Here is a 70050-nt window from a genome sequence, read left to right on the forward strand (position 1 = left end):
CATGGGCTTGTATGCGGACGATGGAATGTTCGTGGCCATCCCAAGGCGACCGAAACTCGATGTTATAGAGCATTGAAACTTTCTCTTCGGCATGGGAAGGATACGCCCGTAGGAGGCTGAAGTGTGCAACGAGTTCAGCATGTTGCTAGGCCTTGAGTGGTGCAGCGGGGAGTGTATTGACGTGGAGTCGCAATCTAGCAAGTGCGTTTGCAGGAGGTAGAACAATGCATAGTTTGTTCAGTAGATCGGAGTAGTCCAAGGGGATGGTGGTCTCCGAAACGAAGAGAGATGTTGCTCCAATGGGACAGTTATCTAAGAGAGATAAGTCCCGGCTCTCTAGAGGGAGAATCATGTGAGACAGACCTCACATGTTGAAGAGGAGTGCCTCGACAAACAACAACTCCACGAAGCTCAATGGACTGAGCAAGCGGCAAGGAGTTGTCGCATGATCTCGCTCGAGAGAATGCATTGGTGGATGCATTGCAAGATCAAGTGGGGGAGCGACCCAAAGCAACTTAAATGAAGGCACACTTGGAGTTGATGTGGAGATCGGACTCAAGGGAGGGCTGACCCGTGGAATGGTGGGCACGAGGGCCACCATCAACTCAATGCAAAAACGAGGAGCGGAGCAACTTGTGTGTAACTTGGCGAAGTACCCAAGCCATATGAAGGGAGCCAGCATAGAAGTTGGAACATGGAGCGGAGGCACAGTGCTTTCCTTAGACAAAGGTCAAGGACATGAACTCTTGCAGAGGCAAGAGTAGAATCATGTTGTTTCATGGGTCCTTCATTTTGATGGAGCGGACTCATCTTGCATGGTGCCAAAGACGAAAGGAGCTTCCGGGCACATGCACCTTATCTCGGAGGAGAATTTGATGGAGGAACTAAGGCGACTCAATTTGCGGAGGCGAAGTTGAGTTCAGAAGGCCTTAGCACGGGGCAAGAGGACGCAGAGGCGGGTACTCTTGAAGAATATGCTACAGTGTTGCCATTCAAGTTGCCATGAAGGAAGCGGTGCGCAGCGGAGATTGTGCTGGTAAGGGCAAAGGCCCAGGATCCAGACAATGGTGCACAAACTACAGTGAAGTCGGTGGACTTCAGGAGCTACTAAGCGACGGACTGTCCTAGAGCGGTGCTTCATCTAGGTGTGACTCAAGAGTGGGTGGATGAAGGTCGATTGCCAAAGGAGCGAACAAAATCGAAGGTGGAAGAGACCCGACAATGTATTGGCAGAGGCCACACATGGAGGGTTCACAATTCGAGTTTATTCCACAAGGATCAGAATGCAATGGAGATGTCACTAGGAGGCGATATGGTGCAGCGGATCGTGGTGGAACGGTTCGTGGCAATGCGATACACACGACATAGTCCCGTGAGGGATTAGATCATATGGAGGTATGATCGGGAGCTACTGGGAGCTCCACTTCAGTGAATAACACGACGGCAAGAAGGGCTATGGATTCAAGGAGTAAAGGCCATGGTACCGCAGAGGCGGGTCTTCCGAGCGTGCATCGAATTTTGCATCGGATGAAAACCTTGGTCATCAGCATATGGGGGCTGTGTTCCACCAAGGGAAAAGTTCGAATGCAAGTACCAGTGAGTCCCATGGGAGGGACTTGATCATACAGAGGTATGATCAAAGCAGCTGGAGAGTTGGACTGCTCCAGAGCTCATATTCGCTTAAGAGAGCCCGGCAAGTCAGAGGATAATGCCGAGTAAGCGAACGTTACTACCAAGGAAGCTAAGGAGAACAGAATCGGTGCAAACCCTATAATGTGATGGTAGAGGCCATGCATGGGAGTTGTAGTCTGTCTTTCCATCGACCAAAGGGAGCTGCTTGGAGAACACAGAGGTGTTGAAGCAGGGGGTCGAAGGGGCGAGGAAGCGACGACGAGTCCAGAGGGACTTAGCTACCCAAAATCAAGCATCAGTTAGAATGGAGGTGGACTCAGAGGAGTGCCACGGAGACATACCTACTGATCGTAAAGAAAAGGGATGCAGATGCGAGGCGACGGATAGTAGGGCCATGGGCATGGCAGCGCCATGGTACCGCAGAGGTGGGACTTCCGTGAAAGTCATTGATCCCTTGCTCTCATGGAGGGAGAGCGCTTGATCATGAAAGGGGCTGAGGAGGTGGAGCATGCAGAGGCAATCTCCAAGTACCGAGACAAGGCTGAAGGGCAGAGACCAAGAAACTTCGTAAGACCGGTGTCAACAAGTTTCTCATCAAGATAGCCGAAAGTGAAGGACTTTGGGTCATGCAAGAGTGCACGACCAAGGAACGAAGCAAGCGGTACGTGGTATTATGCCTTCGCTACTCAGGGGAGTAGGCGGCAAGGTTGATGGAGAAGACGATACAATCCCAGAGGCGACCTCATCTATTAGAGAATTACTCCAAGTTGGGGTGAAAACTTCCCATATTCCAGAAGTTCGATGGCATTGAGAAGGTGAATCACAATAGCTAACTCAACGCAAGGAGTGCAAACACTTCAAGTGCTTCAGAAGTGTTAGCAAAGAGCAGGCGAAGGCCAATAACCAGCTCGATGCATGAAGTACAACCTCGAGGAGGCGGGCGAAGTCAAGTAACTTTTGCCTTCTCAACTCTTAAGAGAATGGGTAAAACCGAGTACCCCAATTCTCTTATCTATCCAGTAGAGGAGCTCTGCATATGTTCAAAGACCCTTCGAAGATAATGGAAGACAATAGTTATCAAATCCTCACCAACGGTGATCAGTGTTACTGGGAGTAGATTGTCCGCTTCATTTCCCAATGAAATGCCAATCGAAAGCGGAAGTGATGCGAACCTACTTGGATGTGACAACTAAGTGAAAGAAGAGTCAATGAGCAAATTTTGTGGAGGAAGGACCCAAAACTTCATAAGTATGCGAGACGATGCTCGTTAAAGCTCCAACAAGCATCCACCCAGTTCAAGCAACATGAGGAATTTGAGAGACTGGCGCAGTAAGGATGGTCTTTTCCTTCATTTGGAGGATCCGCAGGAATCAACAAGGATCAACACAACTCAGCCAACCCCACACCAGAGTCAGAGTCATTGGTGAGTTGAAGCAGCATGGCGGATCAAAGGTTCGACTACTAAAAAATAGTAGTGGAGAGCAACTGGGAGCCAAGAGGCGCATTGTAGCTGGAGCAGAAGATTAAAGACTCAGCAAAGGCAAGGAGTTGTAGTGTCGACAAAGACTTCAACGAGGACGTCGAAGGAATAAGTGGGGGAGAATGTCACGGACAAACTTCTAAACAAGATGTTTGATGCAATGCTTATGTATGTCCGTGTCTTTTGGCATGTTCATGCCTTGTACAGCATGTAGAGGGGCGGCCGAAGGCTTAATAGTCTCATTTTAGTTAGGTTGGTGGCCTCTTTAGGCTTGTAAATAAAGGTTGTGTCATGTGGACACGTGCGAGAGATTTTTGGTCTATAATGGACCATTTTACCCTTTGTTATGCAACTGTTCAGAGCTTGTAAAGTTTGTTTGTAATTTGCATTGTCTATGAAGTGTTTTTCGGAGATGTTTGCTTGTGGATCCCGATTGAGGCGTTCTCTCTAACCCGTTCTCTCTTTTGTTAGTCTTAAGGGACAATGGGAGGCTTCAGGGAGGCTGACCTTTGCGGACGGACACGCAAGGGTGCCGCACAACTTAGGCAAAACTAGCTAAGTCCGTGACATGATGGTACCACCACCAGAACTGGGTGGTACTACTGCCTGACACTGCTAGGAGACCAAGCTCAAGCGGTACCACTGCTTGACAGGGGCGGTACCATCGCCTGACTTTGCTCGGAGACCGAGCTCAGGCAGTACCACTGCCTGATAGGGGCGGTACCACCGCCTGACTTCACTAGGAGACCGAGCTCAAGCGGTACCACCTCCTGATAGGGACGGTTACCACTGCCTGACTTTACTCAAAGACTGAGCTTCTGGGTGGTGCCACCGCTAGCCTTAATGGTGCCACCGCCGGCCAGGAAATCTGGGTCCGAATGGGCTGATCCATTCGGCCCAATTTGGGTCTGTCAAGGGCCCAATTGGCCCTAGATTAAGTTAATGGGATCACCTTCCATTCCTGACTTAATCTTCATGCTAACTATGACATTTAAGATATTAATACTGTAACTCGTGTTCCGGTGCGTCAATCGCTTCTTCCGGCGAGCTTCCGGCGAACTTTCGACGAACATCCGACGAACCTTCGACGATGCTCCGGCAGACTTCCAGCAAACTCCTGGACTCGCGACGATCCTCTTGGCGAGTTCCGACGAGCTTCTTTGCTAAGCTCTTGGACTTCTCGGATTTGTTCCCGTAGAACCTCCGACGACCGTCCGGACTTCCGTCGAACTCTCGAACTCCCAACGTGATCTTGGTCTTGACTCCAGCGTAACACCTACTGCATGTCTTACTGCCATCGTAGTTAATCATGTACATGTAAAACAAACTTCGATCTAGACAATTAATACTAAGCATTAATCAAGTTGTCCGGCATGTCATTGGCCCCTCAATGCTTCGTCTGATTCTTCGGCGCACCGTCCTCTCCTGCGGCCTATTGCCCAATCAGTTAGTTGACTCCGCAACTCCGATATCCTTGGTGCAACACCTGCTCTTCTTGGCCCAATGCCCGAATCCATGGCTTGAAGCCTTCTGTTGATACGTCGACCGATCCACCGGCCCGACGTCCAATCTTCTAACATGTTCCTCCGGCCCAACATGATTTTTTCTACTTTAATTGTCTCATCCTAATCAAAGCACACTACATCACTTAAAACGCAGATTAAATCATAAATATAATTATCAATTGATTTTATCATCAAAATACGAGATTCAATAAATTTAAAATAAGGCAAATACATTTCGGGTGAGTTACATACCTCATTGTGAAAAGCCACCTCCTCTTTATTGGTTTACTCCTCATCTTCGGATGCACTCGATTTGTCTTTAAGTGCTTCCTTCTTCTTTGGTAACTTCTTCTTTAGTTTTATATACTCAACTTTGGAGTGCCTTGGCTTCTTGCATTCATAACAAGTAGTTGTGTTCTTTTTAAGTTTGTTTTTATTCTTTGATTTTTGTTTTATGAACTTTTTAAATTTTATATTGAGGAGTTCTATGTCATCATCGTCACTTGAGCGCGTTCAAATGGTCTTCTTTTATTCTAAGTGCAAAATCCTTCCTGTTCTTTGGAAGGTTGTTCTCAAGTTCGTCATATACCATATAAGTCATTTCATAGGTCATCAAAGACTTATGTCTAGTATGGTAGTTACTTTTGAATTTATTTAAGTTCTTCAAGTAAAAATTTTGTTTAAGTCATTTGTCTCTTGTATGGTAATTACTTTTGAATTCTAGTTTTTAGAAAGATAATATAAAACTTTATTCACAAGTTTAAGATTTAAAAAACTTTTACCAAGTGATTTTAAACTATTAATGATATCCGTAAAACAGGTGTACATGTCAACAATAGTTTCGCTTGGTTTTATATGAAACAACTCAAAATCATGCATCAAAAGATTAATTTTTGAATCTTTAACTCTACTAGTACCTTTATGTATGATTTCAAGTGTGTGCCAAATGTCATGCGTAGTTTCGCAAATGAAAATCCGATTAAACTCATTTTTATCCAAAGGACAAAACAAAGCATTCATAGCTTTTGCATTCAAGGAAAAAGATGTTTTCTCAAAATCACTCTATTCATTCATAGATTTAGAAGGTGTTTGAAAACCAAATTCAACAATATTTCATAAATCAAAGGTTATAGAAAGTAAGAAAACTCTCATCCTATTTTTCCAATAAGTGTAGTCCGTCCCATTAAACATAGGAGGACGAATGATAGAGTAACCCTCTTGAAAACCGAAAAGAATCATTTCTCTTGGGTGTTAAACCAAATGAGAAAAATATGGCTCTGATATCAACTGTTAGGATCAAGTCGGCACTAAGAGGGGGGGGTGAATTAGTGGTTACGATAAAAATCACGTCAGTTCTAAAATTCTTCGTTTCGATAAAAACCGATGTCGGAAAGATGAGTTTAACTTGGAAACTCGTTCAGAAGTATAGTGAAAGCAATAAACAAGTAAGACAATCTTTAGTAAAGGTAAATAGCAAGAATAGAAATACAAACTATATTTTATAGTGGATCGATCTTCGTGACATACATCCACTCCTGATTCCTCTTCACTCGAGGCTACCGACTTCCACTATTAATCATCTTTCAATAGGCAAAAATCAACTACCCTTACAACTCGATTCTTCTTTTGATAGGTTCGAGAGAGAACCTTTACACCTCTACTACCTCCTCTCTTAAACTTCACCAATACTTAGAGCTTGAGAGGAGTTCTCATAAGATTACAATAGCATTTTTCTTTCTTTTTGCCCTCGGTTCTTATGTAATCTAAGCAGGGATGAGAGGGGTATTTATAGGCCCCAAATGGTTTCAAACTTGGAGTCTAAAAGTGTCTCATCCCTAGTTTTCGGGATACTAGCGATACCACCACCTATGTTGGGTGATACCACCGCCCAGTCTGACAGTACTACCACCTGATAACATGGAAAAATGTGCTATTGACTTTTCCAGCTCATGGGTGGTTCCTCCTAACTTTGGGTGACCGAATGAGCCTTCCACTTGGCCTAAAATAGTCTCAACTCAGGCCCAATGGGCCCCTAATTGAGTTGAAAGGGTTACATCCAAAACCAACTCAATTATGACCTAAACTAACTTGATCTAGACAAATTATTACAAAGCACGAATCATCTATTGTCCGGTATTCATTAGTTCTTCTAGTGCTTCGTTCGATCCTTTGACGCATTGTCCTCTCTTTAGGCGTATTATCCAATCGGCATGTTGACTCTCGCAACTTCTGATCTCATTGGCGTAATGTCTTATCCTTCGACCCAATGCCCGAATTCACGGCACGAAGCCTTCTGCCAACACATCGACCAATCCTTCGGCCCGACGTCCAATCTTCTGACATGTTCAACTCCGGCCCAACATCTGATTCCTCCTACTTTAATCAATTTTTCTCTCTTTGATCGAAGCTAGTCTTGCATCACTCAAAACGTAGATTAGATCATAACATTATTAATTGGCTTCATCATCAAAATCCGAGATTCAACAGCATATAGTGAGAATGAAATGTAAGGTTCTGAATTTTTGCATGTTTTAATAATGCACAACATATTGATATTTTGATATGATATATTGCATTTGATCACTATGATCGAAAGTGTTTAACTTGAATTCAAAGGTTGTGATTGCTTATGAATTTAAGTTTGTTTTATCTCAATGTAGCATATAGATAGGGGGTGTTAAAGTTAACTCCATCATCAATTGGTTGGCATCATCAAAAAGGGGGAGATTATTGAATCTCGGATTTTGATGATAAAATCAATTGATAAATTAATGATATAATCCATGTGTTGAGATAAGTATTATAGGATTAACTACGATACTAGATAAGGCATAAAGCAGATATTGGGTCAGAGTCAAAGATCGGATGCTATGATAAAGATTCGAACGATGTGTCGGAAGCTCGCCGAGAGTTCGTCGGGAGTTTGCTGAGAGTTCATCGGGAGTTTGTCAAAAGCTCACCAAGAGTTCATCGGGAGTTCGCTGAGAGTTCGTAAGGAGTTCGCTAAGAGTTCATTGGGAGTTCGCCAAAAGCTAGCTGAAAGTTAACCAAAAGTTCATCGAGACTTTGCTGGAAGAACGATTGACATACCAAAAAAAGATTGCTTAGTTAATACCTTAATTATCGTAGTTAGAACTTAGATTGAGTTAGGATTGGGAGGCAATTCCACTAACTCAATTAGGGGCCAACTGGGCCCAAGACAGGGCTGAGTTGGGTTGGATGGAAGGCCCACTCAACCACTTGGAGTCATGCTAGGCGGTGGAGTCGCTTGAGGCTCAACCTCCGAGGTGGTCTGGGTGGTGGAACCGCCGACAGTTAATGCTATCAAGTGGTGGTACCGCCCGGTTAGGCGGTGGTACCACGAGAGCTCAATCTCTGAGGCTCTATCAGGTAATAGCACCACCAAATTGGGCGGTGGTATCATCCAGTGTCAGAGTGTTAAGCGATGGTACCGCCCAATAATGGATGTGGTACCGCCAATACCTCGGAAATCCGGGAAGAGACACCTTTTTGCTCTAATTCTGAAACCTTTAGGGCCTATAAATATCTCATTCCTTTCTTCATGAAAGGGTAACAAAGGCTATAACATAGTATAAAAAAAAAATTTGAGTGTTGGGGTGTAAAAGTATTGTAAAAAGAGCTAAGAGTCCTCCTCCTCTTTCTTCAGCTTTATAATCATTCAAGAAGAGGTTTGAGGGTTATAAGAGTTGTCTCCTAAACCCGTGAAAAGGAGAAAGCTTTGTAAGAAGATGGTTAGTTTTCGCCTATTAAAGGAAGACCATTAGTGGACGTTGGTGACCTTAACGGAGGAGGAATCGGAAGTGAATGTAGGTCACAATTACCGAACCACTATAAATCCAGTGTGTTCTTTCCTTACTGCTTTCTTTCACTACTTAGCTGCATTCTACACTTTGCATTTACTTTAAATCATTATTTTCATTACTTTCATATATAGGCTTTATCGAAACGATTGTATCGAAAAAAAAATTTTGAATCAATGAAATTTTTCTCTCATTCTAAACTTTTTAAGTTCTTCTGGGGTGAAGTTATAAAAACTATAGTGGACTTAATCAACCTTTCTCCTACCACTCGATGGAGATATGTTAGAAAGAGTACGGACAAGGAAAGATATTGTTGAATCTTATATTTTAATGATAAAATTAATTGATAGTATTTATCTGATCTGTATTTTAAGTAACGCAGGAAGTTTCAATCAGGGAGAGATAATTAAAGTAGGAAGAATCATGTTAGGCCAGAGTGGAACATATAAGAAGATTGTACGTCAAGTCGGAGGATCAATCGACATATCGACAGAAGGCCTCGGGCCATGAGATCGGGCATCAGGCCAAGAAGAGCGAAAATTGTACTAAGGAAATCGGAGTTGCGAAGGTTAACTAGCTGATTGAGCAATAGGTCATAAGAGAGGACGACACGTCGATGAACCAATGACATGCCGAACAACATTTGATTGACTTTATAATAATTGTCTAGATCGAAGTAGGTTTTAGGCGTAATTGGGTTGGAATTGGGCCAACTCAATTAGGGACTAGTTAGGCCTATATTTGGTACCGCCCAAACACATCATAGCATAGTCTCCGAGATTGTGTCAAGCGGTGGTACCACCCAAACACAGTCTCCGAGAGACTATCAGGTGATGGTACCATCAGACTGGGAGGTGGTATCACCCAGTGGCAGGGTGTCAAGCAATGGTACTACCAGATTGGGTGGTGGTACCACCCAGTGTTAGTGCTGCAGGCGGTGGTACCGTCAGTACCTCAAAAACCGGGGATGAGACACTTTTAGACTCCAAGTTTGAATCCACTTGAGGCCTATAAATATCCCTCTCATCCCTTGTTAACTTTCACAAGAATTAAGAGCCAAAAAGAAGAAAAACGCTATTGTAATCTTGTGAAAACTCCTCTAAAAGCTCTAAGTGTTAGTATAGTCTAAGAGAGGAGTAAATGGGGGTGTAAAGGTTATCTCCTAAACTTGTGAAACGGAGAAGAAGGGTGTAAAAGGGTAGTTGATCTTCGCTCATTGAAGAAAGATCGTTAGTAGATGTCGGTGGCCTCAACGGAAGAGGAATCGGTGGAATAGATGTAGGTCACGACGACTAAACTACTATAAAACAGTTTGCATTTCTATTTTGTTGTTTATCTTTATTGCAAACTGCTTTACTTCTTCATTACTTTTGCTGTACACCCTTTCATATGCTTTTAAAGTTAAACTCACTTTGTTGAAATGATTTTATCGAACGAGATTTTTGAACCAACGTAATTTTACCACTGCATTAATTCACCCCCCTCTCTTAGTATCAACTCGATCCTAACAATTAGTATCAGAGACACGGTTTTCTTATTTGGTTTAACACCTAAGAAAAATGACTCTTTTCGACTTTCAAAAGGGATTTTCTATAATTCGTCCTCTTATATTCAATGGGATAGACTACAAATATTGAAAAACTCGAATGAGAGTTTTCTTGCTTTCTATTGATTTAAATTTATGAAACATTATGGAAAACAGTTTTCAAAAATCTTCTCTTCTAATGAACAATTGGAATGAGTTGGAGAAGAAGACTTTCTCTTTAAATGCAGACTATGAATGACTTATTTTGTGCTTTAGATAAAAATGAGTTCAATCGAGTGTCTATTTGTGAAACGACTTTTGATATTTGGCACATACTCGAAATCACTCATGAAGGCATGAATAGAGTTAAAGAGTCTAAATTCAATCTTTTAATGTATGATTTTAAACTATTTTGAATGAAGCCAAACGAAACCATTGTTGACATGTACACCCATTTAACGAATGTCGTCAATGGCTTAAAAGCTATTGGCAAATGTTTTTTGAATCTTGAACTTGTTAATAAAGTTTTACGATCTCTTTCTAAAAATTAGGATCCTAAAGTAGTGACCATTCAAGAGGCCAAGGATTTGAATACTTCTCTCTTGAAGAACTTATCGAGTCTTTGATGACCTACGAAATGACTTATGTGGCACTTGACGAACTTGAGAACAACCTTATAAAGAACATGAAAGATTTTACATATAGAACAAAAGAAGACCACTCAAGTGAAAGCTCAAGTGATAGATTAACTTGAACTTCTCATAATAAAGCTTAAAAAGTTCTTAAAACAAGAATCAAAAAATAAAAACAAACTTAAAAAGAACACGACTACTTGCTATGAACGTAAGAAGCTGGATCACTCCAAAGATGACTATAAAACTGAAGAAGAAGTTGCCAAAGGATAAATCGAGCTCATCCGAAGATAAAGAACAAACCAACAAAAGCAAGGTAGCAAACTACGACTTGACGGCTCTCGACGATAAGGTAAATGACTCACCCGAAACTCCCTTAGTTTATTTTGAAAGTACTTGATTCTTTTCATGAGTTGTTTTTAAATTAGTTAGTAAAAATTAAATAAAAGGAGATCATGCTTTTCTTTCTAGTGTTTTAAAAAAATAAAAAAAATTGATCATGACAATTGCATGTTAACCCCTAGTACTAAGCATGAAAAGTTAGATTCACTTAAAAAGAAAATTGCATTACTATAACAAATAAAATAATTTTGATTAAAAATGTTTCATGTTTAATGAAATTATGCTTGACTATTTAATGATGTATAATGATGTAATGATGTAATGGAAATGTTAAAAAGTCCTAGTATCATGCTTGACGATTTTATAATTATGCATGGTGATTTGAAGTAATGATGATTTTTGGGTAATTTATAGTTTATTGAGCTTGATGATTTCTATGATTTTCGTATTGCTTTTCGATTATAAATAATGAAGCATGACTTTTGTATGAAAGACTTGAACATGAAATCAATCATAAAATTTTGAACCAAAACAACTTGAGCTATCTTTAATTTTATAGGAATCTATCTACGTTGCTTTCATTGAATTTTTTTAAAGATGATTTTGATTATGATGTTGGATTCCTTTTTGTATGATTTGTTTTAATGATGAGATGATATATCCAATCGAACCATTTATCGATGTTTGTGACTTGAGATGTATTTTATATGAAATATTTTTTCTTGATTCACGTATGATTTACTTGTGAGAAGATTTATTCAAACGAATCTTGATTCTTGACATTAATATTTGAGATTTATTTGAATCAAGATATCTTATTTGATCTCCTATGATTCTATTTGTTATTTACTAAAAAGAAGATTTATCAATATGAATCATTCACAAATTGATCTTTCATATTAATATCCTTTATATCATGATTTTTATATGACTCATTTGTAATTATGATTTGTATATCTCATAATATAATTGAATCATTGATAGAAAAAAAAAGGAGAGATTAATGAATCTATCTATGTTTTTTTTATGAATCTTTTGAAAATGATTTTGATTTGACGATTTGAATTTGAATGATCTTTATCTTGATTTTTTTAGATTTATAACTTGAGATTTCATATAAATGAATCAAGATATTATATCATTTGATCTTCTATGTTTCTTTTTGTTATTTATAAAAGAAGAGATTTGTTGAAATAAATTATGTCTTGTGACATTCATGATTTGATATTAATATATTTTATGTCATGATTTATTAATGATATCCCTTTGTATTCATAAATTATATATCTCATCACCAAATTAATTTTTTTTTATGATGACTTGAACATTTTCACCATTATGTTCTTCCCTTCTACTTTCTTGTTTACAATGACAAAAAGGGGAAAGAAAATAGCTAGCATCTCAAGAGAACCAAATTTGCTAGTTTGAATGATAAACTTAGACATGTTAGATCTCCCAAATACATAAATTTTTCTTATATATTTTTCGGATCATGATCTTGATTTCTCGATTTTTAGACTTGAATCTTCTTTTTGAATCAAGATTGTTTCCCTATCATTCCTTCTATATACAAAATTATCATTATAAAGGAAAATTTGTTATTTATCTTCGTCATGCTTTGAAAATTATTATAAAGGAAAAAATGAATTACAAAATTATATTCTTCCCTTCTTTTTGACAATGACAAAGGGGGAGTAAAATTTGCTAGCTTGCATATTCTAAAAATGATGCATTGCTATCTTGCTAGCTTGCTATCTTACATTATTTTTCATAAACTTGTTAGCCTTCATACTTCAAGGAGAAGTAACACTTGCCAAGTTGCTAACTTGCATGTTGTAAAATGATGTAAAATTTTACTAGCTTGCGCTTTGCAAAGAAAGCAAAAAATTACACTTCTCAAAAGAGAATAAAGAAGCAAAAAACCGCTATCTTGAACATCACCAAAAATTGCTAGCTTGTCTATCTTAAGAAGCAAAAACACAAACTTGCAAAATTTACAATCTTGCACATCTTTAAAATTAAATGATGATTTGGTGATTATGCATGATGTAAAGTGATGACAAAATTTGCTTGCTTGTATGTTGTAAAACTTACATATCTCAAAAACTAGCTAGATACACTTTTCCCTTTTGTTGATGACAAAGGGGGAGAAGTTATTATGACAATCCTGCATAGAATGATATAGAATGATGTATTGAAATTTTGATTGTGCATGATTTTATGATGACATGTTACTTGGATTTATGATTAAATTTGCTTTAACTTGAATTCAATTTGAATTCAATGTTTCTATCAAATGGCATATTGATAGGGGAGTTAAGGATCAATTGATTGTCATCATCAAAAAGGGGGAGATTATTGAATCTCGGATTTTGATGATGAAACCAATTAATAGTGTTTATATGATCTGCATTTTGAGTGACGCATGAAGCTTCGATCAGGGAGAGAGAATTAAAGCAAGAAGAATCATGTTGGGCCGGAGTGGAACATGTCAGAAAATTGAACGTTGAGCTGAAGGATCGGTCGACATATCAACAGAAGGCCTCGGGCCATGAGATCGGGCATCGGGCCAAGAAGAGTGAAAATTGTACCAAAGAAATCGGAGTTGCGGAGGTCAATTAGCCAATTGGGCAATAGGCCGCAAGAGAGGACGATACGCCAAAGAATTGGACGAGACGTCGATGAACCAATGACATGTCAGATAACATTTGATTAGCTTTATAATAATTATCTAGATCAAAATAGGTTTTACGCGTAAATGGGTTGGAATTGGACCAACTCAATTAAGGGCCAATTGGGCCCAAGTTTGGGCTGTGTTGGGCTAAGTAAAAAGGCTCAAACAGTGAGCCAATAGGTGGAGCCATCTTGGCACAATCTCTGAGACTATGTCAGGAGGTGCTACCATCGGTTTGGGTGGTGGTATCGCCAGACTGAGTAGTGGTATCACCCAGTGTTAGTGCTGTAGGCGGTGGTACCGCCAGTATCCTAAAAACCAAGGATGAGATATTTTTAGGCTCCAAGTTTAAATCCACTTGAGGCCTATAAATATCCCTCTCATCCCTGGTTAACTTACAAAAGAATTGAGAGTAAAAAAGAAGAAAAATGCTATTGAATCATATGAGAACTCCTTTAAAAGCTCTAAGTGTTAATGCAGTGTAAGAGAGGAGTAAGTGGGGGTGTAAAGGTTGTCTCCTAAACCTATAAAAAGGAGAAGAAGGGTGTAAAATGGTAGTTGATCTTCGCCTATTGAAAGAAGATCGTTAGTGGATTCCGATGGCCTCGACGGAAGAGGAATCAGTAAAGTTGATGTAGGTCATAACGACCGAACCACTATAAAACGATTTACATTTTTGTTTTGCTGTTTATATTTATTGCAAATTGCTTTACTTCTTCATTACTTTTGTTGCACACTATTCCCTATGCTTTCAAAGTTAAACTCACTTTGTTAACACGATTTTATCGAACGAGATTTTTGAACCGACGTAATTTTACCGCTACACTAATTCACCCCCCCTCTTAGTGCCAACTCAATCCTAACATATGTTTTTTATAATCATTTAAAAATATTTGTTTGTAGGACATTTGTTCACATTCCAAAAAGATAAAATCTTGATGATAAATATAAACAATGTATTTTCTTATATTATGCATATGGAAAATTTTGTTACAAATTATGGGATCTTGAAAATAAAAAAAGTCATCGAAATTAGAGATGTGGTATTTCTTGAAGATCGGACCGTTGAAAATTTTAAAAAAATTTACAAGCCAAAGCCATTCAATAAATATTCTTTAGATCTAAGTCTAGTGCCTCCTCCACAATTGTCAGTGATGATGGTAGAAATGTACAGGAAGATCATAGTGATATGCCCTCAAATGATGATACTAATAAATATGTTAAGCAAAGCATTAACCACAAATTAAACATCAGTTAAGAAAATCCACTTAAGAGAATCGATCTTCTCGAAAGGTATTCTTCATAAGAATGTGTTATTTACTAAAGAGGGAGAATCAGAAAGTTACCAAGAGGTAATTACATGAGCAGAAAGATAGATGGTTGGTGGTTAACTATCATACAACAAAAGATGAAATCCTTATATGAGAACCATATATTTGACTTAGTAAGATTACCTAATGGGAAAAGAGTATTAAAGAATAAATGAATGTTTAGGTTGAAAAAGAAAGAAAATTACTTACAGCCTAAATACAAAGAAAAGTTAGTTGTAAAAGATTTTGAGAAAATTTTTTCGGTGTTAAGATGTCTTTTATTTGAGTTATTCTTGGGTTGGCTACCAATTTAAATTTAGAGATTGAATTGCTTGAAGTGAAAACTGCTTTTCTTCACCGTGACTCGAGGAGGAAATATACATGGAACAACATAAAGGGTTCAAAGTTAAGGAAAATCTGACATGCAAGTTAAAGAAGAGTTTGTATAATCTCAAGTAGGCACCAAGATAGTAGTATAAAAGGTTTAACTTTTTAATGATTGATCATGGGTATAACAAGACTACTTCTCACCATGTTTATGTGAGATATTTTTGGATGATAATTTTACTATTCTCTTATTATATATGGATGATATATTACTTGTTGATCATGATACTTAGAAAAATACAAATCTAAAAGGAGAGTTAAGTAAGACGGTTGCTATGAAAGACTTAGGTCCGACTAAATATATTCTTTGTATAAGTATTATTTGTGACAAGAAGAATGATAAACTTTGGTTGTCTCAGGAGAGATATGTCGAAAAGGTTCTTGATAGATTTAACGTGAGTAAGTAAAAACATGTTTACTAGCCATTTGTAGATCATTTCAAGTTGAGTTGAAGTAGTGTCCTATAAATGATAAAAATAACAGATACGAACAAAGTACCTTATGCTTCAACATTTGATAATTTGATATATGCCATGGTATACACAAGGTCAGATATTGCTCATGCAATTTGTGTGGTTAGTTGATTTCTTTCCGATCCTAAAAAAGTCCCTAGACAATAGTTAAATGGATTTACAGGTATCTTTGAAGCACTTCTAGATTATATTTATATTTTGGCACCAAAAAACCTATGTTAGTTAGCTACACTGATGAAAATTTAGTTAGTGATATTGATTCTAGAAAGTCTACCTCTTGTTAGATGTAGTATCTGAGAACAAAGAGATTTCCTCAACTGTATAGCAGATAAGATTTTCTCAATTGCATGAGGCAATCTCTCTGCTCTGTTAAAGAAATCTTATCTTTCACCATGTATAAATAGACTTCATATGATACTAATTGAAGTATGCTTTTCTTCATTCTCTTAATTCTTCATGGTATCAGAGCAGAAATTGTGAGGAGTCTATCGCTGCTATTGCAGGACCCTTATCGAGTCGACGTTGAGAAATATTTTTGCTGTCCGACATCACACCAGTGCCAAATTTCTCATCGTATGTGGCAGTTCCCCCTTTCCAGATCCTAGGCGGATCTGCCCCCCCACTCGCCGCCCACAATCGGTCGTTCGATGGCAGCTTCCTTGCTTCCAGTCTTGATCACGACTACCGCACCAAGTTCCAAGCCTACGGTGCAGCGCTAAGCATTTGTTGAGCCTAGTCAACACATTTGGTGACTTTGTATCTTAAGGAGCACACACTCTTGGTTCCTTATTACTGTAGAATTTTTTTTTATTCTTCCTCCCTCCTTATCGTAGAAAAGTGCCAACACTTATTACTTTTTATTTTTCTTCCTTTTTACTGTAGAACTTGTTGATTCTTCTTGCCTTATTGTAGAAGTACCAACACTTCTTCCTTTTTATTTTTCTTTTGATCCTTGTCATTGCTATATACTTCTACTTGCTCCCACATAGTAGTCCATATCTTCCATATGTCTTCATCATCTACCACTGTTGCTCCACTTACTATTCCAACAGGGAATCATAGTACTTTCCCACATATAAATCTTATCTCCATAAATACAGCAACCCTCATCCCCTTCAAATTATCTAAAGGTGGCAACTACGTATCCTAACGTGCTCAATTTTCTAATCTTCTATTTGGCTTTAACCTTCTAGGCTATGTCGATGGCTCTCTTCCTTGTCCACTAGTGAACATCCCAGGAGTATCCAGTCCAGTATCAAATCCGGACCACAAACTATGGTTATGCCAATATCGTCTCATTCTTCAAGCAACTCAAGCTTCAATCGCTAGATCCCTCGCCCCACTCATATCTTCGTGTGACACTACTGCCGAAGCTTGGTGCAAGTTGCAAACCACCCTGGGAAATCGTTCACGAACTCGCATGCTTAGTCTCTTATCCGGACTTATGAAAACAAAACAAGAGGGAAGTACTATTATTGATTATCTGCACAACATAAAGATTATTATCGATAACTTAGCCTTGATAGGTCATTCCCTCAGTGATGAAGAAGTTACTGTCCATATCCTCAATTGCCTAGGAGACGAGTACAAGGAACTGGCAGCAGCAATACGGGCACGTGATTCACCAGTGTCATTCGAAGAACCCTACGACAAGTTGATTGATTTTGATATATATCTCAAGCGTGAGGACAAATTGTTAGGACCATCCATCACGGCTCAAGTCAATCAAAAATCCATGAGGAGAGGCTATTAGTATAACAAGACTATCAACAAAGGTTCAACCAAGATACCTTCTGAACCTTTAAGCTCCGACCAAACCCCTCCTCCACATCATCAACATTTCAATCACGATAACCAAGGTGGCTACTTCAATCGTCAGCAGTCCTGACGCCCTCAACACACAAATCAACGAAGAGTTATCTGTCAATTATGTGATAAAGTCAGTCACTCTACAAAGGTCTGTCGATCTCGACCCTGACTTCCTGCACAATCACATTGGCCTCAAGCAAATCTTGCAACTACTCCAAACACTATTGATGATAATTGGATCGTGGACTTGTTGATCTAGAGAACTTGTTGATCTACAACAACTATAGTGGACATGACGACATCATCATCGGTGATGGTAAAGGACTTCCTATTATTCATACTAGTTCCACAATGCTTAATTCACCTACCACAACTTTTACACTCGATGATGTTTTGTGTGCACCTCACATTAAACGTAATTTTATTTCTGTTTCTCAATTTTGCAAACAAAATAATACCTCTATTGAATTCTTTCCTAACTCTTTTCTTGTCAAGGATTTAAACACGGGGGTATCCTTGGTCCAAGGTCAGAGTAAGGACAATGTTTATGAATGGTCGTCCGTTCCACAACTCAAACAGCCCACTGTTTACTCCTTAGTGGCAGCTCTAATCGATGTGATACATCGTCATCTCGATCATCCCTCTCTCTCTATCCAAAATAAATTACTTACTCATTGTTCTCTTTCTACTCCTACAAATAATAGCTTTTATTGTGATATTTGTCTCAGTAATAAAAGTCATAGACTCTCTTTTAGTTCTTCCCTATCATGTTCTACACCATTTGAAATTATTTATACTGATGTTTGGGGTCCTGCTCCCGTCACTTCCTTTGACAAGTTTAGATTTTATATCGTTTTTGTAGACTATTTTACTAAGTACACATGGATTTATCCTCTCCGTAGTTAGAAGTTTAAACAATTTTTACTAACTTTAAAAAGTTGGTCGAAAACTTCTTTCAGTCTACAATTAAAACAGTTACTCTGATGGTGGGGGTGAATATCAAGCTCTCACATCCTACCTCTCAACCTGTGGTATCCAACACCTTAAGTCACCCCCACACACTCCTCAACTAGTTGGTTCTGCTGAACGCAAACATTGATATATTGTAGAAACTGGTCTCACGCTTCTACATCAAGCCTACATGCCAGCAACCTTTTGGTTTGTAGCCTTTTAAACTGTCGTCTACCTTATTAATCGTCTGCCCACTCTAGTTCTCTAATATCATTCTTTATTTGAAAAACTATTTTCTAAATCCTCAAACCTTCAAAAACTCCGAATATTTGGTTGTTTATGTTATCTGTGGCTACGTCCCTATGCCATAGCGCCAAGATCTACACCTTGCATATTCATAAGATATTCTCTTGAACATAATGCCTTTCGATGCTACAAACCAAAACCTCAAAAAGTCTTTATTTCACGTTATGTTGTTTTTGTGGAGTCTGCCTTTCCATTTCAAAACCATGAGTATACCATGCCGGCTACTCCAACAAACTTCTCGGTTCAACTTCCCACTCCCTCCATTCTTTCTATCTTCCTTTTTCACAAGCCTCCCCTACTACTGACATAATATCCTCATAATCACAACAACCTTCTTTACCTAGTACCACTGATGTATCTCAGCCTATCCCAACCCTTGTCAATGCCTCTCCACCACCCATACCAATACCACAATTTTTAGTTCCTAGACATCCAATGACAACATGCTCAAAAAGTGGTATCTTTAAACCACGTCAGGTTCTCGACCTACATCCTATCACCAAATCCTCTCTTGAGACCAATGAACCCACCACAATTACTCAAGCCCAAAAATCTCCTCACTAGCGTAAAGCCATGTGTGAAGAATATGATGTTCTTCTCCATAACTCTATATGGACTCTAGTACCTTTTCATCCTACACAAAACTTCATCAGGTGTAAATGGGTCTTCCGAATTAAGTGGAACCCCGACGAGTACATTGCTCAATATAAAGCATGATTAGTAGCCAAAGGGTTTCATCAACGACCTGGAGTTGACTTCACAGAGACTTTTAGTTCTAGAGTTAAACCCATAACAATTCAGCTTATTCTAAGTTTGGCCATCTCCAAAGGCTAGCACTTACGACAACTGGACGTTAACAATGCCTTTTTACAGGGGACTTTAATTGAAGATGTCTTTATGCAGCAACCCCCTGGCTTTGTTCATCACCAGTATTCGAGACATGTTTGCAAATTATAAAAAGCCATTTATGGACTTTATCAAGCTCGTACTGAACTTGGATCGTTTCTAATATCAATTGGCTTCATCAACTCCAAGTCTAATACCTCTTTATTCCTACGACAACAACATGGAAATATAATATATCTTCTAGTATATGTAGATGATATTATTGTTACAAGCAATGATCCCTTAGAGATTCAAACATTTTTAAAGCAATTGGCTTATCGATTCTCCCTCAAAGATTTAGGACCCTTGAGCTACTTTCTAGGAATGGAAGTAACATTTACATCCTCAGGTCTCCTCTTCTCACAGAGAAAGTATATTCAAGACTTATTATCAAAGATAAATATGTAGGATGCGAAAGAAGTTGCTACTCCTCTCTCTACTAGTAAATCACTCAAATTATGTGATGGTAGCCCTACCACGGACTCAACTCAATACCGATAAGTACTTAGCTCCTTATAGTACTTGGCTCTCACCCGTCCAAATATCTCATTTGCAGTCAATAAATTATCTCAATACATGCACCAGCCTTCTGCTATGCATTGGTCTATGGTTAAACGAATTTTGCGGTATCTTAAAGGGACCCTTAATCATGGTCTCTTTCTCCGTAAAACCACTCAACTTCATCTTCATGCCTTTGCTGATGCTGATTGGGCGGAAAACTTTGATGATAAAACCTCCACGTAAGTGTATGTGGTCTTTCTTGGGTCTAATCCAATCAGTTGGAGTTCTAAGAAACAATAGACAGTGGCCCGGTCTACAATTGAAGCTGAATATCGTGCTATTGCTATCACTGTTGCTAAACTCAATTGGGTCACAAATCTCCTCAAGGAACTCAAAGTCAACTCTACCTATACTCCTATAATATATTGTGACAATGTTGGAGCTACCTTCTTATGTGTAAATCTAGTGTTTCACTCACGCATGAAACACATTGCCATCAACTTTCACTTCGTGCGAGATCAAGTTGTTAGACATCAACTTCGTGTCTCTCATGTTCATACGGCTGGTCAACTAGCAGACTCACTCACGAAGCCTCTAGCTCGCAAACTATTTTTGTTACATCGATCCAAGATTGGTATCCTTGATAGGAGTTCGATCTTACGGGGGCATGATAGTCACAACTATAAAAATATATTGTTTCGTCTTCCATTGAAATTGAGTATATAGCCACGGAAGTTTATAAAAAGGACTATGATAAAAAGGTACCAAGAAAAGTTGGGAGTCAAACAAGAGAGTTTATCTTACGTTACTAGAGTCCAGGTGTTATTCATCTCAATAAAAGATTCAATCATTTGTGAAATTAGTTCAGATAGTTAGGATTTTTGGTGATATGGACAGTATTATCCTTGGATTGATTGGGGTAGATCTTTGATATTTCTTAGTTTTTCTCGTTGATTTCTTAAAACTCATTTGAGTGCCTAAATATCTCATAATTAATCTAGAGAGAGTGACATTATAATCTCATTATTTTATATTGAAAGATTGATTTGGTTTGCTCGTGATTTTGTTTTCTTCGTGTTGAAGAGTGTTTTCACATTTTTTTTTTCATAATTCGTTTAGTATTCTATCACTAATTAGATTAACTTATACTCTTAGATTATTTATAATAAATTTAATGTTAAATTATATCTTATTTTATTTATATAGAAAAATTATATTATGTTGTTTATCGCTTTCATAGATTCAAAATTTTATATTTATTTTTTTCTAATAAATATCAAGAATGGAGTGTCCGATCACTTTGAGAAGCATGAAGACGTGTAGAAAGTTTACTAGGTTGGCGATTAGTTGTGTGCGGAGGGAGAGGTAGCCATGACATGACACCCTCTATATTGAGAGAGAGAGAGAGAGAGAGAGAGAGAGAGAGAGAGAGATATATATATATATGGAGAAGAGGACTTAATGATTTCACAAGTCTTAATTTAAAAAAATAAAGGGATGAGAAGGCAAAAAAAAATAAGGGTACGAAATGAGGTTTGCGAATGGTTGCGTGTGGAGAGATAAGCACGACACTCTGCTTATTCAAATGGGAAATAGGACTCATTTCACAAGCCTTAATTGAATGACCAAACTGCATCTTTAAAATTAAAATTTAAAAAAAAATTATTAGATTGGATTAGACCACTAAAATGGGGTGTATCGATTCATATTAATAATATATTATATCTAAAAACTTAAGATGTCTTAACCCAACACGTACACATTAATTAAGAAATTATTTTATAAAAATAATCTGCACAAAAATTGAACTCAGCACCATTTCACCTTAATGCCAATGTCGAATTTTTTTTATGAACACAACACTATTATTATATGTAAAAACCTAAAGTCACTAAAGTAGACATTATTTTAATTTGTATTCTGTTCTTAATAGGATCATTTTGTTCCTTTCTGCTGTTGAACGGTGGAGGGCTGCTCTGCTCATTACAACTCCCCACAAGTTCTTCCTGCTACTTGCTAATCCTTCAAACTGGTCTCGAGAGGTTATCGGATCGATCCATGCTCGATGGTGTCCGAGTCCGATAATTTTTGGGCTCGGATCTGCATTTGATCCTACGGTGACACGTTTCCTGGATGGATCCGACCCGATAACACCTCGCGAACGAAGGATCAGCTAGCCATCTGCCAAGCGGGCACGGCACGTGCGTCGTTCTGCGAAGGGCACAAACCCACGTGCGTCGTTCTGCGAAGGGCACACCTCGCTTTCCTCTCTCTCTCTCTCTCTCTCTCTCTCTCTCTCTCGCTCGCGCGCACCGTTATCATGCTCGGTCGATTAGTTGCGAGGAGAACAGCAACCAAAGCTCTCCTACAATGCCCCAAAACCATCCCACTGCCTGTCTCCGCAGCTCGGTGCTTCGTGACCGGCGGCGGAGATGCCTCCTCCTCTCAGGAGCGACTCGCCCTCGACATGATCCGCTACGCCCTCGGCCACGCCAGATCCCAGAAATCAGGTCCCTGACCCTTCCCCTGTTCTTCGATTGTTCCCCCGTTCGTTTATTTTGTAGATAGTTTTCAGGGTTTCTGGCGGCTCGACCCGTTTATGACTTGTTTTGGATTTGCAGGTGATTCGTATGCCCACGCGATGCTGGTTCTGGAGCAAGGGTTGTCCAATTTGAGGGGAGTTGTCGGAGCCGGAGGAGCTGTGGATGGGGCTGGTTCGAGCGACAACGCCATGGTCATGCTCATGCTCGCCATGTCCACTTTGCACTATGAGAGGTTATTACTTACTCTTCTCGATTGCGGTGGCTAATGTTGCTTATGAGTACTCCTTAGATGTGGAATGGATGATTGCGATTTCATGTGCAGAGGGGAGCTTCGAGATGCTGCCGAGAAGCTCGAGATGGTTGGCCAGTTGGGGCGAGCCTCCTTGGATCTCAGAGGTCCGCCGCAACTTGATTTTTGTCTTCAAAATCTTGTTTTAAGAAAATTGTAAATTCATCGATTCGCATTTTTTTCCTGTGATGTCCTCATAGCCGCATTCTCAAAGTCCTAATATTTGAATTCCCTTTCCAGGTATTGTTTTCTTTACGTGATAAGCAAATTTATGTTTTTATTTTTAGTTTTTGGACAACTTCATTCCACTGTATTATGAAGTCAGAGATCAGCAATACAAGCTAAATTTCTTTGCTTAATTTAGTGATAATAAATTTGAGCAAGGCCTTTTCTGATGGAAAGCCTATAAAGGCTTTACACGCTCATTTGGATTTGTATCTATGATCTAAATAATTGCATTAGTACTTATTTATCCTTTTCACTTTTTACCTTCTGAATAAGCAGTTGCAGCTTGGGAGAGTCGGGTAGGGTTAAACTTGGAGACAAGTGAGGTATGTAATTTGAACTGCCTTTTTTCTTAATAATCTTCCGATAGATTCATTTAAAGATTTTCGTGCAATAGGATGTCACTTCAAAGCTGGTCGAAGATGATTGTTCCCGTTTGCTAAGAACCAGCACAGAGAGTGGTTTACCTGTGTCGGAGGTCACCAAACTTCGTGCTAAATACATTAAGGGTCTTGTTGATCTTGTAAACGGGGATGTCAAATCAGGTTTCTTTTTCTGAGTTCCTCTTGGAAAATTTAAATATTTTTTTTATGACTATGTTAAATGATATAAAGAGTCAGATGAGTAGCGAGATAACTTGTATTCTTTTTCTCAGCGGAGTTATCTTTTGGTGGTTCTAAGGACCGTGGCCTGGAAGAAGGTGAACATCAATTTGTTAAAACATGGCTAACATCAAATGAGTAGAAGGAAAAAGAAAAAAAAGCTTTCCTACTCGACTAACATGAGATGCAATTTGCCCTTGATGTAGGAAACGGCCTTCTTTCTCGAGGGGAATTTTCACATTGCACTGGGAATTTCTCATTTGCAAAAGAGTTATATGAGAAAGCACTCTTGACTTCCGAAGCCAGAGATACTTCCAGCATTTCTTATCTAGCTGCTGCTAATATGGTTCCCGAAGAAGTTATAATCGGAGCTACCTGTGCCTTGGGGCAGCTTTTATCTCATTCAGGGTAATTTAGCTGTTGATCTAAAATTTAGCTTTCGACGTCTATATGATTAACTTCATATATAAAAAAGTCATTCAACTGTAGCTTGTACGTCAGTATGTATTATAACCCAGGGCATATAGAATTCTCGTTGTTTATATAGTTTATCTTGATCAGGGTTTGCCGTACCGAGCCGTACCGCCCGGTATGGGCGGTACGTACCGGTCCGACAGGTTTTCGGTACGCGGATCGATGGTTACCGGTCCGAGGTACTGTAGCAGGCACTGTAGTACTGTAGTAGTGCTACAGTACTCGGTACACCCGGGTGTACCGCTCGGTATACCGTACCGTACCGGTACCGAGCCCAGGTCGAAATACCGGTATGGTACAGTATTGCGAACCTTGATCTTGATTGTATTGTTTCAAATGATATACAATTTTTAGCCCTACTATCTTGTGATTCACCTTAATCTAGTTTGCTTATCCACTCAGGAAATTTGAAGAGGCAGAAGAACTGCTGACAAAGGCTCTTGTTAAGGCTGAAGAACACTTTGGTTTGTCGTTTTTGCCTTCTTTAATTTTTTTAATAGTTTATCTGCTTTCTGTTTGCCACATAGTGTTCTTCGTTTTGACTTAGGTTCAACTCATCCAAAGGTTGGTGTTGTGTTGACTTGCATAGCCATCATGTATAAACATAAGGCACAGATGGAAGCATCGAGTTCTATACTGATCCAGGAGGTTAGCTGATACTTATGCTGCATATAATGATTTTGAGTTCTTTCCCCTTTGTTTCAGACAAGAAAATATTGTGTACATAACATCTTAAAATTAAGCTCCCACTTTGTCCGATTCTCCCTTTCACTTTCTGAAGATATCTCAAAGATAACCAAACCCTGATGATATACTCAAAATCTTACCGAGCATCCAAACCATGATATACTCAAAATCTTACTGAGTAGGAAATTGTTCACTCACCTTTTTTGCAACGAAATTTATACAAGTTGAACCATCAATAATCATTTTGTAGTTAGCACTCATTTCAGAGCATTGCAAGCTATATCTTAAAATGCATATGTTTTCTAGTAAAAAAGAACATACATCCCACTGTACAACATATAACTCTGTCCACTATTGACCAAGTCTAGGATATATAAGGGTTTTGTTTCTTCAAGTCAGTCGAGGTCTTTTGGTTATGAGCTGGCTAAGCATTGATGGGTATCGAAGGGGACTTTGACTTCTTTGTATCTTTTCTTAGTATGTACTTTGATAATACGATTTGCATTGTTTGCTGAACCATTTATATTGACAAGTGGTTACATGTTTTGACAGGGACTATATAGGAAGGCCACAGATTTGCTCAAAGCCCCCTCCTTGGATGGTGAAGGTACATGATATTTCCTTTATGTTCATTTTTTATTTAGATTGTTTGAGTTTTGACCAAGAGAACTTTTTTTGTATTTGTGCAGTTGATGTGCAGGTAGATGGATGCGACATAGTCGCCCTAGCAAGAGGTAGCACCCTGGACAATCTTGTTTGTTTTGTTATGATAGTTGCTATTCATTCATATTGGTTTTAGTTCTAAACTAAAGCCTATCTTGTAGAAAAGTTTGACTTTTATGAGATCCTGTCCATTCTTAATCTATGATGATTCGGTGCATTAATTTCCATCCTTCAAACTATCCAATCTATCGAGAGAAGCTTGTGTAAAACTCTAGTTTCTCATAATTTTTGGTGAAAAGCATCCAAACAGTGGGACTCACTTTCCTCCCACTGTATGTGTATGAATTATCTCCTTCTAATTTTGACATGTTATTGTTCATTGCTAAGTTTGACTAATCTGTTTCCTGTTGATAAATCTGAAGGTGGATATGCAGATCTGTTATGCATTCAACAAAACAGAAAGCAAGAAGGGGAGCGAATGAAGAAGTGGGCTGAGTCTATGTGGAGGAACCGACGATTATCTCTTGCGGAAGCCCTGGAATTTTCTGAGCCTTCAAAATCTGCAGTTGTCGACACCCGAATATGCCGAGTCCTGTAGATCAACAAAGCATATAAAGGCTATCTAAAATGAAGAAGTCACTACTGGATAAAATTTCAGTAAAAGATCCAGTGCAGTTGACCCCCTATATCATACCGTCGGTTTCGAGGACGATGACCATTGCCCCTCTAAAATGGAGAAGTCACTACTAAATAATGATTCATCGTGTTTTTTATACTCTCACGGTGACAGACATCATCAGAAATTGCGTATCATGACCACTTTTGTATGTGATAATGTGGTGGATTTTGGAAATTTCGGCTACGAGTATGAAACTGAGATACACTGTAGTTGTGAGCTTCTTCTTTCTCCGATTCATAAACTATCGTGACAGAAAACTCTATCAAGCTACGATTACATGATCTTAAGAACAACTTCCAGCTGAATGATGTGTTTGTTTCCAAATAAACAATCTGATGATTCATGGAATGCTGTACATTTGGATACTTGGAATCAGGAAAAATGCATTCTTGTGTTGGATCTCTGCTTCTCTTCCTTCTTCTGCTTCTTTCAATTTGGGTCTGCTTCTGCTACATGAGGAACGCACTGAGCCGTTCTCAAGTAAACCACAGAATGCGTGCGTATGGAGAGCTCATCCATCATCTTCTGGCATCCATTAACCTCCCCCTTCATGAACAGAAACGAGATAATGTAACTCGTGGAAATGAAGACGTCTATACATTGCTAGATTTGTCCTACCGTGTGTTGCAGAGGAATCAAGAAGGGGAGCATGGAGAAGAAGAAGCCGGCTTCGCTTCCTGCGATGGTTTTGAGAGCCGACACTGCCACGCTCGACGGATCAAAACGGAGGAATTCGCTCTCTAGCCATTAGATTTCCATGTCAGAAGCCGTGCAGGGACGTGGGTTGGGGGACGGCCGTTCACTGTACCTGATAAAGCGCAGAGGAGGAGCTCGATCGTGCGAGCAATGCACGGAGTGCGTGTGTGCTCCGAACCCCACGTCAGGACTTCCACGTACGACAAGGGCGTGATGCATGCGAGCCGCCAGTCCAGCCTCTCGAGGACCATCAATTCCATCTCTTGGATCGTGCTCGCCGCAAACGAATGGTTCAGGTCCTCCATCTGAATGTGACAGCAGCACGATCACCACCACCACTAGATTACATGTTAGTTCATCATGTGGTAACACTAACCTGGAGATCATACCACGAAGGAATGGAGACCTCGTCCATCTTGGAAGCAATGGAGAGGCAGGCGACCGATAACAGGTCCACCATCCACTCTTCCCACCTCTATTCCAATTCAGCAACAAATGAGTCATCACCGCAGTTGCTAAATGTCATCAAGAATACGGTGATGTAATTACCATGACACAGTTCATGGAGATGAATCGATCGAGGTAGTTCACAGCGCTGAAGGCAGTGCCGGTAGCCAGGTTTAACCGGCTGCAAACCTGAAGAAAAGAGAAGGAATTCAAGATCCAAGTATTATGGTTCACCAAAGAAGGAAGACGATGGACTCCTTTACCTGTGCGATGTATCGTACTGCTCTGGTTCTTGCAGCGGAGAGATTGGAAGACTGCCGCAGGTAAGCTAAGTAGCCACGTCGGGGCGCATACTGATGCTCCCTCTCCAGGAGATCACGCAGGCTGTTATCTCGGTCTTCGTCGGCGTTGGGTGGAGGTGAAGAAGAACGTCTCGGTGATGGTGTGGGACTAAGAAGGAAGGGCTCCTCGTCGCACAAGAGGCACGGACCGCTGCTCTCCATCAAGGGAAAGAAGAAGTTCTCTGACATGCGAAGTAACTCGACGACGCCAACAGCCAATCTGCTGCAGCTTTTTATAGAAAGAGGAGAGAGGAGCTCTGCAGCGACAAGTACGCTCTCGGTGGAATCTATAGTAAACCTGAGACTGCTACAGCTGCGTCTTCTCAAGGCTTACAGACATCGAAGGACGTCGACGCCGATGATGGATTGATGCCGTCTGAGGATTAAGGCCGAGCATGCGTGGGATGTGGCCAGTTTGGTGCGGCTTTAAGATGTGGGAGGGCGGCCCTCATGAACAGGAGTGAATGCTTGGGGTTATTTATATAGCGCTTCACATAAAGGGTTTGACCAATGGCGTGACGGTGCACGAGATGGGCCCTTCTCCTCGCAAGCAGTAAGTAGTAGCGGCGTGGTTGGGTTGGCACAGCCAAGCTAACACACGTTTGGACACCTCCTCTACAGCTCTACCGCCTGCGCAGAGTTTGTTTGGGTAGGAGAGACGGAGGGCAGATAAGGTGTTTGCTGAAATGTGTAACGGGGGACCATTTCACGCGGTTTGGTCTGGTCTCTCGTGGATCGTATGATTCCGTCAACTATAGGCGAAAACACCAAAACCTCGCTCGATATATTTTACGTCTTAAATATTAATAATATATTTACACATAAAATATTATTGATCTGATAGTAATTTACTACCACACCAACTCATCAAAAACTGATTAGTAAATATTGCTGATCTATCTATATATCAACTTAACCTAATACATTAAAAAAAATTCAAATATAATTTTATTATAAATCATGACCTTAATAAGTCTTGAATACAAAGGTCTTTTCCTCTTATACCAATTTAAATTTTTATTAGTGTTATTTTATCTAAAAGTTTATGATATATTATTTATATTTTTTGAATAATTATAGCAAATTTATAATGAGCCTGATTTGGACCCAATTTAATCGATTCAATGCTACTATAGTAATTTAGACCCCATAACTTCCAAATCTCAAACCAAAAAAAAAAAAAGCTTATAGATTTCTAAGGTTGCATTGAATTGATTAGATGCATTAAACTAAGGTTTCAAATTATCTCTATTGATTGGTATTTATAGGTCCGATCAATGATCGATATCAGGCCATATAGCTTAATACTAATCAGTGTCGTTATATATGTATAAGCCAAATTTTAAACCTTGTGTTGGATAAATAATTTGCACCGACAAAGTTCATCATAAGCCTCGTTCTCATCATGTCTGATAGATTTGAGTCCAACCCACAAAACGGTAGAATAGCTTAGATGTGCGAAGAAGACACAGGACATGATGTCAGTATCACACCTTCCAAAAACAATACCTCCTCAGAGGGTTACTCACAAGCACACGAGACGTCCAGTCCGTCCTGCTTTCAATATGGTGGTGGATTAATCTATATGACATCCTCACCATCTGAGATGAGTGATGACGAATGAACAGCTGAACTGTAATTTCCCTGATTTTTCTGAGGAATTAAATGTAAATTAAAAATATATCAGGGAATAAATTTGTAAGAGTATAAAATAAATAAGGGTTTGCTTTCTACCGTCTCTCATGTCTCCCTTGGAAGGAAAACAGACGTTGCGTCTGTGGGAGAGAAGGGAAGAACAGATAGAAAGAAGAGAGAGGTCTCGACTCGACTGTGAGGAGGAGAAGAAGAAGTGGTGAAAGAAGAACTAGAGAGAGGATCTCGGGGATGGAGCAAAAGGAAGAAAAAAAATAAATGAGAGGATAGAGAGAAAAAATAATTATTATTATTATTAAGAAAAATATATTGAGGACTCCTTTTGATGCAAAATGGATTTAGATTAAGCTCAGGCAAATTATATTAGGTATGATTTTGAACTCCTTTTGTATTCTTATTATTTATATTTATGTTTTGAGTTATAAATTATCGAATCATGATTTCTTAGTTAATTAGATATTTATATTGTTAAGGAAATAAATAATAATAATAATGATATTGGAAGAATAAGAAAAAAAAAGATGATAATATGTTATATTGAGGATATGCCATAAATATCTGATAATTGTATGTCTTTAGAAATTATAAATATAAGTGATTTACATGATTTATAGATTTTTGTACCATTTAAGAGTCTTACAAAAGAATTTAGATGTTTATCATTTGCAAAAGCACATGATTGAAATAATTATTTTTTTATGTTATAAGCATCTATTGATTTATGTTATCTAATTCGTATAAAAATATCTATTCAACCACTATATTTGAAATGCATTAAATAATATTAGTTTTGAAATGATGTATTAGTTTTAAAATGATATGCGAAAATAGGATTTGATAAAACTCTTAATTTTGTAAGAAAGTAATTGATATGTTATCTTTTAATTATGATAATTGTCTAGTTAGTTATGACACAAGGAGATATATGTTATCTACACGAAAGGGGTTAAACATAATTGTGAGCCTTGTCGTGAGATATAATGTAGTTGTATCCATTAATACTATTATAAAAACATGACATTAATTATATTTATATTCTCATTATGAAAATATATTTAAATGCGTCTTATGCTTTGAAAAGTATTATTAGTAAACCATAATTTCAAATGCATATGTAAACTTTATAAACATAAAAAATATTTAATATTTATATATATTTCGAAAGCGTATGTTAAATATATAAAAAAATTAATTATTTAAAAAAATATTTATTTATAATAAGTTTTAACTGGCATATGAGTCGTAATTTTTAACTGGCATAAAAATTAATTACTGTACATTATAATTACTTTATACATATATATATGTGTATATATATTATTTGGATTAAAATATTATAAATTTTTAGAGTTGTTGAATATATTAATTGTCCTATAAGTAGATTGATTATGGGCTGAGTTGTGCGATTAATGTCATGTGAGTTGATTAATTATGTAATAATTATTCTGTAGAAATTATTTGTTTTGGTTCTGATCTTACATTCTTAAATAGAAACATGTAAAGTTTTGACATTGTACCATTTTCAACCTTCCGTTAGATTTAGAGCGTTACATTTTCAGCAAGTTTCTCTCAAAAACAACAGTCTAAACATCTAAGATCTCATTCCTTTTGGCATGTAACAAGCTTACAAGTTCTAAATAATGGGAGATGGAGCTATTATTAATGTTCCAAGGTCCAAAGCAAGCACTACAAGCAGCAAAGCACTGAAGCCAAGTTTGACCAAACCAGAATGATAGTTGACTACTTGAAAGTCTAACTTGAGAAGAAAGGAAAGGATTTCTGAGAACCTCTTCCTTTATAAGCTGTAAAGGACCTTTAGCCATGGAGGGTAAGGTATCACTATCATCTATGTCAATGAAATATTTCAGCTTCATCATCTAGTCCGTATACAAGCGATCATTAGTATAGTACATGATAACATCTAATTCAATCGAGTAAAGTAAAACATATGATGCATATCCAAAAGCCTGAAAGGACTGCATGTAGGCAAGCACACGCAGTCTTCCATCATTGCAGAGGAGGTGATGGCGAAAAGACATCCTCACTCCACATCTTTCACTTGAGCCTTCTGTATTGAGCTCAAAGAGTGCAGCACAAAGCTAAACACAGGTACGGGAAGCTTCTTGTCCAAGAGCAACCGAACCCTTGGAGATCTTCTCCGAGGAGGCAAGGTAGGAATGCACGAAGTCGTCGAACCCGCCGTTGCTCTCGCCGGCGTCGTATTCCTCCGGGGGTCCGGCCAATGGCGGCACCTCCACGGCGTCTCCACGATCGAGGTAACGCACCACCTCCCTCGTGTCTGGCCTGGCCGCTGCTGAGGGGTGGGAGCACCAAAGCCCCACCTTTATAGCCACCACCGCCTCTTCGCGGTCGTAGTCGTCGCCCAGTCGGTGGTCCACCACGTCCGCCCACCGCCCCGAAGTCCACCGCTCCCATACCCAGTCCACCATGATCGGGATATAAACAGGAATAACCTTTGTATATGAACAAATACTAGAAGACCAAAATACGCAGCGGAATAAAATGAAAACATAATCAAACAGAATACCAAGATATACGTGGAAAACCCCTTCTATGTGAAGGGTAAAAACCACGGGGCAAACTAGAGATAATCCACTATGAGAATAATGAATGTACAAATCTCAATCTCTTGCCCAAAACCCTAGCAACAACCACAAGAGAATAACTGGGATACAAGGATCACGTCACTGTCCACAATATCTAAAACCTTCCAAGTAATCACAGCAAGAGCCTACTGTAGATTTGATCTAACCTGAGATGAGAACAGTGCTAGATGATTGAGAATAGTCTCTCTGCGTTGTCCTTGTCTTCTTCCCTTTCTTTCTCTTCCTTTTCTGCCTTGTTCTCCTTCTTCTCTTTGGAATCTCGTGGCTCCAAAGATCTGCCTCGTTGCTACCTTTTTATAGCCATAATCTGCCTCTAAAATGTAGCCACCACACCCCTCTAATCTTAATTAGGGTTAGGTTAAGAGGGGGTGTGGATTGTGGGCTGATAAAGCACACATGGGCTGAATATGAGCCATCAGCCCAACAACCTCCCCCTTTAGCCCATAAGGGAGGCTGTCCCATGACTCCTCAATGTGAAGACATACCGACCAACTGTCGGCATATCTCCTGTCTTTCTTTTGGTAAGGTCTTCGTCAACATGTCTGCTCTGTTGTCATCTGTATGAATTTTCTGAAGCTGCAACTACTTCTCTTCAAATACATTTCGAATCCAGTGGTATCTGACATCTATATGCTTTGACTTGGAATGAAACATTGGGTTCTTACACAAATGGATGGCACTCTGGCTGTCACAATGCACCACATAATTTTCCTGTTTCAGCCCCAATTCTTGTAAGAATTCTTTCATCCATAACATTTCTTTGCATACCTCTATAGCAGCAATATATTCTGCTTCTGTCGTGGAGAGAGCAATACACCTTTGTAACCTGGATTGCCATGACACAACTCCCCCTGCAAAAGTAAGTACATAACCTGAAGTAGACTTCCTCGTATCTATATCTCTTGCCATATTTGCATCTGTGTAACCTGTTAACACAGGTGGTCCACCTCCAAAGCTTAAACAAACCTTAGAGCTCCCTCTGAGATATCTAAAAATCCACTTCACTACTGCCCAGTGCTCTTTGCCTAGATTTGCAAGAAATCTGCTAGTAACACCCACTGCATATGCAATGTCTGGCCTCGTACATACCATTGCATACATTAAACTTCCAACTGCTGAAGTATAAGGAACCTTCTGCATTTTCTCCTTCTCCTCATCACTTGACGGACTCTGTTCTGAGCACAACTTGAAGTGACCTGCAAGAGGAGAACCAACTGGCTTAGCATTGCTCATACTTAATCTTTCCAATACCTTCTCGATGTATTTCTCCTGTGACAACCAAATCTTCTTGTTTTTCCTGTCACGAGAAATCTGCATGCCTAGTATTTGCTTTGCTGGCCCCATGTCCTTCATTGCAAAAGACTCACTCAGTTCCTTCTTCAACCTATCAATTTTAGACATATCTTTCCCAAGAATAAGCATGTCATCAACATAAAGTAAAAGAATAATAAAATCCTCACCAAACCATTTGATGTACACACAATGATCTGAAGCCGTTCTTTTGTATCCATTTTCTATCATAAATGAATCAAACTTTCTGTACCACTATCTTGGAGCTTGCTTTAGCCCATACAAGCTCTTCTTCAACTTGCAGACAAAATTATCTTTACCTTTGACTTTGAAGCCTTCTGGTTGCTCCATATAAATTTCCTCCTCCAAATCACCATGAAGGAAAGCTGTCTTCACATTTAACTGCTCAACCTCCAAGTCCTGGCTAGCAGCAATACCAAGAGCAACACGAATAGAAGACATTTTAACAACAGGAGAAAATATCTCTTCAAAGTCAATACCTTTCTTTTGACCAAAGCCTTTCACAACCAATTACTTTGGTTGAGAACAATATTCTTGAGTCTTCAACCTAAAAACCCACTTGTTCTTCAAGGCCTTCATTCCATTTGGTAGCAGCACCAAATCATAAGTGTGGTTCTTCTAAAGAGCATCCATCTCTTCCTGCATAGCAACTAACCACTTCTCTTTCTGCTCACTCTCAATTGTTTCCTGGTAACTCTCTGGTTCACCTGCATCAGTAAGTATCACATACTCATCTGTAGAGTATCTTCTGGAAGATTGACGTTGTCTAGAAGATCTTCTCAACTGAGATTCTACGGGAACTTGTTCTCCTACTTCTTCTTGCTTAACATGTCCTGCAGGTAAATCAACATCAGGCTCTATACTATTTTCCTGCACATCTCCCCCATCACCCTGATATACTGGAGGAATAACTGGGTCACAATCTGCTAATCCTTCTGCAGAAGTCTTGGCTGGTGCCTTCTTCTTCAAATCCTCAAAGGTTTGATCCTCAAAGAAGACCACATCTCTGCTCCTGAACACCTTCTGCTTTTCTAGATCCCAAAGCCTGTAACCAAACTGATCATGTGAGTAACCAAGAAAAATACATTCTTTAGACTTACCATCCATCTTGGACCTCTCATTGTTTGGAATATGTGCAAATGTGCGACAACCAAACACTCTCAAATGCCTGTAGGAAATATCTTTCCCTGACCATACATGCTCTGCAACATCACCATCTAGGGCTGTACATGGTGATAAGTTGATCACATCAACTGCAGTCCTCAAAGCCTCATCCCAAAACCTTTTGGGTAGCTTGGCCTGTGAAAGCATACATCTGATCTTTTCCATGATGGTGCGGTTCATCCTCTCTGTAATTGCATTATGCTGAGGTGTACCAGGAACTGTCATCTCATGTTGGATCCCATGTGACCTGCAATAGTCATTAAACAATCCTGTATACTCACCACCATTATATGATCTTATGCATTTCAATTTCCTTTCTGTCTCCCTTTCAACCCTGGCATGAAACTCTTCGAAGACATTAATAACATAATCTTTGGTCTTCAAAGCATAAGCTCAAACTTTCCTAGAAAAATCATCTATAAAAGTGACAAAATAAAGTGCACAACTTATACCAAGAACATAAACAGATCTACCAGGAGTTTTTGTCCTCAAAGGACCACATACATCTGTATAAACACGGTCTAAGGCATGCATTTTTCTAGACAAAGCAGTACTAGCAAATGAAACTCTTTGTTGTTTACCAGCCAAACAACCAATATAAGGGTTCAGATGTATACCTCTAAGATCTAGTAATACATCTCTCTTGGAAAGAGCTTGCAGCCTCTTCTCGCTCATGTGTCCCAATCGCCTATGCCACAACTCCATACTGAAGTCTTTCTCTGTAGCATTTAACTGCTCACCATAAGCTTTAGCCTACAACCTGTACAAAGTATGACATTTCTTTCCACTAGCTATAACAATAGAACTCTTACTAAGCTTCCATTGCCCTCTATAAAATCTGCTTTCATAGTCTTCATCATCTAGTCTTCCAACTGAAATTAAATTCAGCCTCAAGTCAATCACATGCCTCACATCCTTAAGTACCAACTTGCAGCCAAGGTTGGTCTTTAAATGGATATCACACATGCCAATGATGTCTGCTGTGTCATAGTTGCCCATCTTGACAACACCAAAGTTTCCAGACTTGTATGTAGCAAAAAATTCTCTCCAAGGTGTAGCATGATAAGAAGCACCTGTGTCAATCACCCACTCAAGATCCTGACACACACAAGAAAAAATATCATCAGAAGGAGACAAAATCAAATAATCACCACCCTGCACTATAGCTATAGTATTATCCTTTGACTCTGTAAACTCCACTTCTTTTCCCTTTTTCTTGTTCTTCTTAGGTTGCTTACATTGGTTCTTGTAATGTCTTTTCTCACCACAATTATAGCAAACAATATCTTTTCTGGATCTTGACTTGCTCCTACCCATACGTGAACTGCTTCTAGACTTTGACCTTCCTCTATTCTCTGAGATAAGTGCCTGTGAATCATTCTGAGATGTTGCTGAACTCTTTCTTCTCAACTCCTCATTCAACAAACTGCTTGTTACTTGACTCATAGTGACAATACCATCTGGTGTAGAATTACTGAGGGAAACCACCAGTGTCTCCCAACTTTCTGGTAATGAACTGAGAAATAACAATGCCTGCAACTCATCATCAAGAGACATTTTCATAGAGGATAACTGGTTAGTAATACTCTGCATTTCATTCAAATGCTCAGCAATAGAAGTACCCTCTCTATATTTTAGGTTCACAAGTTTTCTGATCAAAAAAGCTTTGTTGTCAGTTGTTTTTTTTTCATAGAGACTTTCCAATTTTTTCCAAAGAGAATATGCAGAAATTTCAGTAGAAACATGGTGAAAGACACTATCATCAAGCCATTGTCTAATAAACCCAATTGTTTTTCGATTTAACCTCTTCCACTCATCATCTGTCATAGTTGTAGATTTTGCACTATCCCCCTGCAAAGGTCCATACAAATCTTTGCAATACAAGAGATCTTCCAATCTTGGTTTTCATATTATCCAATTATTTCTATTCAAACTAATCATACGAGAAATATTACTGGCCTCCATGTTCAAATACAAAAATTAAATCATCAAAACCCCGCTCTGATACCAGTTGATGGGGATATAAATAGGAATAACCTTTCTATAGGAACAAATACTAGAAGACCAAAATACGCAGCGGAATAAAATGGAAACACAATCAAACAGAACACCAAGATATACGTGGAAAACCCCTTCTATGTGAAGGGTAAAAATCACGGGACAAACTAGAGATAATCCACTATGAGAATAATGAATGTATAAATCTCAATCTCTTGCCCAAAACCCTAGCAACAACCACAAGAGAATAACTGGGATACAAGGATCATGTCACTGTCCACAATATCTAAAACCTCCCAAGTAATCACAGCAAGAGCCTACTGTAGATTTGATCCTGAGATGAGAACAGTGCTAGATGATTGAGAATAGTCTCTCTGCGTTGTCCTTGTCTTCTTCCCTTTTTTTCTCTTCCTTTTCTGCCTTGTTCTCCTTCTTCTCTTTGGAATCTCGTGGCTCCAAAGATCTGCCTCGTTGCTGTCTTTTTATAGCCATAATTTATCTCTAAAACGTAGCCATCACACCCCCATAATCTTAATTAGGGTTAGGTTAAGAGGGGGTGTGGGCTGTGGGCTGATAAAGCCCACATGGGCTGAATATGAGCCATCAGCCCAACACACCAGCACCAGCTCCTCCGGCAACGCCTTCGGCTCGACAGGCCGCCGCCCGCACACCACCTCAAGCACCAGGGCGCCGAATGCGTACACGTCGGAGCTGGTGGTGGCTTTGCCGGTGCGGGTGAGCTCGGGCGCGAGGTAGCCCAGGGTGCCCACCGCGCGGGTGGTGCTGGGGTTAGCGCGGTGGTCGTGGAGCTTGGCCAGCCCGAAGTCGCCAAGGCGGGGGTTGAACTCGGCGTCGAGGAGGACGTTGCTGGCCTTGACGTCTCGGTGGATCACGACGTGCTCCCACTCCTCGTGAAGGTAGAGGAGCGCGGAGGCGACGCCGCGGAGGATCCTGATGCGCTGTGGCCACGAAAGGACCGGCCTTGGCCGCTGGCCGAGAGAGTCGTCGCGAAACAGGAACTTGTCGAGGCTGCCGTTGGGCATGTAATCGTACACCAAGAACAGGTCTCCGCGGCGGCGGCACCAGCCCCGGAGCTGGACCAGGTTCCGGTGGCGGAGCCGCCCCACGCTGGCTATCTCCGCCAAGAACTCGCGGATCCCCTGCCTTGACTCGTGGGACACTCGCTTCACCGCCACCTCCACCCGCGAGCCCGGAAGGGTCCCCTTGTAGACCTTTCCGAACCCGCCGAAGCCCAGGAGCTGTTGGTCTCGAAACCCCTCGGTGGCTCGCTTCAGCTCCTCGTAGGAGAAGCGATGCGGGCCGCAGTTGAGCTCCCACGCCTCGATCACATCGGCATTCTTGATCCAGTAGAAGAGGTAGGCTGTGGCGGCGGCGGCAGCGATCAGTAGAACAAAGGTCGTGACAGAGATAGCGACAGTCAAGGTGACATTTTTCTTCTTCGGTTGAGGCAGCGACGGCAGGGAGGAGAGTTCGAGGGATCGACAGGCGCCCTTCATCTTAAAACTCCATCCGAAGGAGTAATGGGTGCTCGCGAGCAGTCCAGTTGACGCCGAGAAGCCCACGAACATGTCGTCGACGAGGACTTGGGACAAATCCACCTGAAACGATAGCAGCGGAGTACTCGGCTTCGTGGAGAAATGGGAAAGGGTGACGTCGAGGACCTTCTCGGCTCCGTCGTAGTCTACCCAAGCCTGGATTGTGCCCAAATCAAAGAAATCAAGAGAGAAAGGGCAACATTGAGTGAGAGTGCAGAGCGTGCACAGTAAAAAAGAAAAAGAAGAAAGGTTCAAAATGCCTTACTCATCTGCAGTAGGCAGTTTGATGTATGCTATAGTTTGTACTATGCCAGATATAGCTCATGCAATTGGAGTTGTCAGCCGATTTCTCTCTAATCCTGGAAAGGAACATTGGACAGCAGTGAAATGGATATTAAGATATCTAAGAGGTACTTCCAGGTTGTGTTTATGTTTTGACAGTGATGAACCTGTGTTAGAAGGCTACACAGATGCAGACATGGTAGGTGATACTGATTCCAGGAAGTCCACTTCAGGATTCTTGATGACATTTGCAGGAGGAGTAGTCTCTTGGTAGTCTAAGTTACAGAAGTGTGTTGCTCTATCAACCACAGAAGCAGAATACATAGTAGTTACTGAAGCCTGTAAGGAAACTTTATGGATGAAAAAGTTTCTACAGGAATTGGGCTTGAAACAGGAAGTATATACTGTTTACTGTGACAGACAGAGCGTCATTCACCTCTCTAAGAATTCAACATACCATTCTAGATCCAAGCATATTGATGTGAGATATCACTGAATTCGTGATGTGCTTGAGATGAAAGAATTACAGTTGGAAAAGGTGCATACCAATAATAATGGGTCAGATATGTTGACAAAGTCTTTGCCTAAGGAGAAACTTGAAGCATGTAGGCGAAGAGCGAACTTGGTATAGCCCACCATATGAGCTGGAGGGGGAGAATTGTTGGGTCCAACCCATATGTGGGCTTGGACAAATTTGGACCATCAGCTCAAATCAAAGAAATCAAGAGAGAAAGGGCAAATTGAGTGAGAGTGCAGCGTGCACGGTGAGTGTGCAGCGGCGGCGTGCAGAGAAAAGAGAGAGAGAAATAGAGAGAGAATGATTAGGTTTTTGAGTTTTCTGCTTGACGATCGGTGGTCAAACGTTATCAGTTTCGACCCAAATTTTATGTGGAGAATCCTTGCAGCAAACTCTACAATCCTAACGGTGTTGATCTACAATTTACCCTCTCTAAGGTACTTTCCTACGATATTCATTCCGTGAGACCTAGAATTCTCTTTTGAGGAGATTCATCATATGTAATGAAGATATGCTACTCTTGAGCCAAGATCCATGATCTTAATGTTATTCTGATCCTCTAGTTGGGAAAAGAATTATTTTGCAGGTTTCTTCCCGACACTTCTTGACGCCATCGTTGCCATAATAAGCGGCGGAAGCTGTCGGGTAAGAGACCAAGCTGTTAACGTCGACGCCGACGTGGTTATCGTTGACGTCGTCGAACTCGAAGTCCTGGACGGTGTCGAACTCCACGGCGAATACGTGGTTGGTGGCGTTTCCGACGTCGGAGGCATTCATGAGGCCGAGATACTGGCTGGGCAGGGCCCCCGGGAGCTCTTTGGTCGGCGCAATGGTGAAGGCGAGGCCATGGCCACCGATCTTGGGGTACTCGGGCACGATGGCGAACGCGAAGGTGGTGGAGAAGGAAAAGGCTACGCCAGTGGTGGCGTTCCGGAACCGGAGGGCCGCAGGGTAGAAGGCGTGGCCGATCAGCCGGCTCGTCTCGTTCGTCAGCCGCAGGATCCCGCTGTTCTCGATCTCCGCCACATCGTTCAAGCTCATGTTGCTTCCGCCGCCATCTGCATCGCCGGAGAAGCCTATGTAGACAAATTCGTCTTGCTGGGCGGAAGCCGAGAGGAAAAGAGAGAGGAGAAGAGTGAAAAAGATTGGACTATTAGGCATCGCAGAGAGAGAGAGAGAGAGAGGATCTGGAAACCTCCTGTGAGGAGCTTATGTAGTGACTAGGATGGAGGAGCCACTGTCGTGACGTGGAGATGATGGTGCCCCGTAGTGTAGCCACTGTCGTGTTGTAGAGATGACTTTTCGACCGTTGGATTATCACAGGATATTAGAGCAACGGCCAAGATCACAGGAACGACACGAACCGGACGATGCCAAGGAATATTTCTGCAGTCAAAAGCTGTAGAACAGTGTCGGGGCGCACGTGATCCCTTTTGATGCTCGCTCTCTTACTCATCGAGTCCGAATTCACCGACAGCGGGACGGTCGACTCCTGAGGGGGCCGGAGTTGCGGGAATCAATTCCTCAGGTGGTGGGCCTCAGTTACGGGGGACGAATAAGTTGGAAGGGCATCAAAAGGTCAACGTCTGGGCTAACTGGTCAGAAGTCAGAAGTCAGAAGTCATCATCCATATATCCGTTGACCTCAGAATACTGCCACAGTCTCCACGTTGATGCGTGTTTTCATGTTCATTAAGCTTGCTCAGTCGACCAATGTTCTTATATGACTAATGTATAGCTTGTCATCTGTGTGTTAGACAAGGATATGCATAGACATAATGATCCAGCTTAAGGCTTATAGGGAGGATTATGGACTTTGCCCTCTCAGTGATTGCTTGAGCCATCAGCTCATCTTCCGATTGTTCGTGCCCTGATGCTGGCTGTAGCTATCAGGCAAGTACATGTTGCACATGTTTCACAAGATTGTGGTGGCAATCCCAATTCCTCCACCAACTCCAAGACACACGCAAAGGGATTTCGTTGACCAGACTGCTGAAAACGTTGACACCACTTCACCAATCGACCTAAATGCTTGTGGCAGCAAAGTTTGACTTCCTGTCACCGAGTTTTCTTTAGCATATCGGGAACAGAATTCATGAACACAAAGCAAGAGAACTTTTACACCATTAGTATGGCACAGAATGTGCTGCTGCTAATCCATCGCATGCATCAAACACTCGAGCAGATGCTGCAGGCTTAACCATAGAAGGATCCAGTTTTGATGGCATCCGCATTGGCGTCGCCGAGTGCAGCCTCGCTCAAGTACTTGTCCGCCAACTGCACCCTCTTCACGTTCTCCTGCTCCCTCACCAGCATGTTCCCATACTCCATCAGCTTGTCGAGCGTCATCTTGGGTTGCTCAAACGTCGGCGGCCCTTCGAGCGAATTGACGAGCTTCTTACCCACCTTCTCGACTCCAATCTCCGCCACCCATTTCCTCACCTCGTCATCGTAGACCCTGGCTCTGAGGGCACCGAAGAAATCTGCATGTTTCGAGCACAACACAGATCGTCAGATGTCTTCTCTTTTGTTGACAGTCGTCCAAATCTGCATGAAGGCTTACCGATCGACTGGCCTGGGAAGGCATCAACGAGCTTGACGATGTCCTCCATGGGGACGTTGTCGGTCCGGAAGATACCTAAGCAGACACCGATCCGGTCCTCCCTGGTCGGTGCCCAGTAGAACTTCTCCATGCGACCGTCGCGAATGAGAGGAGCATACAGCGTGGAGAAGTCATTTCCGGTGACTATGATCGGTACGCGGGCGTTCTCCTGCTTGTTGTACATCCCCGGGAGCTGCACGTTGGTCGGGTTGTCGGCGATGTTCATCAGGGTGGCGTTCACCATCTGGTTGTTGACGGTGTACTGGGTGGTGCCGCCCAGCCTCCCGGCACCTGCGTCGAGATCGTTGATGAAGAGGCAGCACATCTTCCCCTTCTTGATGATGTCTGCCGCCTCTCGATACCGTTGCCTGATCAACTTTGCCGGCTCTCCCGCGTTCCCACTCTCCAGTTCTCCGGCACTCATCACGATAGGACTGCAAGCAAACGTCAAAAGGGTAGTAAGAGATGTGAAGAGGTAGAACATAAGCAAGCAGGAAACACTTACTTGATCCCCATCTTGGCAAAGACGAGCTCGCACTGGAACGATTTCCCCTGACCTTTGCCACCCCATATACCCAAAATGAGCGGAACCTGTTCGACGTTAAACCAGTCATCATCTCATGGCAGGAAAGAAGCATCAAAGAGAGGACGAGCTGGAATGCTGGACTGCTGACCTTGATGTTAGGCAAGTTCATGAAGTTCTTGGCGATGTGCACAACAAGCTTGTCCATGAAAGCTGGTGCGATGTAGTATCCGTCCATGGTGTTGTCGAAGTTGTACCTGTCACATATCATCACCACGTACAGTCAAGATTATTAGCTGTCCTAAGAACAGAATGCGTTGGTGTTTTGGTTCTTCTTACCGGCGGAGACCCTGGCTGATGTACTCGTAAGAGCTCATAACGGGGATGTGGGTTCCGTCGCCCATGGGAGCTTGGAAGAGAGTGTCGACCAGCCCCTTCCCTCTTGTGATATCCTGCTGGTCATCGGATACATCGGACGCGAGGCCTGCCCATCTGTCGCTGCTCGTCTGCTTCGACTCGTCGAGATCGGCAGCCAAGACCTTGAAGCTAGCAGTCGAGACCCGTCCATGGCTCAGGCCGGAGTTGGCTTTCTTCAGAGCACTCCCGAAGAAAGCCGACCTGGGGACAGAAGCACCTGAGCTTGACCCATGCGGGCTAAACTACACGTAACAAAAGTGCGAGCATCAAACAAGAAGAACTCTACTCCTTCATAAACAAAGCAAGATGTGAAGCCTAGTGCTGTTTGGTACCGGCACTCGGTTGACAGCCCCAACGGTGGAGACGGCGGCGGCCATCTGACAACCAAAGGATCAAACGGTGAGGGAGAGCTGTTCGGGATGCACCAAGGATGTTGGAAACGGGAGCTTATATAAGGCAGGAGATGGAAGAAGCGATGTTTCCCGTGCTTGGTATCTTGTGGTTTTGGTTCACAGGCTTGGACGGCCACAAACTCGGGATTGGTGTGGATTAACGTGGCGCCATGGCGGCCGGCTGATGGATCTCGGAGAAGCTGTGCCCTCGATGTCGTTTCTTCCCTTCCATTCCTTGTCCTTGTCTACGTTTCCTCACCATCAGTTCCTGAAGAAAGACTCGCGTGTTCTCAGTGTCGGAATCATCCTGTTCACTTGTGCCAAGTTACCAGCTCTTTCTCTTTTGTTTGTTTCGCTCTCTGGTTGTTTCCGGGCCGTTCTAAGAAGGATTCGGCGTCCTTTTGCATTAATCTCTGAGATCATTTCACAGGCATGCACGCATTGATCATAAACCCATATGCCTTCGAAGCAACTTCTTCAGCGCGGCTCTTTGCATCATCGATCTGTTGATTCCATTGCTTTGCTCTTAATAGTTACAGATGACCAACTTTATCTGTGAATTCATCTTTTTCTTTCACGTTCATAAAAGGTTGGAAAATGAGAAGCATAACAACACCTCCTGTAGCAGTTGACACCTTCAGTAACGATATCTGCGACGCTCGTAAGGTTCTACAAAAAGAACCAAGTAGTTTCTTAGCAGAGCCTATAGTTACAGATGGCAGGATCAGTATCCTAAATGAATCATAATAGGGAAGCTTCTCTTTTTTTTAGGTTTTCTCAAGAAGCACCTCATTTCCAGAATTCTCAAATAGAGTTTTCTTTTCTAATACCTAAAATATCCTCACTCACCAAATCTTTTTTTCATTTTTTTTTTTCTTCTTATGGATTAGTCCACAGGGTAAACTAGTCTAATTACAATATTTATACACAGAATTACAGTGTTTTCAATAATATCATAAAAAGTACTTTCACATTGTATCACAGTATCTTTCCAGTCTTTTTTGTTGAAAACAAAAATACTATGTTATAATATTTATAACTATGTTACAATGTTTTTCCAGTATTATTCAAAATACTGTATTATCATGTAAAAACACTATAAATACAATATTTTTATATTATATTTTCAGATCTTTGAACGAAAAAACACAAAAGCTTTTTCTGAGATATAAGAAGAAAAATCTTTAGAAAACAACCCATGGTTTCCAAGCACAGTGACCAATACATCTGCATGCTGGAAGGAAGACGTTTGTTTCTGTGCAGGAGGTCTGAATCCGAGATTGCTCACCTGCTCCGGTTTCTGCAATACAGGAAGATGAGCAATAAACAAGAAGCATACAGTCAAAATAGTTTCAAGAATAAGCTTCAAAATACCTCATCTAATATCTCTAAAAACCCACAAAACACTGCATCTCGTAAGCTGTTATCGAATTTATTTAGTTTCAATTAATTCATGAAACCCCTCGGAATTAACTGAAGCGTGCATCTTCTATATGCATATCATCAGCTCCAGTCAATCACCAAGAACAGAAAGAAATATTGACGATTAGAGGAGGGTGAGGTCAATTATATGCATGTTTTATTGTGTTATGGTATGTATGTCACAGTGATATATTCATAATAATTATAGTATTTTTTATAATATATTCATATCATTTATTATTTCATTCTATATCGAAACTAGTTTTATCAATGGTGTCATCTTAGCACTATAAACTTTTTATATAATTATTTTAAGGATCCTAAAATGCAAAAAGAACGATTAGAATTACCAAACTGATTTGTAGAGGATTAGAGGAATAATTAATCACAATATTTCCATACAATTGTTCTTCTTTTCTCTTCAGATGCGAGATCTAATATAGAAAATGGATTTACCGGTACAGGATACGCTTGCCGTCGATCTAGTCGTCGTGCGTAGAAGACACCCGCAAAAGGATTTTGATTGGGAGTCTCATCTCATCTCATTGAAGCTAAGGGAAAGGGAATGTATCTGATCAACGCTGCTGCATTTGAGATGTCAGTGTTCATGTATTATATTCCAGCGACCGGGTCGGAGTGCCGGCCTTCAATCATAATTAACGGTGACCTACAGTGACACGTTTTGCTTTAAGATCAAAAGAGATTGCCGGCGTCGGCTCTTAAATTAACTCATTGTTGGCCGAGAAAGAAAAGCCCACATAGGCCCAAACCTAAGAATAGATTTCAGTGGGAAAAGAAGATTTACTCGAGTGAGTGGGTTATCCAAGTGAACCATATACTTGTTATTTTTCTCCTTATTTTGTGGATCCTATAGTTTGTTGGATTAGTGTCAGGCTTAAGTTGTTAAGCAAGAGCTCAGTGTATATTAAACTTTAACATACCCTCTCATCACTGACAAATTAGATGTAGTTTGACATGTGAATTAAATCTAAGTGAGAGAAAGATATTTTATAACTATCAATTAATCATGGATAAAATGGATATTATATAATTATTATAAATATTTTGATTTGATTTGTCACAAATCCCAAAAGTATTGAGTGGTTAAGAAAGGGCTCAATTAATTACTTAATTTTCTCCTGGATGAAAAATTAATAAAATATGGCATCAATCATGAATGAAATAAACAAAGCTAATAATGACACATGAGAGTCAACTTTGCATCGATTAGCAGCCATTTATTTCCACTGCAAATTTATGGCTATGATTTCTTGATCCATTGGAAGGAGGAGACACCAAGTCCACCAAGGCTCTTCAAATGTACATCCCAACTACTGCTTGACCTTTTCCAAACAAAGCATTTCCTTGTCATAGAACTTAACTACATAAATTGTTGTGGCTCAATTGTCTCTTCGGAACTGTTCTCTCTCTCTCTCTCTCTCTCTCTCTCTCTCTCTCTATCCCTCTTCTCTACACTTTTTATAATTTCCTTGTAAAATGACTTACATGTCTTCTTCTTAGATTAGCTTAACACAATTCTTTGCTTTCATAAATTGTATTAGTTCGTTGATTGTTAATTCAAATTACGAAGATAATCCGATATAGAATTACGTAACACTTTAATAATTAATTTAACAATATAAATCTTGAGGAGGAACTATTTGGATAGAAAAATTCTCCGAGCGGGTATCGAATGTTTGTGCCTCTATAAATGATAAAAAAATAAATTTTAAATAATCTCTTGTTGGATAAAAAGAAATATTTATTAGAATTTGATGTGACTACCTAACATATATAGACATGAGTCTTAATTGGAGGGTGAATGAATATTGACTTTGTACAACAATCAAAATGTGAAACAAAATATTGTGAGAATGAGACATGAGTCTCTATTCACACACTTAATTCTAGTCTCGAGTCTTTTTGACTCGAAGTAATAGCTTTGTTTTCCACAAAAGTAGATCTGCTGCTGCTGCCAGCCATAAAAATTGAGAGGCTCATAATGGAGTGGTTGTGCTTTCTAAAAAGAATAACAATAATGAAGACGACAACAATCGTATATTATTCAACACAGTTGCTTTCAACGGTTTCGGTGGGCAGTAACTGCTGCTGATTGACTCCATCCACATGCACACTTGCTTTCTCCACCGTCCCCCACCCACACTCGCTGCAAAGAGATTGGCAGAGTAAAGTCGGAAGGAAGGACGAGGAGAAAGCGACGCTAATGCTGTCTTCTCTCCTCGACTTCGTCTCTCCCGTGATATCATGCGTCGCTCAGCTTGATATCACAATGACTTCAGGTATTTCTCTCTAACTGTATATGATTAAGAGATGATTGTTTTTTATCATATTCAACGTATTATGAACATTTCGAATTATAATGATCCGATTCGATATATGTTCGACGCATATTTTATCGATTGTAAAAGAAATTATTTAATATAAATATGGATTATTAAGAAAAGTATTATATATATATATATATATATATATATATATATATATATATATATATATATATATATATATAGGTACTGACTCCACCAAGATCCCGTTGAAGAGCGGTGAGATCGAAGTGAAGGACAAGTGCGATGCTGGGAACCAACCCCAATCCATTCTTTCTTTATTTTGGCACCTCCATACCTCGTTCTTCGTGCGCCGGGGGGGAAGGGGGGTGGTTTTTGGGATCGAAGAACCGACGTACGTTTCCTGTTCACATCCCGAATTTATAAAAAGAATAATAAATCAAAAAATTATTATCCATAATTTATATAATAAACTCTCTCATTTTCTTTTCATTCATCTTTGATTTCAAATCATTATCTTTACAGTAGTAGATATTCTATTAGATAGAAAAATAATATCTTCTTAGTCACAAGTCTTTTCCGCCCTTGCTTTAGATCTATTACACAATAGTAGATTACTTTAAAAATAAATATAAAATAAAAACACATCAACAACCACACATGTTGGTTGGAACCTCAGAAAAATCATAAAAATAATCTTCAATATTCATGAAATATAAACAAATATCAATAATTCAATATGAAAATATATCTATTCATCATAAAACTTATGCATCAGAAAAATGATGATAATTTCTTGCATAATAAACAAAATCATGCATCAGCCACATGCAACACATACATAATAACAAAGGTGTACATCACCCAATGGTGCGCTCTCCCAACAACGAATGGAGAGGCATATTTCACGGGATGGATTCCTCCCAACAGCGGATGGAGATAATCCATATCGCACTCCCAATAGCGGATGGAGTGGTATCCCTCACCCGCCCAAGTGGGGACACGTTCCTCCCAACAACGGATGGAGGAACCGTCTAACCATCACGTCTGACGGCCAGCTAATCCTCGAAGGGAATCGTCATACCTACCCTCGGTAGGGATACATAAACATTCATGATCATTCATTTACACTCATTCAATCACTCATGCATACATCAAGAAATCAATATACTTGATGTAAATCTAATAGACTATGTTCATTGGTGGCTCCGCACTATGATGGGCCCGTAGCTCCTTTCACAGGTTGCACTCCCAATGTGAACTACTATTCTAATCACATCTACTACATGATACTTATCATATCAATATCATAAACATAGAAAACCAATAATCATTTTCAAATGACATCTTCAGATAAAACCTTTAAATTCATCATATCATAAAAGCATTAAATATCAATATCTCAATAGTCCTCAATCAATCAAAACCCTAATTGGAATAGCTCAATTGACTTAAACCAAACTCAATTCGATTATGATCTAACGGAACCAATACCAAATCCTTATGGAACGGTTTGAACCGGTCTAATTTAGATTTGATTGTGATCCTTATGGAATGGGTGATTATGGAATGAGTGATTATGATCTAACGGAATCATCCTAAACCGGTCTAATTTAGATTTGATTGATCTCGATTAGGTCAAATAGGTTTGAACCAGTCAAGTTAGTTTGGAATCACCTTAAATCAGCTTTAACTGATCAAACCTGTTTGATTTCATCAATTAATGAGCTCAAACCAATAGAGAAGGAGATTGGACTATGTCGTATAGTACTAACCCAAACCGAACCAACCCACTTGAGTCTTGGGCGGGTCATATACATTGCATATACCTGTTCCAAATACTAGGTTGAGTTGAGGTACGATGGGCTCTATAAAAGGAGCGACGATATGTCTAATACCAATCGCGTAGCTGGGCAACTTCATGGACTAGGCTAAGCCTCACTTATAAGTTGGGCTGGGCCTTACCATTGAACTAGGTCATGCTTGGCTCACGAATTGATCATAGACACATGAGTTGGGGTCGTATCTGACCACTTAGGCTGAGTTGTACCTAGCCACATAAGCTGGCTCATGCTTAACCACATGGTTGGGTCGTACCTTACCATATGAGTTGGGTTATACATGGCCACATGGACTGGATTGTATCTAGCCACATGAGTTGGTCCATGCTTAATCACATGGTTGTGTCGTACCTTACCGCATGGGCTAGGTCATACATGGCCATATGGATTAGATCGTACCTAGCCACATGGGTTGGGTCATGCCTGACCACATGAGCTAGGTTGTACTTAGTCACATAAGCTAGGTTGTACATGATCACATGTTCTGAGTCGATTCGATCTGATTAATCAATTTGACTCAAGTCAGACCCCAATTAGACTCCTTTTATCAAATTAGATTTTAATATTTAAAATTATTAAAGAATTATTCAAATACATTAATTAAATCTTTAAATACATGATCTAAAATTTAAAACTAATTATAATATAGAAATGCATACATAATTCTTGAAATATAGATATAACTAATTAAATAAATTAGAACTATTATACTAAATAAAAATTTTAATAATTAAATCAATATTAAAATTCACTTAAGCTTAAAAGATCAATACAAATTAAATAATTAGTCAAACATCACAAATCAATTATTATTATTCAAAAATCATGAATTTTCGAAATTAAAACATCATTATTCATTATAAAATTGTAACAATCTCAATGTCAAGATTTCAAAACACAAATCAAAGCTAATTAAAAAGAAAGGATCCTATCTCTTTTTGATTATCCTTTCCTTGATATCATCTCGCTACATATCTCCCCAAAAGGTAAGTAATAATTTAATTTTTATTTTTAATTTATTTTACATTTGCTTTCACACATAAAAAAGTAATATAATATTTATTTCTTATAGTTGACATATAAAAATGGAATGTAAACTATTTACTTCCTAAATATCAAATCACTGATTAAGAAATAAATTAATTAATAAGTTAATTGATTAGTAGAATTCCTAACTTATCCAAATGATTAAGGAAACCAAATTTAATCATTTCCTTAACTATAATACATAAATATAGAAGTTAATAATAAAATAATATATTATTTATAGTAATTAATTTATGTTAAAGGGAAAAATTATCGGTGATTACATTTCCTCCCGTGACCGAACTGATGCAATAATTGATCTACTCCCAAGTGGTCGGCATGATGTGGGGAAGACACCGAGGCAGGAGAGCCACCGAACGCTCACCAACTCCCTCCCCCACAAATGGGTGATCTTTTCTCTGTTAATGTCACATCGTTCGTGAGTCTATAAGAAGACCAGTCTGGTGCCCGTCTCTGCGTGTCTTACGCAAGAAGAATCTAGTCTCCTTCGACAAGAAAGAGAAGACAACCATGGCGGGTGTGCAGAACGGCAATTGCAGCAGCTTCGCCGACAGATGGTCTCTGGTTGGAGCCACGGCTTTGGTCACCGGAGGCACAAAAGGAATCGGGTACTCCCTCCTTCCTATCTCAGCCTTCGTATTCTCTGTCTCCAACCCAAGATGAGCCTCGATGACATTCTTCTTCTTCTCCCAGGTTCTGCATAGTCGAGGAATTGGCTGGATTTGGGGCAGCCGTGCACACCTGCTCCAGGAACGAAGCGGAGCTGAACAAGTGCTTGCAGGAATGGAAGAAGAAGAATTTTAAGGTCACGGGCACCGTCTGCGACGTCTCCTCTCCGGCCGACAGAGAGAGGTTGATCGAGGAGGTGAAGACCGTCTTCGATGGCAAGCTGAACATCCTCGTAAGCCCGCGACCACATCTTCTGTTCGACGAAATGACGATGCGGAAGGATTGATTTACCGAGTCCTCGTTTGTGCAGGTTAATAATGCGGGAACGGGGTATCCGAAGCCGGTCACGCAGTGCACGCCCGGAGACTACAAGTTCATGACCACCACCAACGTGGAGTCAGCCTTCGCTATGTGCCAATTGGCTCACCCGCTCCTCAAGGCGTCGGGAAGAGGCAGCATCGTGTTCAATTCCTCCATCTCCGGCATCATGGCTTTGGAGTTTCTATCCATCTATGGGATCACCAAAGGTAATACATAGTAGCGGTGGACGTGAGATGTATGTGGATTTGTCTCTATGGCCGTCGTCCTCAGCTTCTGCTTGGGCTTCTTCCAGGAGCACTGAACCAGCTCGCCAGGAGCCTCGCGTGTGAGTGGGCCAAGGACAACATCCGTGTCAACAGCGTCGCCCCCGGTGCCATCGACACCCCGCTCATGAAGCCCGTAAGCCCTCCCTCGATTCTTAGCCGCACACTAGTTGCAGTTCCCCATCCGAAACAGCTATCGATTTCTTCTTCTCCTTCTTCTGCAACAGGCGTTCGAGAACAAGGAGTTCGTGACAAGGGAGTCGCACAACGTGCCGCTCGGTCGCCTTGGCGTGCCGGAGGACGTGGCACCGGTGGTGGCCTTCCTCTGCCTCCCCGCCGCTTCCTACATCACCGGCCAAGTCGTCGTCATCGATGGAGGTCGCACTGTGAATGGTTACTACTAGAAATGCCCAAACAGTGTGTGGAATTAATTACATGTTTGCTGAGTTCAACCACGGACTGTAATAAGCAGATCACATCGTCTTGCAACTTCCATTTATCTATGCAGACTCCATGGATTTGTAACCTTATGTTCTTACTTGATTCCATTTCCTGTGTTCTAATTACAAAATGATGGTGTCATTTGCTGGTCTCTAATTCGAATGTTGTCTTAATCAGATAGGCATTGTGGTGGTGAGTTCTTTTTCGTTTTCTATCAAAAGAAAGATGAGAGGTGTGAGATCCACCTGCCTAATTATATAATAGTAGAATGGATTTGCTCCACCGACCAGTATCTAATCCTATAATGATGGAGTGAATTCCATCTTCTCTGAGTCTCAACACTCCCAAGTTTCCAATAAGAATCTTAATTTGGAATCATTATAATCATCGAGTCAGAAATGAATCATCCTAAACCTAGTGGATTGATATCCGAATTAAATATGATTTAAAATTCATGTATAAATCATCATTTTAAAATGGATAACTACTGTTTGTCCCAAAAACTTGGGACTATTAGAAGTGGATCTCCGAACGGAGAGAGGAAAGATCTTCTAGATGAATCGAATCACCCTCATGTCATGTCATGTCATCATCTCCCACTCACCGACTTGATGAGCAAGTCAAACATAGATCAATCCAACAAAATTGATGGGATGTTAAAACCAAGGTTTGCCGTATCAGACTGTACCGTCCGGTACGGGGGGTACGTACCGGTCCGACAGACCAGCGGTACACGGACCGCTCCGTACCGTACCGATACTGTAGCAGTGCACAGTGCTCGGTACACGTGAGTGTACCGCTCGGTACACCTGGATGTACCGAGCGGTATACCGTACCGTACCGGTACCGAGCCCGGGTCGAAACGCCGGTACGATATGGTACGGCGAACCTTGGTTAAAACATTATCTAAAAGAACAAGTCACACTTCAAAACATTGGGTATGATTGTAGGTTGGTGAACCAACTTACATCCATGCTCATGGCGTTAGGTATACCATCACTTTTGTCTGGGGACAATGATAGAAGCAATATCATCATTAATTTATTTTCTAAATACGAGATTTAAATTGGTTGGTCCATGATTGCACGATTGATTAATCGTAATAATTGATGTAATAGTTTCTTTTATTTTTATTTTTAAAGATACTTTGATCCATATTGCAGTAGCTTATCAACAACACATTGGACGTATTCTTATAATTGAAAAAAACATACATTACTACTATATATTCTTATATATATATATATCCACTTTCAAACATGATTAATATTATTGTTTTTGTTTTAAAAATATAAATATGTGAAATATGAAAAACTTATTTTTTTAGTCCTCGATATGTGACATATCGAGGTATATGTCAAATTAAACATATACCTCGATATGGATGCTATGTTCTTATATATATGATGCGATGGGTCCCATCTTCCCTTATTCTATTGTGATGACAGACAGTGAAATCGATCAAGACAATGTGCCATACATCCACCATCAATCAATTGATTCTGGGAACTAATGAGATCTTATTAATACAAATCTAAGTCGATTTTTTTGTATGTAAATTTCTTAAGCTTGAACTCATTAAAATTTTTGGGTCAAACATTAGCTCCTCCTAATTTTGACCAAACTTCGAAACATGAATATGTCGCGTTCAAACTTGGATCCACGGCGGTGATGCGTCCTCACCAACCCTAACAACGATGCGTCCACAGCAGTGCTCCAGATTTGTTCGGTGGGCGGTCGCAGCTTTCGGTGGCTTTCCTCCAACCACCGAGACGAACACCAGCCAACGTCCGACACTTGCGGCAAAGCGATTGCTTCTGATATCTTCATCGCAGGAGTCCTAATCCTCCATCTACCGTCCCCTTGCATTTTGCATCTGCTTCTCCGCTATCTCAGACTGTGGCTGACAGATTATTAGTTCTCGAGGCGCAAACAAAGTCTTCTAAGCCCTAATTATTGAGCCTTACCAAACGACACAAGAAGAAGACGAAGCGCCATGGAATCCCTACCGACTCCCCCTCCCCAATCCTTTTCTCTCTGACCGTTCTCTCCCCCTTCTTCCTGACTTCTTGTGTATAAGAACGTTCTCGTTCGTCTCTCCGTGGAAAAGTAGTGCTAAGAAAACCATGGCGGACGGGGAGAACGCAGCGGGTAGATGGTCTCTTCTCGGAGCAACAGCCTTGGTCACCGGCGGCACCAAAGGAATCGGGTACTAACTACTATTGCTATTACCGCTGCTGCACAAAGAGCGTGCATAGAATCTGCTATGTTCTTTGCTGAATGGTTGACCTAAAGATGCACATCGTTAACCTTTCAGGCATGGCATAGTGGAAGAATTAGCGAGGCTCGGAGCAGCCGTCCATACCTGCTCTCGGAATGAAGCCGATCTCAACAAATGCTTGCAGAAATGGGAGGCGGAGGGGTTCAAGGTCACGGGATCCATCTGCGATGTCTCATCTCCAGATGAGAGAGAGAAGCTCATGGAGAAAGTTAGGTCCACCTTCGACGGAAGGCTCAATATATTGGTGAGTGTGCCGATTTCCTTTCGTTTAATTCTGCACATAGATCTGATATAGAGATGGATTCAACAGATATCTGTGTCTCCTCTTCCGACTCACCAAAGCTGGTTTCTGGTGCTCCCATGTTCACAGGTCTGCAACGCTGGAACAGGCATCCTGAAGCCGGCTACTCTTCAGACCCCGGAGGACTACAGATACGTGATGAGCATCAACTTGGATTCTGCTTTCCATCTGAGCCAGCTCGCCTACCCTCATCTCAAGGCTTCAGGAAGAGCCAGCATCGTGTTCATCTCTTCTGTCGTAGGCTTCATGGCCGTGGACTATTTGTCCGTCTACGGAGCCTCCAAAGGTAGGTACTTGAAGATATGTGTGCGCTATCAGATTCTTTGTGAGCTCTTCAAGATGTGCATCACCTTCTTCTCCAGGAGCACTGAACCAGCTCACCAGGAGCCTTGCCTGTGAGTGGGCAGGGGACAACATCCGAACAAACTGTGTTGCGCCTGGAACCATCAGAACCCCACTCACCGAACAAGTAATGCCTTCCCCTCTGTTTTATCTCAATTCCTCTCTCGACCCATCTTGATCTGTCTGCTTCTTTGCGTTGCTTTGATACCTGAGACAAGAAGCGAGTAGAACACAGAGTAGCAGTTCGATTCGAAGGTTGTGTGACACAATACAGTTCTTTGGATGAAAACAGGGACTTCAGAACGATGATTTCGTGACGAAGGAGACGCATCGGATCCCGCTCGGGCGTGTGGGAGAGCCAGAGGAGGTAGCTGCTCTGGTGGGCTTCCTGTGCCTCCCTGCTTCCCGCTACATCAATGGCCAAGTTATTTGTGCTGACGGCGGCCGAACTGTGAACGGCAACATATGATCGACCCACAGTTGCTGCTGCTGCTGCTTTCTCCTCTCTGAGAGTTCATGCTGAGATGTGGTTGTCATGGTTGTCGTAATAAATTTACTGGCTGCATTGATGTTTGCACAACATTTAGTCTGACAAAAAACAGACCCTATAATGCATGTGACTGCTAAGCTCCAATAATATGAGGTTTTTGATGCCGTTTGTCATAATTTGACACATTAGTTTATTTAACTCAAATTAGTTCAATAAACTCTTATATGGAAATCTATATGAGTAATATTCTTTTTCTAAAATGCTTGAGCTCAAATAAGAGGGATTTACAATGAAAAAGAAAAAAATGAAGGTTAAAGGAATTAATATGAGAAATAAAATATTTCAGGGACCAATATGCAGTTATGCATCTCCTTTTCCGTTTCGATCGGTTTGTCGTGCGCTCACTTGCCACTATCTCCCTATCTCTCTCTCGACTCAATAGCTGCTACGGTGGACCAATCGTTTGTCGATCCATGGCCGGAATCGCAACCACTCCGCTACGGTTCCCGGCCGTTACCCCGCGTATCTCGGCGACACTCTCACGCCGGCGTATCGCAACGACTCCGCGCTTCTTCTCCCATCCTTCCGCTACTACGACACCCCCTCCGCTCAAGGTACGCCCCTCATCTGAACCCTGGGTTTTGGAACCCTAATTTACCCTCCGTTTCCCTGTCCGGAACTCTAGATGTCGACCCGGAGGCTCCCGTTGGGCTGCTCCGCCGCGAGACCCGACACGGCGACGGAGGAGAAGCCCGTCTCCGATGAAAGGATGCTGGTTAGATCTTGTCTGTTTCTCCTCGTCGGACATGTTCTGGCCTCTGTTGTAATGATTTGAGTTTGGGCGCAGGTCTTTGTTCCGCCGCACCCGTTGATCAAGCACTGGATCTCTGTCCTCAGGAACGAGCAGACGCCTTGCGCCATCTTCAGTGAGTAGCTCCGGACGCCTTTTCTTAATCCTGTTGAATTGGTTGTAGCAACTTCTTTGGAATGATAGCCAAAGCGTCCTTGAATCATGCGTGTGCATTTTGTTTTTGGTTGTTGATCCTAATAAGGTACTTGCCCAATGCCTGATTGTGTTTTTATTATTTATAACCCCATCCATATTAAAAATTTTAAATATTCTTAAGTTATCTCTTTGTAAATAAACATATATATCCTCAATTTATAACTTAATTCTAATAAAAAAAAATTTCACTCCTTATATCCCTTTTCTTCCCCCTTTTTCCATTCTTTTTTTTTCTTCTTCTCCTCCTCCTCTGCGTCGGATGAGGTCGGCGACAATGACGTCCGCAGCCAGCAAAGCCGGCGGCGACCGAGGGGGGAGTGTCGGTGGCAACGAGCGTAGGCTAGGAGTGACGAGCAGTGGGGAGAGTCTACAGGGTGCACAGGCAGGCTGGAGGCGATGATCGACGACAAGAAGCAGTGGGGAGGTAGGCTGGGGGTGGTGATCAGTGACAGCGGGCTGTGGGGAGAGTTGGCGGCAGTGACCGATGGGGAGAGTCGGCGGCCGGAGGGTGCAGGTAGGGGCTGTGGGGAAGGAAAAAGAGAAGGGTAAACGCGGAATTAGAGGGATTGTGAATAGTAAAATATTATTCTACTAATTTTTTAAGAGATTGTGAATATAAAAAAGGAGCTCTAAATAGTAAGTAAGCTCCTTCACTCAATAGTTCAATAGTCAGAACCTTCTTTTGTTTTCCTTTTTAATTAAAGCTTCTGAATAATGATACTACATTGCCTGATATTATATATAACATGCTATATCCAGAGGACAATATGACAATACCTTCATTTACTTTATTGGAGCCTTAACTGCAACTGCTGATGTTTCTAGTGGCATTATATCGCATTCAAAGACTTAACTCAGAGGCTTTGATGAACGAAAACCTTTTTTGAAGACACTTTATTCAGATTCTTTTATTCATTCAAGGTCAATTCAAGAACTGCTAATTGTACCTTGGTAAATGTTATTTTTCCAGAGAGCGCCATGGCAGAACTTGGGAGATTGCTCATATATGAAGCATCCAGAGACTGGTTGGTAAGTCTTTACTGCTGCTGGCTACTTGTTATATAGCTACAGCCAATGATTTGCAGATAATCTTTAATCTATTGACTGGTATTATTTGCATAACTAGTGCTGTCTCAAAGAATTACCTAACGAAAATCACAAAATAAACAAAGACATGGTTGGTCTGTCACAATTTAGCATCTGGCTGGTGAATTTAATAGAAAAAAATTAACATGCTCATGGCGCTACATTTTCTTATTGTAATCTTTGTACAAGGTACAAGCCTCAAATACATAAGAATTGTTTTCTTGTCCCTAGCAAGATTCCTTGCTGGATTGGTCTTCTGTCAATGTCATATTGTGAATCTAAAAGCATCTTTCACAATGTAAATTTTTCAGGAACTTTATTTGTTGATCTTATCATGTTTCTTCCATTTCTATCTTAACAACGATCAACCAACACCCGTTGTCATGCCAAGCCATGTGCTTGAAGATATCTGATGCATATCTTTACATGTTGCATCTGTGCTAGTACTTATTGTAACTGCATAGCTAGTTCATGGCATTGTCCATGAGGAGCTTGTTGGGGCTTTTTGCTGTAGCCTAATGATATTGTATCTATGCATATACATAAAAAGAGTGCATAACCATCTTCCTATTTTAGGTTCATAAGCTCAACTGGAATTATTTCTAGTGTTTTCATTAATAAATGCTTCTTATTACCACATGTGAAAGTCTAAGGTCTGATACTCTAGATTAGTTCAGACGAGCCAGCTCAAAAAAAAAAAAAAGTCTCTGCTCATTTAATTTTGGAGTTTAAGTATTCATGATGTCTAAAATGTAGCTGCACTAGTGTTGATAATCAATATCTTTTTGGTTGGTTACACTCAACCAGTTGAGCAATTACATAAATTTGGTAAATCTGTTTTTTTAACAAAATGTTATGCCATTTGCAAGCTATTATGTCAGCCTCCAATCTTCTGTCCATTATTAGCCTTAGCTATAGTCCTTTTTACTTGCAGCCTACTATCAGTGGGGAGATACAGTCACCAATGGGTGTTGCTACTGTTGAGTTTATCGATCCACGTGAACCTGTGATGGTCTGTAAACTTTTTTGATAACTATGCAGATGCTTTACTTTAGTAAATAACATGATCTAGTTTAATTTACTTACTTTTCTAATGGTTTGGTGGCTTGAAAAGTTAATCTGCTCTATGTTTACTTATGAATGGTTTTTATCACTTATCAGATTGTACCTATCTTGAGAGCTGGTCTTGCTCTAGCAGAGCATGCCCCCTCAGTTTTGCCAGCATCAGTAACGTACCACCTTGGTGAGGAGAAATTACTGAATATCTGAAAGTTGCTAATTATGATGCTTGCTTAATCATTTAAAGGTCCAGATACTAGGCAACAACACAATGTTGTTTATCAATGTGTAACAATTTTGGCCTCTTGTCTTGCTTATTTAGTCTCGAATAGACTTCCTTCATTTGGCTGTTGTTACTATGCTTTGGTTGTATGATAACTTTTCTTGTTACTGTACATGAAGGCATGCACAGGGATGAGACCACTCTAGAACCATCAGTATATCTCAACAAGTAAGAACATGTTGTCTTTACATTTTTAGTTGAAGAAAAGACATCTTTTGCATGTTATCTAGTATGATATTTTTCTTACTCTCCTCTTTTTGGGATGTTACCTTTGTCTTGCTTCTACAAGCTATTTTATCATCGTGTGCTTCAATGTGGTGGTCTTCTAGGTTCTGTTTATCTCCAAGTATGATAGTTAACATGAAAATCTCTTAGTTAACTCTCGTAAGTGCACTCGTCATGCAAGGACAATGATATGAAAATTCTGAACATGTAATTCTTAACTTCTGGACTGATTGAGTCTTGGAGTCGTTGGTATTAATTACTTGTAAGTATCCATTATTAGGTCTAGTTCTTATGTTATACATGGACTTTAACATATGCTCTTTTTGTAGCATTTGTTGTTTCAGGTCAGATACAGATGATCTTGAAACTTGATGTTGTAGAGCAGAAGTGTGTGGGTCTTTAGTACAAAATTAGTTCCCAACAATGATGAATATAGAGCCCAAAGTTTGCTTAAATTTTCTATCTAAATCTGACTTGATGAAGAATATAACTCAAAGGGACTAACAGCATGATGGCATATGATTTGATGAATACTTGCTTAAAATAGGAACTAAAAACTAGAAAAAGAAATCTTTTAAAATATGAAAGAATACATGTATATGCACACACAATTTAGACGCTTGATCTGAACTTATGAAGGCTTATCATCAACCACCTTAAACCTCATGTTCCTGCATCACTTGTCTGCCATTGTCATGTATTCTTTCAAATAGTGGTAGGAAGCAGACCAAGATTATGACATGCCTTGCGTCCTCACATCCCCATATTGCTTCTTAAATTGTCATTTAGAAATCTCATATAAAAAGCACGCAATAAATCTACAACTTAGCAATAGAAACTTATAGCTGACAGGTATACACGAGGGGCAACTAGTATATTACTTGAAGACTTAGGTGATGTTACTCGACATTTTGAGTGTGAGCAAAGGAGGATAAACCTGCAAATGTGATCTTTGTTATTGTACACTAAAAATAGATTGATTATATGTTGTTCGCTATTATTACAGTGTGTCGTGACCGGTACTGGTCTGACAAAAGACCCATATTGAACCATATGATTCAGTACCGATCAATATTTTATCATTTTGCTGATTTTTTCAGCTGGTACCAAGCGAGCTCGATATACTGTCTGGTTCATATATAACATACTGTTGTGGTAGATTATCAAAATTGATGCTTGACCAAGATCTAAAACCTTGATTTGTTTAATGTCCATTTTTCCTTATGTAACTTCTCAAGGAAAAGGAAACGAGAAAACTCTGCTTGTTTGCTTTTTCCCTTGTAAAGGAACCCAGAGTTTTCACATTGCTCATTTTTTTGTTAGAAGATTTCTCGTGGAAGTTGCTAGTAGTCATTTTAGGCATCCCTAATTACACAACTGAGGGAACTGTCAATTGTCTAGCCATCAGCATATAGGTTAGATAGACATGTTATAATCAGCTGAGAAATAAATCAAGTGGAAGTTAAAAGTTTGTTTTGTATTTTGTTGCAGCTTACCGGATAAGTTCCCGGAGGGGTCACGAATACTTATAGTGGATCCTATGCTCGCAACAGGTATCTTTCTTTCTTGGTGAAGCAATTATTTTTTTTGTTATATATCTCCATCACATAATGTAATGTAGCTCTACATGTTTCTGTGTTTAGTTTTTAGGTTAATAAAAAAGCAGGCACCATATTTTCCTTGTTGTTCCTCTTTAATTTAGTTCATATGATTTATTAGTCAAACCATTGCTTTCTACAGTGTCCATCTTAATTGACAGCTTAATACATCATTGAAAACATTCCAAGTCATCTACCAAGCAAGAAAAATCATACATCCTTAAGCACAGTCTGATTCTAAACTTGTAATAATTTATCAACTGTTCTGTATCAGTTGGCACCCTAATATTCCTGCCTAGCATAAAATGCATTCTCAAAGAAAATAAAACTCCATAGGTATAAAGTTATTCAAGCAGACTCATGACACTGTTATTGGTGGAGTTCCGAAGCTAGGTGGTAAGTGGTATTGTCCTCGAAGAAAAGCAGAATAGGGACCTCTTTTGGAAGGCTCTTTATGATACAATTCCATAGGTATAAAATAAAACTCCATAGGTTCTCTGCTATCTAACATTTTCTATGTAGTTAACAAATGTGGTCTATCATTCTGTTCCACAACTAATTGTGCCTTTGAAGTTTACTTTCAAAAAGAGGGAGATAATTGATTTTCAACTTGACCAGTGAGCTCTGCTGCTGGCCTCCAGCATACCATGTATGTGTGGCCAACTGTTATTTGTCAATGTTAGCATGTTTAGGGAAAATAATGCCTGACTAAAATTTTTCCTGGCTTTAATACTTTCTTTTGCTCAAGACAGACTTTTTCTTGAGTGTAACTATGCACTTCAAAAGTGCTTAGCAGTTGTGCCTGTGGCCTGATTTATGGCATAACTCTGTAATCCAGGTGGTACAATAGTTGCAGCCATTGACTTGTTGAAAGATCGTGGAGTTGACAACAAGCAAATAAAAATCGTAAGTGCCTAAAGCACAATCAGTTTTATTCCATCTTCATATTCGGTTCTCATGTCATCGACTCATACATGCTCTTTATAGATATCTGCTGTTGTTGCACCTCCAGCACTGCAGAAACTTAGCAAGAAATTTTCAGGGTAAGTAGATATAAGTGCTATAGAACGTAATTCTCTATTACATATTAGTTCACTTACAAGTGTCTTTTTTCCCAGGCTTCATGTATATGCTGGAATGATAGATTCAGTTGTAAATGAGAAAGGGTAAGTAAATCTTCTGATCACTATGTGCTTATTACTATTCCCACACCAAAGGGAAAAGCACCTAAAAGGATGTACTAGAACGTGTCTATACGGTTCTTTGCTAGCATCAAATAAGCATGCACTCCATTTCTCAAGTTCGAGTGCTATGAGTTTTAATTTACTGTGTTTTATCACCAGGTTCATTATCCCTGGATTGGGAGATGCCGGTGACCGCAGCTTTGGTACCTGAAAGTTTGCACGCCACGATTCCTCTCTCCTTTTAGGAAATGGCAATGGTTCCCGACGAGATATTTTGAGGATTTCGGGATTGGGAGATGCCAGTGACTGCAGCTCTGGTACCTGAAACTTTACATGGCACGATTCCGCTATCCTATTGGTAAACGTATGATACTTACATCATTTTCAGGATTTCTGAATATTTTAGATCTCTGTTTTCACCAATACTTTACATGTTACCTTCGAGGGCAGAATGCTTAAGGTTTAGATCAGTTTTGTTTCCGGGAATGCATAGAAGTAAAATAGTTTGAGAAATTTTGGCAATTGAAATTTTAGTGGTTCTTTCAGCATATTTATAATCATAAAATACTGGTCCCTTTGAATTGTAATGTAGGAATACTTGTGAGTGGTAACTTTGTACAGGAAAGCTATCACATGCTGGGCCTTTTGAATTGTGATGTAGGAAGGAATACATGAAGGCGGTACATTTTTCTGGACATAATAAAGAACAGATAATGAATGATGCATTCTAATTTTGATAGTATTCATCCTGAATAAGAAAATAAATCATCGAAACATTTAAAGATACTTACTCATCATTGCAGTCTATAATTATAGCTCACTATAATTGCACGAAATTAGGTGATCTGAAGCTTGCATGAAGCATTGTTGCAACACAATGCAACCAATTAATATGGGACTTATCAAAATATTTATGCCTAATAACAGACAAATGCTAAATTATAGTTACCTAGCGGTCCAATGCTGAGTGCCCAAAGCACTGTAAGGAGGCTACAGGAGGTCAGTCAAAGGATGCAACTAGCTGCAATGGAAATTAGGACACAAGGGAGATTTATGGATCAAGTGTTTTGTCATCGAATTAGATGTTAGGAGTTTCAGGATTTCCTAGCTGAGAATGTCAACACAGAAACCCAACGAGGCTTTCCACACATATTAATTAGCTAGTTGGGTTTATAGGTAAATCAAACGAGGCTCTTGCCATGTATGGCATCATATATGCCTCTTGCATGAGGGTGCCTTTGTTGGACGTACTAGTTAGTCATTGTCAACGTGATACTTTTAACATTGAAGAGAAGCTTGGTCTCCTTCAAGAACATTGTATAATCAATATCAAAATTTTCAACATGTCGTGGTATTTGCAGCTAATTGTTTAGATAATTGATGTCCATGGCATGACATGTGTCAGTAATGCACTGAGATAGTAGATGACAATCAGCACACACAGATCTAAACAAGCTTTGTGCCAAATCCACATGATCAGCAACCCTCGAGCATGGATTCACGCACTTAAGTTCATGATTAGCATCCTACAAAGATACCTTCATATATATATATATATATATATATATATATATATATATATATATATATATATATATATATATATATATATATATATATATATATAACCGGAGAAAACAATGCCCAGTCCATGTCCAACCATTTGTGCTATTCAATCTCTTTCTTTGTCAACCCTACATTCCTTCTCGTCATATACTACTTGCTCTACTCTTGCTTATGTAGTCCTTCTCTTTATTTGTTGGCTCAAATATATTTAGAGGTGATCATGACTTGAATATTCCCAGCATGAAAGCTGCTCATTAGAGTTGACTAGGTCTCGAGACTCTTCCTTGGTCTCGAGATCTTTCAAACATGACCAGATATCTCTTCAACTATTATCACCCAAGATTTGTTGGTGCATAAAGGTATTCTGGTCAATTGTCATAAATTCTTGAATGGATCACGATGAATCATGGGCTTTTATCGCTGGCTAATCCTATCCAATGCCAATTCCAAGCATCATTGTCAATCTAGAAGCCTAATTTTATGATTCATGAAGGATGTTATTTATATTTTGTTAACGGACACACAAAAAATATTCAAGATAGCTCTCGAAAATAATAAAAAAAAGTCTATAAAGCTCAATTATTTGAGACCAGTAACATGGAATTTTTTCCCATTGTTCGAGTTAATATCAAATGCAAAACTATATTCAAACTAATATCAATCAGATATCTTCTTGTTACTTCTAATATAGAATTTTTTAACTCATGCTTCTCCCACTCCTCACGCTAGTAATTTAGATACACTCACTTCATGCAACTAGTGTTTTTTAAAAATCTCTTTTACATGTAAACCCTCTTTTGATCCTCGATTGCCACCACCCCTACTTGTCCCCGATGCAAACATTGTTTTTCTAGTAATTAATTATACACAACTATCTTAGTAGTTTATATCTTATCTAATTGTCACCACCTTTTGGAATATTCTTTCTAATTGCTTGATATATTCACATTATTATTTTCTTATACTTAAGGGAAGGTGGTAGAGACATGATCGTTTTAACTATTCAGTGAAAATTGTGTTGAATCTCAGTGATAATGAACTAATCTATTTATTAAGATAAGTGATATAGGACTAACTACGATAGTAAAAAAGATAAAACAATTAAAAAAGAATTAAAGTTGGGCCGGAGTCAATGATTAGGCATCGAGCCGGATGACTCAGGGGATAGATCGAAGGATCGAACGATGCAGTTCGCCGAAAGCTCGCTGGAAGTTCGCCGGAAGATCGTCGGAATTTCACTGAGAGTTCGGTTGAATAATTGACGTGCCAGACAACTTAGATTACTTGTATCGTAATTATTTTAGCCTTAACTATCGTAGTTAGGACTTTAATTTGAGTTAGTTATGAGAGAAATCATACTAACTCAATTAGGAGCCAACTGTGTCCTTAACATGGTTAAATTGGGCCGGTTGGATGACCCATTCAACCACTTGAAGCCACCTCAGGTGATGGCACCACTCAGACTGGGCGATGGTACCGTCAACAGTTAATGCTGCCAAGCAGTGGTACCATGTCAGGCGGTGGTATCGTTAGAGCCCGATCTCCGAGGCTTTGTCAGGCGATCGTACCGCCCAGATTGGGCGGTGGTACCACCCAGTATCAATCTGCAGGCAATGGTACCGCCTAATAATGACGATGGTACCGCCAGTACCTTGGAAACCAAGGATGAGATACTTTTTAGCTCCAATTTTGAAGTTATTAGGGTCTATAAATACCTCACTCTTTCCTGCATGAAAATACACAAAAAGTGTGAACAAATGTCTTGAGATTTTAGTTGTAAAAGTGTTGAAAAAGTGATAAGTGTCCTTCTTCTTTAGCTTTGTGATCAATCTAATAGAGGTGTGAGGCTTGTAAAAGGTTATCTCCTCAACCTGTAAAAAGAAGAAAGTGTTGTAAGAGGATGGTTGGTCTTCGCCCATTGAAGGAAGATCGTTAGTGGACGTCGGTAGCCTCAATAGAGGAGGAATCGGGAGTAAATGTAAGTCACTACAACCGAACCACTATAAATTTGGTGTGTGCTCTCTTTTTGCTTTATTGTTATTCTCTGTTTTTAATTGCTTATTACGTTTACTTCAAGTGAAACACACTTTCGATATCAATTCCGATACGGGTTTTATTGAATCAAGCTTTTCAAAATCATTAAAGTTTTCTGAATCGATGAAACTTTTATCGTAAGCACTAATTCACCCCCCCCTCTTAGTGCCAACTTGATCCTAACAAATCGTTGTTTCTCAACGACGAAAAAATGTTCATGTAGCTAACCCGAAATAATTAGGAAACTATAATATGTAGTTTAGCGAGAAAGCAGAAAAAGAAAAATAATTTACCTGTAGGTGGAATAAAAAATAATAAAAATAAAATTCATAAAGAAAGATTTCATCCACTTGTACTGATAATAATGACAGTCATCTGCTTACAAAAGTGATCATTCAAATAGGACGATCAAGGGAAACCAAAAATCATGTTGACATTTGTTCTTAATTTCTCTCGGTGTTAGGCAGTGGTGGTGGCCTGCAACCTGTTGTTAGCGATGTGGAAGGAGATGTTATTGTGCTATAGAGAGGGAGCGGAGGGGGATTGTTGGAAGAGGTGTTTTAAAGCTGAGAGATGGATACAGACTTTGCAGTTAGTTCAGTTGGAAATGAAATCAACTCCAGCTAAGCCCCTCTACTATCTGTATGGTCTTTAGAGGTGACAGGCATGTGGTGAAAAATGGACACCGATTTTTTAGTCACTTGAGGTGGAAGAGGAAACAACTACTGGTAAGCTCAAATAACCAATATGGTCTTTAATCTTTTTATCACGTAGCCATTCTTAAAAGAATACTAGAAACCACTCAAAACAAAAGGAACTTCATAGTAAATGCACTTCCAGATGAAAAAACCAAACATCCAAGGATAGGTTATCAAGTGATGCTAAGAACTCATCTGCTAATGTATGTATCCAAATAAATAAATAACTTGCTGCATGAGATGTTCTCATATGCTCTAAGTCTATAACTGGGCTCTAATTAAGCATTTAATACTTATTTTCCAGTCAACATATAATAGAATACAAAAAATAATGTCAACTAGTCATGGTGTTTAAGCAATTTTAAACAATATGACAGAGACCTTACCTTTCATCTACGAATGCGATGCTTAGACCTGTGAGAAAGGCAACAACAACGGCAAGAGGCTTCGAAATAAACCCCATGGCTGCATTAGGAGTAAAAGAAGCAAAAAAGGGGTATTAGAAACATCGGAGCAAACAATAATAGCTGCACTATTATTAAGAATATAACCTAATCATGAGAAACGATTGAGTTCCCTTACCCGGAAGGAACATGATCAGAATGAAGTAATTGGTCCTTCGCTGCAAAAAGAATCGCCCGGAAGAGAGATATCAGTATGGCATCCTTCGAAATCAAGACAAGACAGATTCCAAACACTCGAGAATCCCACGAATCAGGTAACGTTGAGTCTACCCACCAAAAAGGGCACAAATAATAGTCATCGAGAAGGGGCTTATCCACCCTATTTGATGACTATTTGAGCACAAGAGCTTTCGCCGGACTCACAAGCGAACAACAATACCCTCACTAGAATTTTACAGCCGTAAGTACTAACAACAAAGTGAATTAGGTTCGGGATGGTGATCTTACTAGTAGAGGTTGCACTTGAATCGACTATTCCATTTGGAGTAGGATCGATCCGGGGAAGGTGAATCGGATGAAGAACTCTGAGTTGTGGAGGACATCGATCGGGTACACAACGATCACGTTTCCCCAATCCATGGCGGTCTTCTCTAACCGTGCTCTACTGATCGAAACACTAGAAATCGAGCCGAGACCTGAAATCAATTAGCCGCCGGGGAGGAAATGCTCTCAAGGCGACAGCGAGATTGGACGAAACGGCTAAAAATAGAGATCATACTTTCTCTTATCGGAGAATAAAGAAAGGGAGGAAAAGCAATGTTTTCGTGTTATATATATATATATATATATATATATATATATATATATATATATATATATATATAAGGCTTATAAAAGTGATAATCTTCCACTCCCAAGGAAGCCAATTAGGGTTACAGTTAGGGTTTGTTGAAGTGGTAGGAGAAGGTTGAGGTGGGTTAAGCATAAGGTCACAACAAGTAGTGTGGTGCCTCACTTTACCATATCTGAAGTAAATGTTAAGAATATTTTTAAAGGTAGAGATAGGAGGATCCAAATTTGATGCAAATACACTAAGGAATGATCGTTAAGAGATCGATGACACAATTATGAGCAACTTCGCCCGAGTTTGAGCAAAAGTAATTTGATAGATTTTGAGAAAGGTTCTTATTTTTGTAGCAATATTTAAAACGATGTTAGGTCTTAAAAATTGTAAGGAATGATTGAATTTGGGCCCAAATGGTGATAGACTTGGTTCTTACTAAGTGAGGTTGAAAACAAGGATTTCATACGAAAAGGACAATAAGGTCCTAAAAAAAATCAAAGGTTGTTAAGTAAAACGAAATTTATTTTTTTATAAGAACTAAATTAAAATTAGAAAAAAATTAAAAACTAATCACTACATCCGGACAACCGAAGGCAAGATTCCATATATTATGGATAATAGATTTTATGATTTTAAATAAAGAATACTAGTCATAGGCGTCCTACAAATCAATCACGTGAATAATAATATATATATGATATGACATGCACTTATTTTACTTATTATTATTCTGGTATTTTATCACTGTATATTTTTTTCATACATAAGTATATTATAATATCCATGAATCTATGCAATGAGAATCAGATCATGACGAGATCATGATAATGTGATCGATTCACCTCTAAACATAGACATTAAATAATTCTGGTCATAGGTTACTCGAGAGAGACATCGAGATAATTGAACATACTTGTGTGTTGTATACCCGTTCATATGATAAATGTGGTTGGTCTTATAGCTGCTCATATGGAGACACTAGGGCTATAATGTAGGTGCTCATTAGAGAATAAGTTTACTAATTAATCTGCTCACGGAATGTTGGATGATTGATGATACTTCATTGTCAAACAGCGATTCTATCGTCCGAATGGTATACTTGGTCCTTAGACTTGAGACACCAAGGATATCCTATATGAGTACACCATTTTTTGATTCCAAACTTATATAGACTTGGAAGTTCCAGATCCAGTACATCTAGTCATTGAGAGTGGCAGCCAATCTTACGAGGGCTATTGAGTGTCAATAGAGGATCATCCGCTCTCGGTATCATGAGAGAAATATCTCATGTATTCTTGCTCAAACAAATCCTTGGTCAAGGTCATTCGGATTAAGAGAGAAAGAGTTCTCCGGGAGAATCTGATTGGAGCGAGACTCGAGGAGAAACTGTATGGGTTTGACAGCACTATACTTGATTCGTAGTCTATAGGATATTAGATGGATGAGAGACTATAAGTATATGGTAATTGATAACAGATACGTCTAAAGGATTGGATTCCCCTATATCATTTGGGGATTATAGCGTAGTGGCCTAATACGTTTGTAGTCGATGAGTTGAGTGAATTATTATAGAGATAATAATTCACTAAGCTAGAAGGAGTTTAGACAGGTATGATTCATGACCAATTCGATATTGGGCCTAGAGGGTTATACACATATGATAGATAGGTGCTGTGATGAGTAAAGGTTCAGATTTGAGATATCCGATCTCCCTAGTGTTGAATCTCGGATTTTGATGATGAAATCAATTGATAAAGCTATGATCTAATGTGCGTTTGAATGATGCAGGACTAACCTCGATCAAGGAAATGAAATTCGATTAAAGTAGGAAGAATCAGACGTTGGGCCAGAGTAGAACATGTTAGAAGATTGGACGTCGAGCTAGAGGACTGGTCGACATGCCGAAAGGACTTTGTGCCATGAGTTCGGTCATCGGGTCGAAGGACCGGACATTGTGCCAAGGAGATCGGAAGTTGCGGGAGTCAACATATTGATTGGGCAATACGTCAAAAAAAAGGACGATGTGTTAAAAGATCGGACGAAGCATCGAATTAACAAATAACATGCAAGACAGCATATGATTCATGCTTGTAATCATGTGTGTTTAGATCGAGTTAGTTTATGCCTAATTGAGTCAATTTTGGGGTGAAACAATACTAACTCAATTAGGGCTCATTGGGCCTAAGTTGGAGCTATTTTGGGCCAAGTGGAAGGCCCATACAATGACCCTTAGTTGGCCTAAATAGTAGCACTGCTTGAGGCTTGACCTCCCAAGCTATCTAGGCGGTGGTATCACCTAGACACAGTCTCTCAGACTGTGTCAGGCAGTGGTATCGCCCGATGTTAGACTAACAGACGGTGGTACTGTCAGTTATCAGTTTGGTAAATGATGGTACCGCCTAGCACAGGTGGTGGTACCACTAGTACCCCCAAATCCCGAGGATTTAAATTTTAACTCTACTTTTTGAAGTCATTTGGGTCTATAAATACCTTAGTTATTCCTGCTTGGAATAAACAAGAATTAGAGTAGAAAGAGGGAAAGAATCATTGAGAAAAAATATTGTGTAAATCTCTCTAGTTAGTGAGTTTCTTCCTCTAGAGTTAGAAGTTTTTTAAGGGAGGAGTGAGGTCTAAAGGAGATGTGTAAAAGTTCTCTTCTAAGCCTATAAAAAGAAGAAAGAGTTGTAAGGGTAATTGATCTTCGTCCGTTCAAAGAAGATCGATAATAAAAGCCGATGGCCTCAAGTAAAGAGGAATCGGGGGTGGACGTAGATATAGACAACCGAACCACTAAAAAATATAGTTTGTATTTATTTTATATTTTTTATTTACATTGCAAACTGTTTTACTTGCTCATTACATTCTTACGAATGTTTTTAAGTTAATCATATTTCCGATATGGGCTTTATCGAATAAAAGTTTTGAATCGATGTAATTTTTACGAAAGCACTAATTCACCACTCCCCCTCTCCCCTCCTCCTCTTAGTGCTGAAACAGTCCTAACAGTTGGTAGCACTAATTCACCATGTTTTTTTCTCGATTGGTTTAACATATAAGAAAATGACTTTTATCGGTAATCTAGAGGGTTGCTTTGATTTATGAAATATTATTGAACTTGGTTTTCAAACATCCTCTAAACCTATGAAAGAATGAAATGATTTTGAAAAAAAATCTTCATTAAATGCTAAATCTATGAATGTTTTATTTTGTACTTTGGATAAAAATGAGTTTAACCGTATTTCGATTTGTGAAACTGCACATGACATTTTGCATACTCTTGAAATTACACATGAAGGCATAAGTAGAGTTAAAGATTCTAAAATTAATCTTTTGATGTATGATTTTGAATTATTTTGAATGAAACCAAACGAAATTATTAGAGACATGTACACCCATTTTACGGATGTCATCGATGGTTT

The 70050-nt window shown here is 39.9% G+C and overlaps 7 protein-coding genes and 1 long non-coding RNA gene across 9 annotated transcripts; 4 read left to right on the forward strand and 4 right to left on the reverse strand.

Annotated features, from left to right (window-relative positions):
• Positions 1 to 22501: 22501 nt before the first annotated feature.
• Positions 22502 to 26543, forward strand: LOC135624347 (uncharacterized). Its single transcript, XM_065127845.1, has 12 exons — positions 22502 to 22743; positions 22855 to 23008; positions 23099 to 23172; positions 23570 to 23616; positions 23688 to 23835; positions 23946 to 23990; positions 24099 to 24300; positions 24769 to 24830; positions 24914 to 25014; positions 25606 to 25660; positions 25743 to 25787; positions 26139 to 26543. Exons 1-12 carry the CDS (start codon positions 22554 to 22556, stop codon positions 26312 to 26314), a joined length of 1299 nt encoding a protein of 432 aa, XP_064983917.1. The 5' UTR covers positions 22502 to 22553; the 3' UTR covers positions 26315 to 26543.
• Positions 26544 to 26653: 110 nt separating this feature from the next.
• Positions 26654 to 28561, reverse strand: LOC103999631 (putative cyclin-D7-1). The gene is made up of 6 exons (XM_009421431.3): positions 27802 to 28561; positions 27641 to 27727; positions 27468 to 27566; positions 27204 to 27396; positions 27014 to 27135; positions 26654 to 26941 (listed from the first exon to the last, which is right to left on the reverse strand). Exons 1-6 carry the CDS (start codon positions 28066 to 28068, stop codon positions 26825 to 26827), a joined length of 885 nt encoding a protein of 294 aa, XP_009419706.2. The 5' UTR covers positions 28069 to 28561; the 3' UTR covers positions 26654 to 26824.
• Positions 28562 to 36913: 8352 nt separating this feature from the next.
• LOC103999633 (L-type lectin-domain containing receptor kinase S.4-like) lies at positions 36914 to 40148 on the reverse strand. Its single transcript, XM_065127877.1, has 2 exons — positions 39590 to 40148; positions 36914 to 38379 (listed from the first exon to the last, which is right to left on the reverse strand). Exons 1-2 carry the CDS (start codon positions 40146 to 40148, stop codon positions 37148 to 37150), a joined length of 1791 nt encoding a protein of 596 aa, XP_064983949.1. The 3' UTR covers positions 36914 to 37147.
• A 934-nt stretch (positions 40149 to 41082) lies between these two features.
• Positions 41083 to 42969, reverse strand: LOC103999634 (ribulose bisphosphate carboxylase/oxygenase activase, chloroplastic-like). The gene is made up of 6 exons (XM_009421434.3): positions 42861 to 42969; positions 42451 to 42770; positions 42263 to 42368; positions 42094 to 42179; positions 41550 to 42022; positions 41083 to 41469 (listed from the first exon to the last, which is right to left on the reverse strand). The coding sequence occupies exons 1-6, from the start codon at positions 42903 to 42905 to the stop codon at positions 41183 to 41185; spliced, it is 1317 nt and encodes a 438-aa protein (XP_009419709.2). The 5' UTR covers positions 42906 to 42969; the 3' UTR covers positions 41083 to 41182.
• Positions 42970 to 49820: 6851 nt separating this feature from the next.
• On the forward strand, positions 49821 to 51386 carry LOC103999635 (noroxomaritidine/norcraugsodine reductase). The gene is made up of 5 exons (XM_009421435.3): positions 49821 to 50144; positions 50230 to 50437; positions 50516 to 50732; positions 50819 to 50925; positions 51017 to 51386. The coding sequence occupies exons 1-5, from the start codon at positions 50047 to 50049 to the stop codon at positions 51191 to 51193; spliced, it is 807 nt and encodes a 268-aa protein (XP_009419710.2). The 5' UTR covers positions 49821 to 50046; the 3' UTR covers positions 51194 to 51386.
• A 1760-nt stretch (positions 51387 to 53146) lies between these two features.
• LOC135624348 (tropinone reductase homolog At5g06060-like) lies at positions 53147 to 54805 on the forward strand. The gene is made up of 5 exons (XM_065127847.1): positions 53147 to 53439; positions 53548 to 53755; positions 53882 to 54098; positions 54175 to 54281; positions 54447 to 54805. Exons 1-5 carry the CDS (start codon positions 53357 to 53359, stop codon positions 54621 to 54623), a joined length of 792 nt encoding a protein of 263 aa, XP_064983919.1. The 5' UTR covers positions 53147 to 53356; the 3' UTR covers positions 54624 to 54805.
• A 58-nt stretch (positions 54806 to 54863) lies between these two features.
• Positions 54864 to 61650, forward strand: LOC135581958 (uracil phosphoribosyltransferase-like). Of its 2 annotated transcripts, XM_009421438.3 has the most exons (12): positions 54864 to 55258; positions 55330 to 55419; positions 55492 to 55570; positions 56621 to 56679; positions 57671 to 57748; positions 57898 to 57979; positions 58198 to 58246; positions 59795 to 59856; positions 60740 to 60807; positions 60889 to 60944; positions 61020 to 61067; positions 61245 to 61650. In XM_009421438.3, exons 1-12 carry the CDS (start codon positions 55007 to 55009, stop codon positions 61294 to 61296), a joined length of 975 nt encoding a protein of 324 aa, XP_009419713.2. In that variant the 5' UTR covers positions 54864 to 55006; the 3' UTR covers positions 61297 to 61650. The 2 variants fall into 2 exon arrangements, with proteins under 2 accessions (XP_009419713.2, XP_064983918.1); XM_065127846.1 differs by lacking the exon at positions 57671 to 57748.
• LOC135624349 (uncharacterized) lies at positions 60319 to 66601 on the reverse strand. The gene is made up of 4 exons (XR_010491650.1): positions 66295 to 66601; positions 65966 to 66005; positions 65770 to 65848; positions 60319 to 60915 (listed from the first exon to the last, which is right to left on the reverse strand). It is a non-coding gene; the product is annotated as an uncharacterized LOC135624349 (long non-coding RNA).
• Positions 66602 to 70050: the final 3449 nt, after the last annotated feature.

This window comes from Musa acuminata, chromosome BXJ2-10, assembly GCF_036884655.1.
Source record: "Musa acuminata AAA Group cultivar baxijiao chromosome BXJ2-10, Cavendish_Baxijiao_AAA, whole genome shotgun sequence".
Classification (NCBI taxonomy): Eukaryota; Viridiplantae; Streptophyta; class Magnoliopsida; order Zingiberales; family Musaceae; genus Musa; species Musa acuminata.

Excerpts from the sequence above, each read along its gene's own strand:
- LOC135624347 (XM_065127845.1), top strand. The coding sequence starts at position 22,554 with ATGCTCGGTCGATTAGTTGCGAGGAGAACAGCAACCAAAGCTCTCCTA. Across the intron at positions 23,009-23,098 it reads TCCACTTTGCACTATGAGAG|AGGGGAGCTTCGAGATGCTG; the intron begins GTTATTACTTAC and ends TTTCATGTGCAG. Across the intron at positions 25,661-25,742 it reads CCCCTCCTTGGATGGTGAAG|TTGATGTGCAGGTAGATGGA; the intron begins GTACATGATATT and ends GTATTTGTGCAG.
- LOC103999631 (XM_009421431.3), bottom strand. The coding sequence starts at position 28,068 with ATGTCAGAGAACTTCTTCTTTCCCTTGATGGAGAGCAGCGGTCCGTGC. Across the intron at positions 27,567-27,640 it reads TCTCCATGAACTGTGTCATG|AGGTGGGAAGAGTGGATGGT; the intron begins GTAATTACATCA and ends GAATTGGAATAG. Across the intron at positions 26,942-27,013 it reads TGATTCCTCTGCAACACACG|GGGGAGGTTAATGGATGCCA; the intron begins GTAGGACAAATC and ends CTGTTCATGAAG.
- LOC103999633 (XM_065127877.1), bottom strand. The coding sequence starts at position 40,148 with ATGCCTAATAGTCCAATCTTTTTCACTCTTCTCCTCTCTCTTTTCCTC. Across the intron at positions 38,380-39,589 it reads TGGCAACGATGGCGTCAAGA|TCTCTCTTGATTTCTTTGAT; the intron begins AGTGTCGGGAAG and ends AATGTTGCCCTT.
- LOC103999634 (XM_009421434.3), bottom strand. The coding sequence starts at position 42,905 with ATGGCCGCCGCCGTCTCCACCGTTGGGGCTGTCAACCGAGTGCCG. Across the intron at positions 42,771-42,860 it reads GGGCTGTCAACCGAGTGCCG|TTTAGCCCGCATGGGTCAAG; the intron begins GTACCAAACAGC and ends TGTTACGTGTAG. Across the intron at positions 42,369-42,450 it reads ATCAGCCAGGGTCTCCGCCG|GTACAACTTCGACAACACCA; the intron begins GTAAGAAGAACC and ends GATATGTGACAG.
- LOC103999635 (XM_009421435.3), top strand. The coding sequence starts at position 50,047 with ATGGCGGGTGTGCAGAACGGCAATTGCAGCAGCTTCGCCGACAGATGG. Across the intron at positions 50,145-50,229 it reads GGAGGCACAAAAGGAATCGG|GTTCTGCATAGTCGAGGAAT; the intron begins GTACTCCCTCCT and ends TTCTTCTCCCAG. Across the intron at positions 50,733-50,818 it reads CATCTATGGGATCACCAAAG|GAGCACTGAACCAGCTCGCC; the intron begins GTAATACATAGT and ends GGCTTCTTCCAG.
- LOC135624348 (XM_065127847.1), top strand. The coding sequence starts at position 53,357 with ATGGCGGACGGGGAGAACGCAGCGGGTAGATGGTCTCTTCTCGGAGCA. Across the intron at positions 53,440-53,547 it reads GGCGGCACCAAAGGAATCGG|GCATGGCATAGTGGAAGAAT; the intron begins GTACTAACTACT and ends TTAACCTTTCAG. Across the intron at positions 54,282-54,446 it reads GAACCCCACTCACCGAACAA|GGACTTCAGAACGATGATTT; the intron begins GTAATGCCTTCC and ends GGATGAAAACAG.
- LOC135581958 (XM_009421438.3), top strand. The coding sequence starts at position 55,007 with ATGCATCTCCTTTTCCGTTTCGATCGGTTTGTCGTGCGCTCACTTGCC. Across the intron at positions 55,420-55,491 it reads TCTCCGATGAAAGGATGCTG|GTCTTTGTTCCGCCGCACCC; the intron begins GTTAGATCTTGT and ends GTTTGGGCGCAG. Across the intron at positions 60,808-60,888 it reads ACAACAAGCAAATAAAAATC|ATATCTGCTGTTGTTGCACC; the intron begins GTAAGTGCCTAA and ends TGCTCTTTATAG.